We start from the raw sequence: 72,089 nt of genomic DNA, 5'->3' as shown, positions 1-72,089 counted from the left end.
CAGGTCAATAATCCTTCTAACAATCTCTGGTCGGTTCCCATGTCCATTACCTTAGCCAGCATTCCAAACTTTAACCATTCTTCTCACGCCTTTTCTGGTCCCTTCGGCCATGAAAAATGACCCTTCCTTGCCTACTACCTTAAAAAAAAAAATCTGTGCATAAACTTTCAGCTTTAATTTTTTTTCTGTATTTCAATATAATTTCTGTTTTGAGTCACCTAAACATTTAAATTGGCCAAACAGCAAGTCCCACTGCTTTCTCCCTGGCTTGTGACCGTGCTGTGTATGTGTGTATGTGTGGGAGGTATGATGATGAAAGTAATACAGGGCTTTCTGTTCCTTGATGTCATCCAGCTGCAGAGGCATCTTCTGAGTGTCTCTCCTCTACCAAGTTCTAGATCAGTCATTGACATGAACTAGGAGTTTGGTGTTAGTAGATGTAAACTATTGCATTTGGAGTGGATAAGCAGTGAGGTCCTGCTGTATAGCACAGGGAACTATACCCAATCACTTGTGATGGAATGTGATGGAATGTGATGGAAGATAATATAAGAAAAATAATGTGTGTGTATACACACACACACACACACACACACACACAACGGGGTATATATAACGTTTTATACACACAAACGCACACACACACACACACACACACACACACACATATATATATATATATATATGAATAAAACGGGGTCACTTTTCTGTACAGCAGAAATTGACAGAACATTGTACATCAACTATAATTTAAAAATTCTTTAAAAAAAAGAAAAAAGAAATCATAGACATACACTTTCATGAGAATGTCTATTTCTTTGGAATTAGGGAATGGTTCCACTGCTGCTGTACAACTTTTAGGCCCACACTGGGAATGCTTTCTGTTTCTCCCATGCAATAAGCAGGAATGTCTTGGGTGGGGGGAGCTTTAAAGCTACCAATCCCTGGGGCAGGGGTTCTCGGTGTGTAGTCCAGAAGGAGAAGTATTCAGCCTCACCTGGAGACTGATTAGAAACTGAAATTATTATTATTATTTTAATGGCCAAACCCACAGCAAATGGAAGTTTCTGGGCCAGGGAATGAATCCCAGCTGCACCTGCAGCAACTCCAGATCCTTTAACCCACATGCTGGGCTGGGAATTGAATCCATGTCTCCGTGACCCAAGCTGCTGCAGTCGGATTCTTAACCCACTGTGCCATAGTGGGAACTCCGAAAATTGAAATTCTTTTTTTTTTTTTTTTGGTCTTGTTTTAGGGCTGTACCCATGGCATATGGAGGTTCCCAGGCTAAGGGTCGAATCAGAACTGTAGCTGCCAGCCTACACCACAGCCACAGCAATGCAGGATCTGAGCCGCATCTGAGACCTACACCACAGCTCCTGGTATTGCTGGATCTTTAACACACTGAACAAGACCAGAGATCGAACCTGCATCCTTATGGATGCTAGTCAGATTCGTTTCCACTGAGCCACGACGAGAACTCCCAGAAACTGAAATTCTTGATACATCCCAGACCTATTGAATCAGAAACTTTGTAGATGGTATCAAGAGAGAGAAAAATATATATGTATATACATATATATGTGTGTGTATATCTATATATATAGATATATGTGTTGTTTTTTTAAAAGTAAACTCTGGAGGTGATTTTAATACCTACTAAAGTTTGAGAATTATGCCCTGGAAAAGAGTTTGAGCACTGGTACAGCTCCCAGGTGATGCCGCCTTTGGTCAGGGATGAAAACCACTGGCCTAGACATTCGAGACAGCCACCACATTTTTGGGTTTTGCCACCTCCTCAAGACTCTCCTGAAAGATGTAAATTCTATCTGATTTTGAAACCATAGGCATAACTGATGTTTGCTCCCTCTCTGGATTAGCTCAGGAAAAGGGACCAGGGCCTGCCTTTCTGCGTTCTACCAATGGCCTATCTCCTCCTTCTGACTCTTCTCCTCTGTCCATATAATCCTCTTCCTGCTATACTTCTCTGTAGTAGTCTTTATCACATTAATGTTTAAAACCTTTAAAAAAATCAGCTCAATAATTTTGATCCTGGGCATCATCTATCCAGAGAAAACCATAATTTGAAAAGATTCGTGTACCCCAATGTTTGTTGCAGCACTGTTTACAATAGCCAAGAGATAGAAACAACCTAAATGTCCATCAACAAAGGAATGGATAAAGAAGATGTGGTACATATATAATAGAATCCCACTCATCCATAAAAAAGAATTAAATAATGCCATTTGCAGCAACATGAATGGATCTAGAGATTATCATACTAAGTGAAGTTAGACAGTGCAAGACAAACATGATATCACTTCTATGTGTCATCTAAAAAAGAAAAAGTATACAAATGAACTTATTTGCTGAAGAGAAACAAACTCACAGACTTTGAAAATAAGTTCACAGTTACCAAAGTGGACAGTTGGGGCGGGGGCAGGGAGGGCCAGCCTGGAAGTTTGGGACTGGCAATATGCACACTGAGGTATGTGAAATGAATGGCCAAGGGGGACCTACTGTATAGCACAGGGAACTACCTAATATGCTGTGATGATCTATATGGGAAAAGAATCTGAAAAAGAATGGATGTGTGTATATGTATAACTGAGTCACTTTGTTGTACAGTAGAACCTTGTAAATCAACTATGCTTCAATAAAACTTTTAAAAATGTAAGTAATAATTTTGAAATAATTTCAGATTTAGAGAAAAATTGAAAAGCATATTACAAAGACCTCCTATGTTTCCCTCAGCAGAGATTCTGCATATGAATTTATATGGATACCTCTAATTTCCAGGCAGCACTTCAAGGTTCTTTCTATGTATGAAAGTACATTTGTCAGTGAGAAAAATAATTTTCATTATTCTCAATAATTTACTTTGTTCAGTATACAGTTTACCATCCAGGCTTACCATCTCCATCTCCAGGTGTCCTCCTGAGAGGTACACTGCTTCTTATTGAGATGGATCCATCTTCCACTTAGTTCTCTCCCTTTCCCCACCTCTCAATTCCTCAGGTGCCTGTGGATCCACTGCCACAAGTCTTGCTGTGCTTCCCGCCACCCTCCCTGATGTTGTGCATTTGATCTGTTGTAGGGGAGCATGGTAAGGAAAGGCTCAAATTCATTTTGCTCATTTTCTTACGGGTTGTTTTCTCCCCTTCCAGACCCAAGACTCTTGAAAGGAGGATAGAAATTGGAATGATATCAACTTTGAATCCCCATCCCTTAAAAACTGCATTGTGTGCAGTAGGCATCAGTAAACTGCTGATGAATTAGTAAATTTCTCTTTCCTCTGAATTCATATTCTTGGCTGGCTTTGGCCATTTGCATTATCTCCTCTCATGATGGTCACCTGGACAATCGTACTGACAACCGTTTTCTTTAGAATGTTGCATTGATGAGCATTCCTTGGGTCTCGATGCCTGAACATTAGAGAGGATCATTATAGCAGAATGGAGAGATGAATGATTCCTGTGAACTCCAAAGTCCTTTCATGTTTTCTTTGATGAGAAGTATGTGCAGAGTCCTTTTGGGTCTCCTCCAATGAGGCATAAGCAGCCAGCTTTAGGATAATCCCACTCCTGATTCATTGATTTTTTAATTTCAGTGAAGGAGTTGGGGTGTTTCTAATAAATCCTTAATTGAAAAAGCAGTAGTTTTCTCAAATTTAACAATTTCTTCTATAGCTACTAGCTGTATACATCATTGTTTTGTCTGTATTAAATTTGCTTGTATAATCAGTTAGTTGAATATTTGATCTTTTCTACTAAATGATAGCTTTTTGAAGACAAAGACCAAACTATTCATTTTAAAGTGTACCACAATAACTGTTTTACTTTTGTCCAATACTTAGAATACTGCATAACAATGGTTAGATAGCCAATAACTACTCATTGAAATAAATAAATTAAAGTCATATGTTCTAGAGTATTGCTAATTTTCAGCTATCTCATTATGAAAACTTAGGTGACGTTAAATAGAATTTAAGTCAACAATTAATAAAATGGCTAATTATCCAGTTTGGATTATCTGCACCCTTAGGATTCATTCTCTATTTTATTCTGATGAATTTTAGATATTTCTTTCTTGGTTCATTGATAAATGAACTTCTATTTGTTTTCTACCTCAAGTAGAGTCATACATTGGGGGAGATGCCATGAATAATTGTCAGAGTAATAAACTAATCTTCTGGTATGGGAAGTGGTGCCATGGGGAAAAAGCTCTAACAGAGTAGATAGTAAAAAACAAACAAACAAAAAAAAAAACCACTAGAATCTTAAATTCTCTTAAAATTTTATTTGGCTTTAGTAGAAGAAAAGGAACTATTTAAACTATCGTTAGTTGTAAAAACTCATACATGGGTAGCATGGTATATTCGATGCATGCTCTAGCCACTCCTATCCATGGCAGATATTGCTAATCAATTATCACATTCTTTCTTTCTGATCTCGGATTCTCCCTCCAAAGTTTTCTCAATATAATGTTTCAGAGGAATACTACCAATCAGTTAGAATTGATATTTGAGTTGAAACGTTTTGGTTTCAATAAGGATTGGCATAGAATTTTATAACTATGCATTGTCTCTGCCCTACCAGACTTGTATTTCTTCCCCGTCAGATCTAGAATAAGGACCACTGAAAACCCCATCTACCACAGAATATTTCTTTCTTTCTGTATTAAGTCTGTACTAATGTCACCTTTGCTAATTTCTGAAGGTTCCACGTTTGTAAGGTTATAGATAGCAAGTTTTTGGTGTAAAAAATTTTCATTCTTTTTCATCTTTCCCCATGCTATTCTTCAATACCACTTGTGAAAACTCTACCATTCAGATTCAGTGTAAGGCTTTTCATATTTAATCATCACAGAAGTTGAACTTTGATAGGACTTGACTAATGGTATCCATAGTAAATCTTTGTTTTAAATGTGTATCCTGACCATTGAGTTGATTATGCAGGTATAAATAAAAAGATGTTTAAACATGCTATGTGGTTTTGCTTTCTGCCTTGCTTTTTGTTAGCATCTGGGATCAATCAAGCCAGTATGCAGCTGGGTAGAGGTAAAATATGTTATGCATAACATTTTTTTTCCAGTTTTGTATGGAATTGACTGTTTCATTATTTATCATCCTCATCCAAGAGAAAATCAACTTCTCAGAAGTGAGATGACTGACTCTTGGGCCATAAAAAAAACAGATAATGTCCCAAAGGATTTGTCTGTTTAGATCAGGCTGACCAATCATTAGCTAAAATCCATCAGTTAAGTTGTATTACATATGCTTTCTCAATTGAGCTTTTAGAACTTTTCATATAGCATTGGTTATTCTTTCCAACCAGGAGCCAGTTGTAATCAATAGCCAGGATGTTGTTCCACATAAGGGTGCTGAGGAAAATACAATGCCCTTCATCTACTTTAATCAAGGCTCATGACGCGACAGAGGAGACAGTTCCTTACAAGAACATCTGGCAGCCAGAGGGGTAATGGAGGTCGGCTGCAGATGGGAATGTTTGGAATTATTTAGTTGGAACAACACAATGTGTCAGCATTAGCCTGCACATAATCAGAACAGTTCCTGTGATGTGCAGGGAAACTGAACAACTGAGATCCACATGTGCGCCTCCCTTATGGCTAGAGTCCCAGAAATGCTGAAGGGAGCTTCACGCATTGATTGGAGGAAAAAGGTAACCTACCCATTGAGCTGGGGTTCCAAAACCTCGCTTGGTAGGTAAAACTGGGATAATACTGACAATCATTCAGTTCCTACTTTCAAGAAAAAAACCAAACTAGTAAATATAGCTCTCTATGGCCCTTTCATCAAAACTAATTTGCCACAATAAGATATTTTGATGATATTTCCTTTGATATGTATTTTTTTAGCTAGCAGTATAAGAGAAGAAATAACTGCTTAGGATGCCATTAGGACCCTCTAAATACTCTGGATATTTATCTGCTTGTGCTTTCAGCTTATAACAGAGGCCATCCTTCATTCTGAGGCCTAGTTTATGCTTAATACTACCTCAATCTAAGGAAATCTTTTTTAAAATGAGGTAGAATAGGAGGAATTACATCATGGGTTTAAACTTTTAAAAGACAAAGATTGAGGATTTTGGAGCTATAAACCACAATAAAAAAAGACTGAGTGAGTCTTTTCTAGTACATTCTCTGTCTTGAATAAGAGTCTCTGCTTGTTTATGGCTTAGTTTTTTAGATTTTGTTTTTTTCTGGCCATAAATTTTCCTTTGTTGCTGAGTCAGTATTACTTTTGGCTGTACATAATAGAAATCTGATTATTGTGCCCTATCAAATAGAATTTTACTGTTACACATCAAAAGAAACCTGGAAGATAGGCAGCTTGGGATGGTGCGGTGGTTCAAAGGAACTGTTACTGACTCAAACGTGGATCTGCTCTGCTATGACAGTAAAGCCAACCTACTGACACCAGTTTGTGGTGAAGGTCAGCACAGTGTTTTTTGCAGGATGCCAAGCAGTGAAAATGGGCAGCTCATGCTCAAAAGATCTGAACTCCCTGATAATTTTGAGGGAAGAGATTTTAAAGTCAGTGTGAGGGAGGGGGTCACAGGGTGCTCCATCAGCTTGTGTTCAATTCTCAGATTGGTTGGCAACGAGGTGCAGTTTTGAGCATCAACGACCTTATGGTTTCAACCAGTCTGAGGTCTGCATGCTTGAGATCAGCAGTTTTTTTGTCTGCTTCCTGGAAAAATAACTTAGGAATGTGTGTCAGACCTTTATCTATGTCTTTCAGGGAGTTGAGAGTTTGGTGATCATGCCGTATGGTTGATTTATAGTCTACATTGTTACCATTTTCCCAGCCCAGAAAATACTCTTTGTTTCTCCATCTTCACATTTCCTAATCATTAAATCTAGAGGCAGCCTTTTTATACTCAGGGGATGCCTGGGAGACTAAAGCAAATGGCTTTCACTTCAAAGGATATAGGTGTTTGTATATGGTTTCAGAACCATCAAGGACCCAGATTCTTTTTTTCTTTCCATGCTACCATCCTTTGTGTTTGGCTTTATCCTGAAGTATATGACATTACTGCTCTGTCACCAGGAATCATGTTCATGTTTCAGGAAGGAAGAAAGGGCAAGGTTGAGCAGAAAGGCATATGTTCACTGTGTATCACTTTTTAATTGGAAAATAACAGATTTTATAGAAATTCCTCATAGTAGACTTCCTCTTACATCTAATTGGACATAACCATGGTCTTATGGCTTTAGCACTGAATCAGATTTTGAGGGAGATGAGCCTTTTTAAAATGGTACATTGCCACTCCAAAGGAAATTGTCATTCTGTAGGTAGCGGTGAAAGGGCATAGAGATGGTATGTAGGCAACTTGCAACAGCTGTTCCTGCTGTTAACTGAAGTCAGCTTCAAAACATTCTTGCTTGTTTTCCCATCAGGAAAGTGGCATACTTAATACCAAATTGCAATGATCTCTTAGCTTAATGAAGCTATTCTTTATGCTTCCACAAGTTCTCTTTCTAAACCAGAGATCTGATTAGGTCACTTCCAGTGCCTTCGAGATGCAATCTGGATGCCTTTAACATAACATACGTGATCTGACTCTGCTTCCGCAGCGTCTCTTCCTGTCACTCGCCTGTACACGTTCTGTGCACCAGACCTCCTAAGCCACATGTTGCACTGAAAATCCCACCTACTCTTTCATATCTCTGTGTATTTGCATGAGCTGCTTCACTTGCTTGCATTATCTGTCCCCAATGTGTCTATTGTGAAATAAACACTTTTTTTTTTGGCGAGTCTCTGCACCATCGTCACCCCTGACATGTGGGCCTAGTTGGCTACTTCTTCCTCTCTCACCATAGTTGTGTTTCACAGGAATCTATTATGCCTTCTGTCACTCTTTTAAAGTTGCTTGTCTGTAACTCTGACTGTTGCAAAGAGAGCAAATTTTGTTTATTCAAGTCTTATGATGAATGCAGTGCCTGGCCTAAGGTGAGCCCTTGATATCTCCTTAGATGAGTGATTGAATCACCTAGCAGCAGCACCCATCACTGTTTCAAGGATCTGTGCCACTGTTTAAAACCTTCCACTCTATAGTAAGACCAGAACAAACTTACATAAACACTTCACGAAGATGTTCATTTCCATGCAGTTTTTATAATAAACCTCCACATGTTTTTCTTCTTTTTTGGTAAGGAAAACATATTGCATACATACCATGTAACACTTATAAGACCTATTCCTTAATATTTTCTATAGAACATATTTAAAGATCTTAGACGTGATATTTACAGTGGTTATGTAGAACAGGGAGAATGCAGTCTAAAGCTGACATCAAGGATGCCTGCAGAAATCCAAGGTTCACCTGTCAATACACCCAAGAACTGCATATGTATTTACTTTTCTTGCATGATTTCTTAAATGAAGCTGCAGAAATTGGATAGAAATTCCACAATACACTCATTCACCTAGAGAAAGTCAAATGTTTATTAGGCTTCTATCAGGGAGTTTTTATTTATATACATTTTTAAATGTTACTGTGAATTATGTTTTTAAGGAACTGCACCCAGAATTATTCAATAAAGTCTTCCATGTCAGATATTGATTTGAAATATTTTTACCTTTACCCTGACGGTGGGCAAGCTCCTATGTTTTTTTGCTTTTTTATGTTTGTTTTTATAATTGCTTCTAAAAATACCTCTGTGTGCACTTTTTTGCGTTTAGTTCAGGGAGTTACTTCTGTGCTTTCATTTAGGGGAGTATCTCTTGCATAGATTCAGGTGAGGCTAATAATAATAAGTTCAAAGTTTTAGATTTTACCACAGGAGCCATGCTTGTGAAACCTTCAGAGGAAGGAAACTGTAAACATTAGTTGTAGGGGAAGACAATTCTGAACTTTTGATTCTTCGGTTTCTGGTGACACAATGCATGTGACTTACCAGGTCTTTGACATATTTTTGCAGGAACAAAGTTTTGGTATGATTCGTTTATTCATTGCTCTAGTATCTGTGAGTAGAATGGTACACTAACCCTTAAACATGGGCTTGAACTTTGTGTGTTCACTTATACAGGGATATTTTTCAATAGTGAATACCGTAGTACTATATGACCTGTGGTTGGTTGAATCTGAGGATACAGAGGGCCAACTATGACTTATACTTGGGTTAAATCTGAGTTGGTTAGGATCAACAATACTTCTCTCTCTGGCACTGAGAATAAACTTGACTTCAGAAGAGAATATGGAATAGAAGTCAAAGTTCTGTTTCTTTTCCATGCATGTGTACTAGCACATGATACCTGGAAAGAAAGAATTAAGCAAAATATTTTACATTACTGCACTATAGCTTTGCCTGATTTAGGGCCTTTCTTTTTCTTTTGTTTCATATTACAATTCAGGTCACTGTAGTCTAATTAATTTTTTTCCTTCAAACTCCTGTGGTCCTTGGTTTCTGTCATAATATTCATCCTTTCTATAGATTTCTTTATATTGTTTTCTAGTTGTTTCCAATTTTGTCCTGATATTATTGAGTGTCAAAGACAGAACAAGGCTAATTTCATGGTAGGCCTCTGTTTTCTTGAACACATCCATCTGTGGAAATGTTAGAGACATTACATAATTATTTTAATGACTAATTTTTCCATTGTGCTCACCTTCAGAATTTCAAAATGTTCCTTTTTGGGGCAGAAATAAAGATCACATTTTCTTTAATAAACTTGATTATTAACCATGTTTTACAGAGGAATAGGGATTGGAGCTATTTGCCTTTGATTGCATAGCTAGTGTTAGAAATGCAAGAAGCTTCAAATTTCTTGACTTTCTAAGTTAAACTAGCATCAGCCTTGAGAGTTGCAAGATTTCTCTTGAGCAGATCTCAGACCTGGTGCCAGCTCATTGCCAGGATTGGTAAACATAGATACCCCTACTGTGATTGCTGCCAGACATGGTGAGATGAATGTGCTTGAACAAAGCTTGAGGGTAGCATGGTAACATTCCTTTTGCAAACTGATTGCTAGTGCTTGACTTGATAAATACACACACACACGCACACACACACGAAGAAAAGTAAACTATGACCAATTTTATTTTGTAAAAGAACCCTCAACTCAACAAGCTACAAGGAAAATTTGGAAAGCATTTTTTTTTCTTCTGGCCTTATTTTCATGACAGCCTGAAAGAGGGGTCCTGGCTTTCTGAAGAACTCTGTGACTGAGGATTTTTCTACTCTTTTACAAAGCATATGGTTGTAGAATTCATGAAAATGCCAATAAATAGCAACGTGATTCAGACACATTGGCAACAATTATCTTTTTATTTATTTATTTATTTTTATGTATTTATTTATTTATTTTTTATTTTCCCACTGTACAGCAGGGGGATCAAGTTATCCTTACATATATACATTACAATTACATTTTTTTCCCCACCCTTTGTTCTGTTGCAACATGAGTATCTAGACAAAGTTCTCAATGCTACTCAGCAGGATCTCCTTGTAAATCTATTCTAAGTTGTGTCTGATAAACCCAAGCTCCCAATACCTCCCCCTCCCTCCCCCTCCCATCAGAATGACATAATGCCATTTGCAGCAACATGGATGGAACTAGAGAATCTCATACTGAGTGAAATGAGCCAGAAAGACAAAGACAAATACCATATGATATCACTTATAACTGGAATCTAATATCCAGCACAAATGAACATCTCCTCAGAAAAGAAAATCATGGACTTGGAGAAAAGACTTGTGGCAACAATTATCTTAATGCATATCATGGCTTTCAACTAATTGGACTAAGAATCCAAGGTAGAAAAAAACAAGAAAACATTCAAAAATACTGTGCTTATCATTAAAACATTATCAAACTAATAATTAGAAAGTCCCTCTAAACAGAGTAATCTTGAGACACTAATAAGTACACAATTACAATGCTTTCTGAACGTAAAGAATATGGCCTTATTTATTACTTCTGAACTTCACAGCTAGAAGAGCACTTCTATAAACACTTGCATTTGTTTTGATCCTTACAAACTTGGGAAGAGGTAGATTAAGTATTAATATCTCTATGCTAATGGAGAGAAACAGTTGCTCAAGATCAAACAAGGGTGTGATTGTTTGCTTGTTTCCTCTGAAACTTGCTATATTTCACCCATTCTGCCTTTCCTTAATTTTTCCTATCTCAGATGGAGATGAAAATAGGCTTTTAGATGAAAATAGGCTCTCTGCCTATTATTTCTGCCCCATTGTTTATACTTTTTATTATAGAATGGCCGTTTTCTCTTTATATCTTAATTTCCTCATCTGCCAAATGCAGATAATAATAATACTTAGCTCGTAAGGCTATCAGAAAAGGACATGAAATAGAATATATTGTGTATTGGGACACTGTAATTAGTTTCCACATTTACTTCATTTACGTCACACTTGCCCACAACAGACATGCATGGGATGTGCATGCACACATCCACATTTTTTCATATTCCAGTCTGTTCAGTTGTGCTTCTGTGTTTGCATCCAGTCACGTCTAGGCCTTTCCATGAGAATTACACAATAACATCTACAGCAGGGGTTCTCTAACTTTTTGTCTTAGAACCCTTTAACAATCCTAAAAGTTACCGACATTCCCCAGAGATCCCTTGCTTTTTTGTGGGTTATATCTACTAATATAAGTTAAATGTTAGAAATTAAAACTGAGAAATTTTTTGAATATGTATTTATATTTATAAATAATAATATTTTACATGTTTATATAGTTATCCTTTGAAGTATAGTTAATTTATAATGTATTAGTTTCAGGTGTTAAGCAGTTCAGTTATACATACATACATCTCTTTTTCAGTTTTTTTTTTCTCTTATAGCTTATTACATAATATTGAGTCTAGCTCCCTGTGCTATATGGTAGGTCCTTGTTGTTTATCTATTTTATATATAGTAGTATGTATCTGTTAATCCCAAACTCCTAAATTATACCCCTCACACTTTCCCCTTTGGATAGCCGTTAAGTTTATTTCCTATGTCCGTGAGTCTGTTTCTGTTTTATAAATAAGTTTATTTGTATCATTTTTTTTTTTTTTTAGATTCCACATGTAAGTGATATCATGTGATATTGGTCTTCTCCTGTCTGGCTTACTTAACATGATCATCTCTACGTTAGACAGCTTTTTAAAAAAATAACATCTTTCCTTTTCCTTCCCTTCCCTTCCCTTCCCTTCCCTTCCCTTCCCTTCCCTTCCCTTCCCTTCCCTTCCCTTCCTTTCCTTTCCCTTCCTTTTCTTTTTTCTTTTCTTTTGTTTTTTGGTCTTTTGGGGGCCACACTCATGGCATATGGAATTTCCCAAGCTAGGGGTCAAATCAGAGTTACAGTCTCCAGCCTACACCACAGCAACTTGGGGTCTGAGCCATGTCTGCGACCTACACCACAGCTCACAGCAATGCTGGATCCTTAACCTACTGAGCAAGGCCAGGGATGGAACCTGTGTCCCCATGGATGCTTGTCAGATTCGTTACCACTGAGCCAGGATGGTAATTCCAGGAATATCTGTATTTCTTGAAACAAAATAATTTAGTGAGAAAATATGGCTAAAGTTTTCTGAAATCTATTCTCTGTCCTCCTAGGAAAGGAGACTTGGAGGCCTTGACTTGACTATGACACATTTAAATATGCATAGGGAGACATATCTCTTACAAATCTTCCTGTGTGGTTGGGCACACACTGCACAGCTATACAAATAAACCAAGTGGAACTTTTAAAAAAAAATTTATCTAAAATTAAAAAAAATTATTTAAAAAAATTATTACAGTTGATTTACAATGTTCTGTCAATTTCTGCTATACAGCAAAGTGAGCCACTTATACACATACATACATTCTTTTTTTTTTTACATTGTCCTCCGTCATGTTCCATCACAAATGGTTAGATACAGTTCCTTGTGCTGTACAGCAGGACCTCATTGCTTATCTACTCCAAATACAATAGTTTGTATCCACTAACCCCAAACTCCCAGTCCATCCCACTCCCTCCCCCTCCCCCATGTCCCTGAATTTGTTTCTTTTCTATAGATAGGTTCATTTGTGGCATGTATTAGATTCCAGATATCAGTGGCTTCATATGGTATTTGCCTTTCTCTTTCTGACTTACTTCACTTAGGATGAGTTTCTAGTGCCACCCACGTTGCTGCAAGTGTCCTTATTTTGAACTTTTTTTTTATGGCCGAGTAGTTTTCCATTGTGTATACGTACCACATCTTCATCTTAATCAATCTATCTGCCCTTGGACATTTAGGTTGTTCCCATGTTTTGGCTGTTGTGAACAGTGCTGCAATGAACCAAGCAGAACTTGTAAATGGCATTGTATGATTACTTCACCTTGCTAAGAAATCACAGGGAGGCTTTCCTTCTGCATTTTTTTTTTGCTTTAATATCCTTTAACAGAATTTTAGATTGTAATGGTGATTATAAGTATAAAATTATTGAGAAATGCTGTTTCTATGAACCAATAACACTAGAAATGTGGCAGAAATACAGAAATGGAAAACATTTAAGTTAGTTGTATTTTATAGACATATTTATCTCTATATACACTTACATTGTATTTTAAAGAAAGTCAGATGGATTCTGGTCTCTCTGACAAAATAGTGATGGTTTATATTTACTTACTGCATGCCAGGCACAGTTTTAAATTCTTTCCATGTTTTAATCCATTTTAATCCTCACAATAGGCCAATAAATCAGGCGCTATTATTACTGGTTATATAACCTTGGATAATTTCTTTAATCTTTCTGTGGATAATAAGAGGTGCCTACTTTGAAGGATAACATATGTAGAGTGTAGCAAATGTTCTAGCACAAAATAGATACTTAGCAAATAATAAGTACTATTCACTGTCCCTTCCCTATTTTTCAGTGTAGATCTATGTAAGCATTAAGCTCTCATGAAAGCAATGCTTAGATAAACTCACATTGAAAGAGAATAAAAGGGAGAAGAGAAAATCATGTACAGGTTTTTCCTGATCTTTTATTTCCTGCTTAGCTCTTGATTTCTTATAGGTCTGTGTCCCTAGCCTTGTGCTTATTTTCCCAACTTTTAGTATAAACATATCTCGACATCAGTGTTGCACAATCACAAGTACTAAAATTTTTAAAAAAATCCCTGCATTTATTTCATTTATAGAGACCAATCTTTCCTTTGAGAATGTAATTGCTAACATTTGGAATAGTTTTTGAGAATTTCCACAAAGCTGCTTGTATGTAAAATTTTTTCAAAAACATATGTGCATGTTTGCTTAAGCATATGCTGTATTTTTCTTTATCAAAAGCTGTTGATTAATATTTACATAAACATATCATGCCAAAGGATCAGTCATTTTTCTCTACTGCAGATATGCCTGGAAAAGATCCCTTTGTTTCCACTGGAACATGTTAACTATTGGCAGAAGGATTGCAAAATCTATTTGACTTCTTTGGATTTAGTGCATCTATTGGTAGGCAGAACTCGCCTGTATATATCTCAATTTAGACTGAGTTTAGGTTTTCAAAAACACCAAATCCCCAAAGAGTTTGGTATTTGAGTTTCTGAATGTTCAAAAATTGCATTAATCCTATCATCCATGCAGAAATTACATAATAGAGATGGATAGATAGGTAGGTAGGTATACAGACAGACAGACAAATAGATAAATAGAAATGTTGAGGGATTTGGGTTGGATTACAAGACTTGATATCTCATATATTTCAGGTTCAGACCTCACAGTCAACTTCACTAAGTATCAAAGCCCCCTCCACCTCTTTTTCTCTGAGGGCTATGGCTGTAAATCTGTGTGAAGCATATCAACACCAGCTGACTCTGTGGTCCCATCTTTTATAAAATTAAATATACACTACATTGCCGAACACTCGATGGTCTCTCAGTTGGGCACTGGTGTAAGTTTCTAGCCTTTCTGCTGGCTACTCACTGTGCTATAGTCAAACACTGTCACCCACTCTTTGCCTCTGTGTTTTTGCATTTTCTGATTCACATCAAGATTATACTTTCATAAAGTCTATCTCAAGTGAAATATATTTTTAACTGATTTTACTTTTTCCAGTATAGCTGGTTTACATATGATGGCTCATGATCAAATGACATATACTTTAAAGCTTTTCCTTCTTACCACCCTCATGACCTGATGTGATTTTTTCTTCCTTTAAAATTCTAGATCTATTTTGATGAAATATTCTTATGATGATTCTTATCTTTTGCTTTACTGTATGCAGATATACATGAGAGACATTGTGGGTTCAGTTCCAGATCAACACAATAAAACAAGTCCCACAATTAAGTAGGTCACACTAACTTTTTTGTTACCCAATGCATATGAAAGCTATGTTTACCTATACTGTAATCTATTAAGTATACAGTAGCATTATGTTTAAAAACAAACAATGATTTACTTTAATTAAAAAATACTTTAGGAGTTCCCATTGTGACTCAATGGGTTAAGGACCTGACATTGTCTCTGAGGATGTGGGTTTGATCCCTGGCCTCGGTCAGTGGGTTAAGGATCCGACATTGTAACAAGCTGTGGTGCCATTTGCAGATGCAGCTTGGATCTGTTGTTGCTACAGCTGTGGCAGAGGCCTGCAGCTGCAGCTCCAATTCAACCCCTAGACTGGGAACTTCCATATACTGCAGGCGTGGCTATAAAAAGAAAAAAAAATGATAAAAAATGCTAGCCATCATTTGAGCCTTCAAGTTGGCATAGTAGGAACATCAAAAATCCCTGATCACAGGTCGCCATAACAAATATAATCACAAAGAAAATGTCTAAAATATTGTGATAATCATCAAAATGCGATGCAGAGATACAAACTGAGCAAACGTTGTTGGAAAAATGGTGCCAGTACACTTGCTTGACCCAGGGTCACCACAAACCTTCATTTTGTAAAAAAGTGCAGTATCTGTGAAGCACAATAGAATAAAGTCTGCCTGTAATTTTCTTGTATGATTTCTTCTACTAAATTTCAAATCCTTTCAGAATACGAACTATGTGTCCTCTTATCCTTACATTAGAATACATAGTTCGATGCAAAGCTCTGCATACATTAAAAAAAAAAAAGAGTTTTGTCTAATTCGGTGTTGCCCAAACTTCGCCAATAATCATCATCCTGGTAAAAATTCAGATTCTCAGGCACTTCCTTGAGTAATTCTGATTCATTAGATTTAAATGGAGGCCTCCAAAATCTATACTTTTAGAAGCTTTCCAAATGATTCTGGGAGTTCCCATCATAGCTCCAACTAGGAACCATGAGGTTGTGGGTTCGATCCCTGGCCTTGCTCAGTGGGCTAAGGATCAGGTGTTACCGTGAGCTGTGGTGTAGGTTGCAGATGCGGTGCGGCTTGGATCTGGTGTTGCTGTGGCTCTGGAGTAGGCCAGTGGCTACCTCCGATTGGACCCCTAGCCTGGGAACCTCCATGTGCCACTGGAGCAGCCCTAGAAAAGGCAAAAAGACAAAAAAAAAAAAGAAATGATTCTGATGATTAATAAAATTTGAGAAACACTGGCTCAGTTGAATAAAAATTAATATTTATGTCTCCTGCTGACTATTTGAAAAGGAATATTTCTCAGAAAGGCTAGATCCTTAATGTGTGCGTTTGAAGAAAATTTATTTAAGCAAGTTCTATACAGGTTAATGGGATGTTATAATTGGTTAACACCTTCACTATGAAGTTCTCTAAGATAAACATTGTTATGTTTTATTTTGTTTCTCTTGGTGTTTATGAGATGGCACTTTGCCATGGTGGCATTTGACCAGTTTGTTGTCAGGGTTTAAGCTGGGAAGGCAAAAATTAGAGAAGGAATGTTGGGGCCTTGGAGAAAAGAGCATCAGCTACCGGGGGAAATATCTGAAGACTGTTTCTCTAGGACCACACTTGCCCTGTGGAGCAATGTGTACCCTTGAGTGAACTCTGATTTGGCTGAGAGACTCATAGCCCTGGATCTCTCACTGACCTCCCCATGGCAAATTTAAGCCACTGGCAAATGCTCTGTAGGGCGAGCCCATGATGTCCTGCCCTCGAACTGATTACTGCAGGCTTTTCTCTTGATGCTGCAGCCAGCACCGTGGGGATGTGGGAAGCCACACCTGCTGATCCCAGTGCTGGCTTTGGCTGCCTTGGCTAAAGGCATAAAGGGAGGAATTTGTGTCTTGTATGTACAAATTAAAATGTCCAATAATTTAGGACAATCAGGGGAATTTCCTATATAGAAAAAGATTCCAAAAGAAATCTCTAGGATTAATGAGTATAAATGGTCTCCTAAGTAGTAAATTTTCTGAGTGTCACTGGTGTAATGAGTTTGGAACCAAATCTGTTAGGGGAAAAGAGACCATCTTAATTGGCCCTACTGGCAAGGATACTGCTAATGAAGCAGCTGTCTTTCAGCTTCCTTGAACATGTTGATAGCAAGCAAGATTTCTTTCCTTTGTTCAAAAATAGGGTAGCTAATACCTCTCCAGGAATTGGACTGCTCAATTTTCTAACGCTTTAAATGATTATTTTTGTTAGCAGACCCTTTTGTGTGTACAAAAAGCGGTCTCTCTCTCTCTTTTTTTTTTTTTACATTTATATACATTCTTTTTTTCACATTATCCTCCATCATGTTCATTCACAGGTGATTAGATATAGTTCCCTGTGCTATACAGCAAGACCTCATTGCTTATCCACTCCAAACACAATAGTTTTGCATCTACTAACCCTAAAATCCCAGTCCATTGCACACACTCCCCCTCCCCCTTGGCAACCACAAGTCTCTTCTCCATGTCCCTGAGTTTGTTTCTTTTCTGTAGATGGGTTCATTTGTTGTGTATATTAAATTAGAGATATAGGTGACATCATATGGCATTTGTCTTTTTCTTCCTGACTTACTTTGCTTAGTATGAGAATCTCTAGTTCCATCCATGTTGCTGCAAATGGCATTATTTTGTTCATTTTTATGGCTGAGTAGTATTCCTTTGTATATATGTACCACATCTTCTTAATCCATTCATCTGTTGATGGACATTTAGGTTGTTTCCATGTCTTGGCTATTGTGAATAGTGCTGTAATGAACATAGGGGTGCATGTATTTTTTTCCGTGAAAGTTTTATCTGGATAAATGCCCAGGAATGGGATTGCTGGATCATACAGTAGTTCTATATTAGTTTTCTGAGGTATCTCCATACTGTTTTCCATAGTGGTTGTATAAATTTACATTCCCACCAGCAGTGTAGGAGGGTTCTCTTTTCTCCAGACCAAAAATGGGTTTCTCTTAGTGTGTGTGCCTTTCTCTTTCTCTTTAAATACTCCCAGGGAAAGAGAAATCTTCTGGAGCCTATGGGATATTTCTTGATTTAAGTTTGTATTTGGATATCCACCATAATGGCCCCAGGAGCCATGAAATGGGGCATGGGGAGGTGGAGATTACAGGGGATTTAGAGCACAATAGAACTGGGCTCATACCTTGGGTGACTTTAGGAAAGTTACTCCACCTGTCTGGAACATAGTAGAAGAGGACAATAGCTAATTTTGGGGGTTATTTTGGGAAATCAGTGCTATACCACTTATGTCTTACATATATTTTGTCCCAAATGATAAATAAAATAGTCCCAATGCTCTGGAACACACAAACATGGGGAAAGATCAAGGTGGAAAAAAGCCAACATACGGTCTAGAGAAGGCACTCAACTGTTTGGAGTTGCCAGAAACATCTGGCTCCCCTTGCTAGGAGCAGGAAGCAATTCCAGCTAAGCCAGCGCCCTGCAGAAGAAGGTATGGTGCTTTATCCCAGCTAGAAATTGAGAACAAATAATCATAACTTTCAAATAAAACATTTGCAGTGCTCAAATCAGTCAAAAGTAAAAATAAAATAGAGTAAAATTTTTAGAATAACAGAGTAGTTATTTACTACATAGAAAAGAAAAAGAGAGAGGTACTTTGGAGGTGATATCCAACTTTCCAGAGCTTCCAAATACTGAAACACTTTTGCTTCTGTCTGTAAATGAATTATTTATCATGCTAGTTTTGCATTTTTTTTTGTTTTTGATTACTTGTATGCTTCTGGGCCACTGTCAGAGTAGCTTTGTTTAGTGCACTTCCACATTTTATAAGGGTATCAGGAAGAGTGTGCTGCCAATTCTGAAAAAGCTCAGGTCTAAAATAACCACAGTTTGTCAATTAACAATGTGGCAGGGCTGGGATTAGGGTGTAGAGAGTAAGGCCAGGCCTTGCAATTGCCAGTGTTGTGCCTTCTCTATGGTAAGCAGAACAATGGCCTCCAAGGATGTTCAAAGCCCAATCAGTGGAAACTTTGAATATATTACTTGAGGTGGCAGAAAGGACCTTGAAGATGGGATTAAGTTAAAGACCTTAATATGAAGAGATTGTCCTGGGCTGACTGGATTGGACTGGATGGATCCAAAGTAAAAATCACAAGTGTCCTTAAAAAATGGAAGAGGGAGGCCAGGCAGAATGATACATTGTGAGAAGGACTCAACTCAGCTGGCTTTGAAGATGGATGAAGGGGGCCTCATTTGAAGGAATGAGGGCAGCCTCAAGAAGCAGGAAAAGGCAAGGGCATGGATGCTCCCCTAGAGCCTCCAGGAGGAATATCTTGTTTTTAGCTCAGTGACATCCATGTTAGACATCTGTTCTTTAGAACTGTAGATAAGGTTATAAATTTGTATTGTCTTAAACAACTAAGTTTGAGGCAGTATGTTACAGAAGCCATAGACAACTAATTCATTGAGTTTATTTAAGATTTTGATATTTTGCTTGTCATGGATTTTTTGCAGTAATTTTTTTAAATCGCGTATCATTATTATTGATCTTGCTTATTGAGGTTTCTGTACCTGAGGTAAGGGACTTACTTGCCTCTCCCTGTTCTTGGCTCCTTATTTTTACCCCCAGGATACATCATTGCTTTAGAGCAGGTAATGTCAATGTTGGTCTCATAGAAAGGTCATCAGCAAATTTGCAGATGATGTCTTTTTCATTTTTCTTTTTACTGCAGCACACGGAAGGTTCCTGGGCTAGGGGTTGAATTGGAGCTACAGATGCTGGCCTCTGCCATAGCCATGGCAATGCCAGATCTGAGTTGCATCTGCAACCTATGCTGCAGCTTGTGGCAATGCTGGGTCTTTAACCCAATGAGTGAGGCCAGGGATTGAAGCTACATCCTCATGGACAGTATGTTGGGTCTTTAACCTGCTCAGACATGACAGGAACTCCAGATGGTGTGTTTTTCAACAAGAATATCTTGCAGTCTTATCTGAGGGTTTAACTTTGATAATTATGGTGAGTATTAGCAGTAGCATGGTAAGAGTATACACAGAACTGTTCTATGGAATATGTTTGTGATTCTTGGAGATCTTAAAATGGAATAATTTGAACGCATTTTCTGACCTTGAATTTTGCTGGAACTTATCACCTGAATGAAGGAACTTTTCAACATAACTCAATTCTAGTGATTTACCTTGTCTTACTTTGTCTGAGAAGAGTATATTCTACAACTTGGGCAACCCTATGTTGAATTAGGGTTAAATTCCAGACTTATGTCATAAACTGTCATCCTATAATTAAGAAAGATCCAGCTCTCTTTATTTTCAGTTAGCATGAGAGTACATGGTACCATGGTCCAATACAAAAAGCTACTTGCATGGAGAAAAACAACCACAAAATAATAAGAGCAACCCCAGTAACAGTACCATTTATGGAATTGTGTTTTCCCATAATCCTCAGAACACCTCTGCAAGGCATGTTCTGTTATCTCCATTTCCCATAGGAGGAAACTGAGTCTCATAGAGAAAATAATAAATTAGAATAGCTAATACTTACATAGAGCCTACCATATTGCCAGGTACTTTTTCTTTTCCCCTTTTTTTACAACCACACCTGCAGCATATGGAAGTTCCCAGGCTAGGGGTTGAATGGGAGCTGCAGCTTCAGGCCTATACTACAGCAACACAGGATCTGAGTTGCACCTGCAACCTCCTCCATAGCTTCAGCAGTGCTGGATCGTCAACCCACTGAGGATCAAGCCCACCTCCTCAAGGACACTATGTCAAGTTCTTAACCTACTGAGCCACAATAGGAACTCCCTGCTGGCTGCTTTTTAAAGGACTTTACATATATTAATTTGTTTAACCCAAGAGACATTATCTCTTTTTGCAGATGAGGAAATTGAGGCATAAAATGGTTAAGCAACGTTCCTAAGGTCCCATGCCTATTAAATGGAGAAGATGACTTATTTGCCTACAGTCCAGCTGGTGGTAAAGAAATTAAAGGATTGGGAGTCAAACTCCGACCTATCCAACTGTAAATCTATCCAATGGAAAAACACCATGCTCTTTTTCCTATGCCAGTCATCCCCTATAAAATCTTAAACTGGATTCTCACTAATCTATCTGGTCTCATAATGTTAGCTACCTCTTCCTCTTTCCTACTGGGATCATGTCTTCTTTGTTTTTGACAAATTCCAGGCTCAGCTCTGGTCAGCGCCCTGGAAGGGGTTTAGACTCGCTGTGCCACTGCCTGGGGCTCAGGGCATAGAGGTGAATACGACACCTTAAAGGTCTCCCTTGTTTCTCCTAATCCTAGCAGTACACATGGCAAAGGGTAAATTGCTTTTCTCAGGGAGGATTTACAATCCTGACAGCCTGGTTTAAGCAAATCTTTATTGCTCTAGTGCCTTGGGAAAGGTATTATCTGGCCAGGGTGGATAGTTGATAATGCTGTTACATCAATAGAATCTATCATTGTGTTAAAGTACAGTCCACAGAATTTGTTTTACTCTACTTAGCAACACTTAGGGGTAGCTTTAAAGGGACACTGCAAAGTGAAGGTCATTTTGAAAACTCAACTTAGAATCTTATGGTTTTCCTCTGAGATATCTCCTTCAAGTTGCATTCAAATATGAAAGGCTTTATGTAAGTGTTAAAAGTAACTGATTAAATTTAGTGCTTTATTTAATGACACTTTTTAAATATTTCTACTCCTTTTTGATTGTAATCTTAAGCTTATTTTGTAAGGTGCATTTTAGGAATTAAAAGTTTGTCAATTTATATTTTAAATTAATATAGAACTAACAATGAGTGTAACCTTTTCTCTGAGGTCAAACTCTTGATAATACTTATCCTAAGATGCACACTGATTTCATATACATCAAAAATATTTATTCACTTAGATGGTCCTATTTTTACATATTTAGTATTTATTAATGATGGACAGAAGGTATCAATTTTGTAGAATAAAACCATCATAACATAAAAAAGAGTGAGGAAAACTGTTGACCATGGGTCCAAAGACCTGGTTTTTCGTCTCACTCATCACTATCCATAAAATTATACTTTTCTTTTTTTTTGTCTTTTTAGGGCTGCACCTATAGCATATGGAAGTTCCCAGGCTAGGGGTCAAATCAGAGCTGTACTGCCGACCTACACCACTGTCACAGCCACAGCAATGCCAGATTCAAGCCACGTCTGCAACCTACATCATGGCTCAATGCAATGTTGGATCCCTGACCCATTTAGTGAGGCCAGGGATCAAACCTGTGTCCTCATGGATGCTGGTCAGATTCTTTTCCACTAAGCCATGATGGGAACTCCAATACTTTTCTAATTTACCTTTTTTTAAAAAGCAATTTGCAAGACATAGCCTTCCTGCTTTAGAAGATGAAAGAATGAAATGAGATGAAGATGAATAATAAATTATTAAAGATGAATAGTGTAGTATATTCTGCAGAATTTAAACCACCGAGGTTTGTTTTTCTGGTAACTTTTTCTGGGGACTAAACATACTGGTTTCATAGTCACATTTGGTCACATCACAGTTTGCATCATATATTGTTTTTGTATTTTTTATACATACTGAACCAATGACAATGAAATGAAGAGCATCTGATGCCAGGAAAAAAATTTAATGTTTTGAGAAGTGTACTGAACTGGCCTTGGGGCCTTGCCTTTTGCTCTATACTCTACAAGATTTGGTGTCTAGCTTCTAGATTTTTTAAGACGTCATTTTAACTCTTAAGCCTTCAGTTTTGTCCTAAGTGAAAAGCATGGAGATGATACAAAATAATATCTAAAGTCCATTCTGGATCTACTTACTCTTTTCTACTGCTTTAGATTTCAAGTTTTAAAGTTTTTTTTTTTTTTTTTTTTAACAGATGCACTTGTGGCATATGGAATTTCCCAGGCCAGGGGCTGAATCAGCTGCAGCTTCCAGTCTATGCCACAACTACAGATCTGAGCTGCATCTGAGACCTATGCCACAGCTTGTGGCAATACTGGATCCTTAACCTACCGAGCAAGGCCAGGTTTTTTTTCTTTTTTTCTTTTTTGTACTTTAATAGCCTTTCTCTTTTTTTTGAAAAAAACAAAAAAACAAAACTATTTTCCAACCCTCACATAATTTTCCCTTCTTTATATAATATTATTTAATAGTGTAAATCTTTTTAAGGCCATGTATTGAACCCACATCCTCACAGAGAAAATATTGTGTCCTTAACCAGCTGAGCCACAACAGGAGCTCCCTAAGTTTTAATGTCAGTTTTGGAGCATATTAAAATTTGAATAATTATCATCTGTATAATTTTACTTAAAAACATGAAAAGAGGGCGTTATTGTCGTAGCACAGTGGTTAACAAATCCGACTAGGAACCATGAGGTTGCAGGTTCAGTCCCTGGCCTTGCTCAGTGGGCTAAGGATTTGGTGTTGCTGTGAGCTATGGTGTAGGTTGCAGACGCAGCTCGGATCCCGAGTTGCTGTGGCTCTGGCATAGGCCAGCAGCTACAGCTCCAATTAGACCCCTAGCCTGGGAACCTCCATATGCCACGGGAGCGGCCCTAGAAAAGGCCAAAAGACAAAAAAAAAAAAGAAAAAAAAAGAAAAGAGAACTTATTTGAAACCATATGTTTGAATGACTAACAGTTTTGTGAGAACATTCACATAATTTAAATTTGGCATTACTAGTTTCATTGAACTCATGTTTAGTATTATTACTTAAAATACAATTACTAAGCATTTCCGTTGAGTGAAGCACTTTGATAAATACTTTTTTAATTTTTTACATAGGATTATCTAATACGAAGTAGTAGGTGGGGTGATTACCTCCCCTTTAGAGATGAGGAGATTGAGCCTGAGAAGGGTTAAATAAATTGTTAATTATCACACAACTGCTAAGGGCCATCTATGGTTTGAACTCAGATCTTTGTTCTCTATGATGTCATGTAAGAGAATAAATTCTAGTTGGAGATATCCTATGAGTTACCTACTGATAGTTTTCTTAGACTAATCAAATAGAAACTCTCTGTCTTAAGATATGAAGGGCTTTCTTTGAATACCTAGACCTAAGTGCCTTATCCAAGGTTTGACTAAAGAAAGAATTTAGAAATCCTGACTCTGAATTAAGAATGATGCCTATTCTTTTGCTATAGTAGTTGTAGATGTCCCAGATTATCCCTGAAAAAAAGTCATTACTTTAACAGAATAATTGTAGTCGTATAATGTGGTATTCAAGATAAAAATATTTAATGTTACTTTGTATGCCACATTCAACATGGACTAGAATAGCGCAGTTATGCAGCAAAATTAGTCAAAATGGATAAGCCTTGTGACTTTTTCTTCTATGGCAAAGTTAGGGATAGGACAATAGGTTAATCAATTTAGGTCTCCATGTCACTTGACTATATAACCACAAATTAGGCACATATATTAGAGTAATTTTTTTAATACTATCCAGTAGAGGGAGATTGCATAATAGCTACTACCTTGCCATTTTAAATTCCATATATTTTATAATTTCCTGTATCATCCTAAAAAATGATAGGATAAGCAAATATTTTGATACTTTAAAGACTATGGAAGTGATATACTCTTAGTTCTTACAGGCATTTATATCTAACTTACTTTATTTAAATGCAACAAAGTTAATAAGATATTTCAAATGGATTTGTAGATAACGAAGAGATATTCTAAAGTAATTCTAAAGTGGTTTCATAGGAAAGTTAAAAAAAGGTCTTTTTCATTTATAGCATGGTAACTCTAGTTAACAATATTGTATATACACTTGAAACTTACTAAGGGTAGATCTTAAAATTTCTCACAAAAAGGTAACTACATGAGGGGATGGATGTATTAACTAACATTTATGCAGTAATAATTTCACAAAATATACATATATCAAACTTTAAACTTACACAGTTTTATATGTCAGTTATATCTTAGTAAAACTGGGGGAAAAAAGATGTCCAAGAGAAATAGATTGCAGGCAGAAGCACATTTTTTCTTTATTCTACTCTAGCAACATGTGATGGCTTTTAACATATACTCTGCATCTACTGGCTTTATATTTAAAGGTTCCCAAGATAGATTCATTTTACAGATGTGTGAATAATGTACAAGTTTCCATAAACTTCAAGTTGCATTGGAAAAAAAGGAAGAAGATACTTTGCTATTTAAGAACTTAAAAAAATTAACCACATCCACCTTTTGGTATCATAAACAATGTGAAAAGCTCTGCTTTAGATAATAAGTATGGTGGCTATGAGGTTCTCACTGATGACTGGTAGCATTTCCCCTTCACAATCTGGATAATAGTTGCTCTCAGGATTCTTTATCTTTGAAATCAATGAAGAAATTCAATCAAATATTAGGTCTTGGACTAATTGTACTTTTTCCCACTTTCGTCTCAAAAAGATCTAAATACGAAAATATACCTGTTTCTGAACAAAGTAATATAGAAGTTAACATGTCAGAATTTAGAGATGTAAAAAAAGACATCAGTATGCTTAACCAGAGGTAGAAAGGACTAATAAACTTTGAAATTATCCCTAGGGAGTTCCCATTGTGGCTCAGTGGGTTAAGAACCCAAAATGGTGTTCATGAGGACTCATGGGTTAAGTAGGTTAAGTATCTGGCATTGCTGCAGGCTGTAGCGCAGTTCACAAATACAGCTCAGATCTGGTGTTGCCGTGGCTGTGGCATTGGCTAGCAACTGCAACTCCGATTTGACCCTGACCCAGGAACTTTCATATGGCAGGGGTGCAGCTCCCCCTGCCCCCCCAAAAAGAGAGAAAATATCCCTAAACCGGAATTGGAAAAAAAAAAATTCTGGTGGTGAAACAAAAATACCACAGGTAGAAGTTCCCACTGTGGTGCAGCGGTTTAAGGATCTGGTGTTGTCAATGCTGAGGTATGTGTTCAATCCCTGGCCTGCTGCAGTAGGTTAGGGATCTGGTGTTGCCACAGCTGTGGTAGGTCACAGCTGTGGCTTGGATTCAGTCCCTGGCCTGAGAACTCCTATGTGCCATGGGTATGGCCAAAAATAAATTTTAAAAAATAAATAAAAATACTACAGGTGGATTCCTGATATGAAGTATCTCATATCTATTTTTAAAAATCAGTTATAGAGGTGTTGTTATTTTTATCATTTTCTCGGTGTCTTATTTAATAGGCTGATTTCCCTTTTTTTTTTTTTTTTTTTTGGGCTATGCTCATGGCATGTGGAAGTTCCTGGGCCAAGTGTCAAATCAGTGCCACAACAGTAACCTGAGCCACTGGAGTGATAACACCAGATCCTTAACCCACTGAGCCACATGGGAATTCCCTAGGCTGACTTTTTTTTTTTTTGTCTTTTTGCTATTTCTTGGGCCGCTCCCGCGGCATATGGAGATTCCCAGGCTAGGGGTCTAATCGGAGCCGTAGCCACCAGCCTACACCAGAGCCACAGCAACGCGTGATCCGAGCCGCATCTGCAATCTGCACCACAGCTCACGGCAACGCCGGATCAACCCACTGAGCAAGTGCAGGGATCGAACCTGCAACCTCATGGTTCCTAGTCGGATTCGTTAACCACTGCGCCACGACGGGAACTCCTAGGCTGACTTTTAATATGAAGTCAAGATGAATAATTTAAATATTTTTTTCTTGAATAACAGTGAAAATATAAATGTCATTTAAGAAACTCTAAAACAGGAGTTCCCGTCATGGCGCTGCAGAAACGAATCTGACTAGGAACCATGAAGTTGTGGGTTCGATCCCTGGCCTCGCTCAGTGGATCAAGGATCTGGCATTGCTGTGAGCTGTGGTGTAGGTCGCAGATGCAGCTCGGATCTGGCATTGCTGTGGCTCTGGAGTTGGCCGGCAGCAACAGCTCCGATTGGACCCCTAACCTGGGAACCTCCATATGTCCTGGGTGCCGGCTTAAAAAGACAAAAGACAAAAAACAAAAACAAACTCTAAACCTAATCAACTCAGTTGCAACCATTTAAGCATCTGGTTGTCTTTGAGATGAATTCTCTTCAGTTATCCCCTCTTCTCTTTGGTAAAGTCCCTGAACTTTCTTCAGCCCCCAAATGCAACAGAAAAAACATTCTTAATGAACCCTCCCTGTGGGTCTCCAGCTGACCTTGGAGCAGATTGTCTCATAATAGAGACTATATGACTTCTAGAACATCCTAGAAAAATGTTGGTGGAGATACAGTGTCTGGGTGACATCTTATAAGTCATACAAAGGCAAGGGCTAACAAATTTCACCCTATCTCATCTGGTACTACAGCTTGAACCTTTTATTCTTGAGTTTGTTTCTGCACAGAGCTAATACATAGACCAGTGGTTTGTTAACTGGGGTCCACTGGCCCCAGAATTTCACCAGGGTACTAAGATATTGTTTTTAACATGATCTACAGGTATGCTGTTCCTTACCTTTCTGGGCTGATTCTGCTTCAGCTTTGGGTTAACTTCACACAGCACCTACACAATATCTGATTATTTCAGGCATGTGATGATGTTTTTAGCCTTAATGAACATTTTTTGGGTCATTGGAAGTGTTTCTATAGTACAGCAGATAGGATTTCACCCAAGCATACTCATCAAACAGAATTTCCCCAGAGTCTTTTTTCTTCTTTTAACAGCCAGAAACTGTTATATCCTCCTTTGTCAAGAATACTTTTTTTGTGTGTCAAGAACAAATTAAACTATTTCTTTCCTCTCAAGAAGTTATTACTATTGTTATGCTTCTCATTAACTTTTCATTAAGTTTATTCTGTTTCAGTGTTATACATATTGGTTTTAACCAAAGGTGCAGTATGAAATATATGACTCAATATATAAGTAATATCTATTAAATTGTACATTATTTAAATCTTTTCTTAAATTGTTACTTTTCTAATTAAAAAATTAATTAGAATTTTTTAAATGTATGATATCACTTATATGTGCAATCTAAAATATGGCATAAATGAACCTATCTACAAAACAGACTCACAGACATAGGAACAGACTTGTGATTGCCAAGGAGGAGGGAGAAGGAGTGGGATGGACTGGGAGTTTAGAGTTAAGAGATGCAAACTATTACATTTAGGATAGATAACTGGGTCCTACTGTACAGGACAGGGACTACACCCAATCTCCTGGGATAGACCATGATAGAAAATGATATGAAAAAAGAATGTATATATATGTATGACTGAGTCACTTTGCTGTACAGCAGAAATTGGGACAACATTGTGAATCAACTATACCTTAATAAAAAAATACATGTTTCAGTTTTAGAAAACATGATTTATGATATATAATAGAAAAATATTTGTAATATATCTATTCAGGAAGGTAATTTGTAACAAAGAAATTGGCACATGGAAGGAGACTTCTGAGAATATCTAGGTAGAGTCCTGTTCAAAGTTTGATTAAGGCTTTTTGGTTGTAAATGGTCTACAGTCTTTTCATTACTTATGAATTTCTCCCCTTCTTCTTTCATGCTTTTTTGAGGTCATAGTGTGTCACATAGCAGGGAATGGTTTTCTTTCTTTCTACTTTTTTTAATAGGAGAAATCAAAGTTTAATAACATAGGAGAGACCCAGAAGAACTGAGTAGTGCCAGGAAAGATTTTCTTATAGTGTGTGTTAGTACCATTTAATGAATGAATGAAGGTCTCGGGATATTTCAAGTCGATTTATGGCTCTTGCTCCCCCTGCTTAAAGCAATCATGGAACAAAGTCCAGGGAGCTTCCTCTCATTATTCGTAAACACGGGCTTCCTTAAAATGTGTTGGAAAGAGCAAATAATTAGAACTCAAAAGACTAGGCTTCATTTCACTGTGTCCTAGTTGTGTGATTCTGCCTCTCTGACACTCAGCTTCCTTTTCTGTTAAATAAGAATAACAAGGCCTGGTCTGCTCTCTTAAGTTAGATTCAAATGGAAAAGTTTTCTGTAAATTCTAAAATATTTTATTACCAGAACTTCTTATTAAGGGAAACATATTTCATGCTTCTCTGGTCATCAAGATGAACTCACACAATAATTTCCCATTTTTGATAAAAGTTACAATTTGTCACCCTACATACTTAGAATAATTTCCTGTGAGCTGTTGATTTGGAAGCACTTAAGAAGTTTTGCCACCATATCCATCATGGAAGCACTGTAGCATGGTAAAATTAGCAAGTAGATATGCCCCAAAATGTTTCAAATCCTGACTTTACCACTTCTTAATTATAAGACCTTGGGCAGATTTATTAATCTTGTTAAGTGTTAAGCTCAGTTCCTTTGGACAGGGGATAATAATACCTGCTTGATAAGGTTGTTGGGAGAATTAAATGAGATATGCTTTTAAAAGCACCCATCACACAGCAGCATTCAGTGAATGGTGACTGATGCTGACACCTGACCCAGGCTATCTAGTTACTAAGCTGATATGAACAACTCGATGGGATGGAGTAGAGACAGGTAAGGTATTAGTAATGGGTAGTTAACTATGATATTAATAGTTATAAATTCTCTATACTGGCTAGTTTTTCCATGCAAAATACATATAAATTAAGAAATGTATTCCTTTATTGGCAGACAATTTCCAACATGAGCAGAAACATGAGTAGCATTTTTTTGGAATTCTTTAAAAATGGTTTGAAAATGTATTACTTGTTTAGATTTTATACTTGATATTTTAATATATAATGCTTGAGACATCTGTTTATTCACAGGTCAAGACGTTTGTGGTCATTCCTAAATGAAATTAACCTAGAGAGGAAGGTGTTAATCCTTAAAAATTGCAATAACAGGCTAGTGACATCATGAACAAAGTATCTCATTCTTACAGTCAAAGGTTATCTTTTTCCCCCCTCTGGAGAGTGTCATAATGCTCAAACATTTATAAACTAACCCAATATAATTTTTATCAAATATGGGCAATATTTGCTCATTTGGCAACTTGCAATCTTCTGGCTCTTGTCTGTGTTTTTGTATTTGCCTGTCTTTGGGGGTATTTTCACAGTCATTAGTGTGACAGTGACAGAGTGCAAAGGAAATGTAAGGAATCAAAATTAAACTCAGCCTGACAGCTTCATACATCATCTCTATGATGTGCATCATCATAAAGTTTTTAATAAGAAATGCAAAAGCCCCCCAATTTTTTTGACAAATTCCTCGACAAGTTCTAGCTATGAATGTGATGTTTTACGAGTCATGTGTTGTAAGAAAAAAATGGATTAGAGGGGGACCTATGATCTTGTGGGGATATTTTTCAAATGACATTGTTATTCTCTCCCATACTGAGAACCTCAGGGTCAGAAAGAAAAACAGAGAAGCAGAATGAGAGAGAGGAAGACAGAAAGACCGACTTGAGACTTGCTGAGTGTTTGGGGGACATGATCTTTCTGCAGGCATCCTCTTCATGAGCTCAATCTTTTCCAGACTAAACCACAGAATTTCCTGAAGTAGAGGAGCAGAGACTCAAGCCTTACAGGAGTGAGATGGGGAGTGAAAAAGCTCTCTAGAGCAATAAATGGGGAAAAGCTGGAGAAAAATCTACTAGTGTAGCACAACCCACAAAGCCAGCCAACTATGCTCCGTAAATACATGTTGAATGTGTCAGATAAATGATTTTGCAACCTCAAGGAGGCCACATAGAATAGGGAGAAAGAGAACACAGAAGAGGAACTAATGGGTTTAGTTCTCACACAAGGATTGGGAGACATACAAATTGTCAGTTTAACTTTAAAGGTATAATAATGAAACATTTTTCAGAAGGCAGAGGGAATCTGTAAATCTCTGGCAAGCACATACTGTAAGCCTGGAAGAAGGAAAAGGCAAGCTGATAGAAATGGAGGGGACTAGGAACACATTGAGACTCAGATTTAGCTGTCCAGGATCAAAAAGTGATCCTGAGCACACTGTGGGAGATGTCAGTGGTCATAAGGTAAGTCACAGTTACTAAAGACAATTGGAATTTGTTGTAAAAACTATAGATAAGTAGAGTTGATATACAGTGTTTCAGGAGTACAGGGAAGTGATTCAGTTATACATATTATATATATTCTTTTTTAGGTTCTTTTCAATTATTACAAGCTATCGAATATAGTTTCCTGTGCTCTACCGTAGGTCCTTGTTGTTTATCTATTTTATATATACTACTATGTATCTATTAGTAAGACAATTTAAATATTTTGTAAATTCATGTTTTTTTTTTCCCATGATCTATTGTTATGCCATAATAAGCAAGTCCTTAGTTCGAAATTTAGTCTAAGAAAGAAGTTTAATCTCAAAAAATAGGGAGGCACCAGAATATCCATTTTACTGTTCTTGTACTTACTTTCCGTGGCAGTGTGTTTTGACTGTAAGGTGTTAATATTTATTGACTTAAACTAGATGGAATGAAATTTCTGAACTTTTTCTACCATTGGCATCCATGTAACTTTTCACTTTATCCTCAGATGCTGACTAGCTCACTCAGCATTGGGGTCAGCTGGGTCAGATGCTCAATGTGGGAAGTTACATAGTTTGGAGCCCTGGAATGTGTTGTTTATGCTAATGAAGACACAGCTATCTTCTCCCACACAGTAAGACTGCCACTCAACTGTCCATTAGCGCTCTTTCCAGCCTGGCTCTTTATGCATTTAAAGACTCAGGATGTATCCTGAGCTCCACTTCTGAGGCCTGGTGAGCTTTCACTATGAGTCAGCTCATTTTTTTTTTTTTAAACCATATTCTACTTATCTAAGATCAAGCATGTTTTCTTTATTCCCTATCTCTTAGATAGGGTTCACCTGCTTGCCAACAATAAGTCGTCAGAGCCCAGTAAACAACATCCCTATTTAGCTTCCTCTCATTCATTTGTCTGTTTTCTGTCAGTCAAAGTGTCATGTTGCAGATAGACTGACAATGCTGCAAGGCTCTTTTACCTTTGACTGCCAGGCAGGGTGGTGGGGGGAAATTCGGGAGAGTGTGCTTTTAAAATTATTTCCATGGGTTTCTAGAAAAAAAAGACCAGAGGCAGGGTGTAGGGGAAGGGGAAATAGATGAAAGGAGTCAACAGGTACACACTTCCAGTTATAAGGTAAAGAAGTATTAGGGATGTAATGTACAACATAACAAGGATAATTAACACCGTTGTAGGTTATATATGAAAGTTGTCTAGAGAGTAAATCCTAAGAGTTCTCATCACAAGGAAAAACATTTTTTTCTATTTCTCTAATTTTCTATCTATATGAGATGATGGGTGTTCACTAAACTTACTGTGATAATCATTGCATGATGTAGGTGTGTCAAACAATTACGCTGTGTACAAACTTCAAAGAGAGGAATGCCAAGTCTATTTCAATAAAGCTAAAAGAAAACAGTTAATATAAAAACTGTTACATGGGTAATTTAAAAGCATTTTAAGGATTTGTTAACGAAGGCTATGGGTTGAGCAAGTTGAATATTCAAAGTATACGTTAGACATGGTGGGTCTTTACTACTGTGCTCTTTCTTATAGAAGAGGAATATTTTTGTTATATTTACTCCAGAAACATTTACTAAGTAGCCACTATACACTACATTTTGAGTTAAGGAATAGAGATAAAAAATGAAAAGAGGAGTTCCCATTGTGTCTTCTGCGGGGTAAGGACCCAATGTAGTCTCCGTGAGAATGTGGGTTTGATCCCTGGTCTTGCTCAGTGGGTTAAGGATCCAGCGTTGCCACAAGTTGTGGCGTAAGTCACAGATGTGGCTCAGATCTACTGTTGCCATGGCTGTGGCATAGCCCTGCAGCTGCAGCTCCAATTCGACCCCTGGCTTAGGAACTTCCATATGCTGCAGACGCGGCCATGAAAAAAAAAAAAAATGGGAAGAGAAATTCAAAAGATATCTTCCACCTGCTCCCACAACCAAGTGAAGGAATCTATCTGCATGTTACATTATTCTGCTTATTTTGAACAATAGCATGTGATAGAAGTGACTGCCTGTAAGTTCTGAACATAGACCCTCAGAGGCCTTTCAGCTTCAACTCGTGCTGCCTTGGAAAGATGTGTGAATAAGCATGAGCTGGCCTGCTAGAGAGACCAGGTAACCTCAACGAAACTGTCCACCTACAGGTTTGCAACTAAGAAATCACTTTGAGGCAACCAAGTTTTGAAGTGGTTTATTACGTAGCACATACTAACCATAGGATATAATGGTGTAATGATATGTCGGTTTTGAGTATAGCACCTGGATATTTCCACTTCTGCACATCCCAGTGCTTAGAGTTACCCTTATCTGTCCTCCTTTCCTCCTGTTAACATCTGACCTATTAGCAAATGTTAACTCTTCCTTCAAAATATATCCCAAACCTGACCCCTTCTCACTACATAAGGTAATGCTTGTGCTAAGCCTTACCTTAAGGAAAATGAACATAAAATGTTTATGAACCAGAAACAGATATCTTAGTCCTTTTCTTTAAATATACATGTTTCATGCTAATACTTGTAGCATTGTGCCATAATTATTCCTTTAAATGTCTATTTTCCCTAAGAGACCATGAAATTTTTCAGATAGCAATCACACCTACATCATTCGACCACAGCACAAATTATTTTTGTATTGGCAATATTATGCTAGGTTCATAGCAGGCTCTTTTTCCTAAATGAATGGATGTTTTTTTTTTTTTTAAATAAATACTGAAATATAATCAAATAGTAATTAAAAGTCTTGTTAAGATTTTATGAATTTTTTCCCTTAGAAAGTCTTAGGTATATTCTCATTTCATTTTGTAGCTTTTAGCAGTTATTTTTGAATACGTGTTTCTCTCCTACACAGATACTACATTTCTTAAAGAACTTACTCTTGTATTTCCTGTGCTGAGTGTAGACATTAATATTTCTTGACTATCACTGAATTTATAAATTCTGTACTAAATTCTACGCTAAATTCTGTATCAATGAGGAAATCAAAAAAATTGGAAATACAAAGTAGTTTTCAAATACTTGAGTGCTCACATTAAAACTATGAAAGACACTTTAGCCAAATACATACATATATGCACATGCAAAAAAAATAAGCAGGCAAGCAAACAAAACCCCCAAAATAAAGCAAAAATATTTCTAAATTGGGCAATATCAAGCTTTTTAGAACACCAGTTTTTTTTTTTTTCTTTACTTAGGTATAATTGACATATAATAATATGGTGTACAATTGTTCAATATTTGTATTTATTATGAAATGCTCATTTCATTTGTGGTTAAATGAGCCATAAAAAGTCTAGTTAACATCCATCACCACATATTAGTTACAATTATTTTTCTTGCGGTGGGAACTTTTAAGATCTACTTTAGAAAATACAGTATTATTAACTGCAGTTACCCTATAGTACATTGATTCCCCGTAATCTGTTTATTTTATAACTGGAAGTTTATAATGTTTGATCACCTTTATCCATTTAACCCACCCTTCATCTCCTGCCTCTAGTAACCACCCATTTATTCCCTGTATCTATAAGTTCATACTTGGTTTGTTTTCAGATTCCATGAATAAGTGAGATCATACAATATGTTTTTTTCTTAAATAGAATTTACTGACCTGGAATAGAACTATCCAAAACTTAATATCAAGAAGTTTATTTTAAAAAGCAGAATGGCATTCTGCCAAGTCTCTAAGTGAATTTGCTAAGTTTACATTTATTAAAATGAGCCCATAGCAATGCATGGAGTGGCTTAGTACAACAAAAGCCCGTAAGGGAAATTGAAGTAGGGGAGTTTATTACTTACAGTTCCTGAGAGAATTAACAGCAATCCTTGAGGTCCCAGTCAGGGAGGCCAAGGCAAGAACCAAGCTGAGAAATTGGCTGTTCCTGGGGGATACAGGCATTTGTAGGTGACCCTGGGTCAAGTGCTGTGGGCTTCCTAGGCTACAGACAAATCCTTTTGCATGATGTGGTAGTTTCCGACTGTTTGCTTTCCAAAAATTTTTTAAATTAATAGATAAATGGGGATCCTACTCGAATTAACTGATTGATCTATGCACATTTTAATTGAATTATTATATTAATTTTGTGTCCAGCATAGTGATTTAATATTTTAATACATTACGAACTGATCACCTCAATAAATCTAGTTACCATCTGTCACCATACAAAGTTGCAACAATATTATTGACTCTCTTCCCTATGCTGTACCTTACATCCCGGTGGCTTATTTATTTTATAACTGAAGGTTGTACCTCTTAATCCCCTTTACCTATTTAGTTCCTTCCCCTCAACCCTTCCCATCTGGCAACCACCAGTTTGTTCTTTATGTTGTATCTATGAGTTGTCTCTGTTTTGTTCTGTTCATTCATTTGTTTTGTTCTGTTTTCCACATCAGTGAAATCACATGGTATTTGGTTTTCTCTGTCTGACCTAGTTCACTTAGAATAATATCCTCCAAGTTCACCTATGTTGCCACAAATGGCAAGATTTCATTATATTTTAATAGCTGAGTAATATTCATCTGTGTGTATGTGTGTGTGCACGCATGCACATGCTGTCTTTATTCATTCATCTCTCTATAGACACTTAGGTTTCTTTCATATCTTAGCTATTGTAAATAGTACTGCAATGAATGAAGGGTAAATATATCTTTTTGAATTAGTGTTTTTATTTTCTTTGGATACTCAGAAATGGAATTGCTGAATCATATGGTAGTTCTATTTTTTTTGTTTTTGTTCTTGTTTTTTAGGGGAGCACCTGCAGCATATGGAAGTTTGCTGGCTAGGGTTCGAATCAGAGCAGCAGCTGCCAGCCTACATCACATCCACAGCAATGCCAAATCAGGCCACATCTGTGATTTACACTATAGCTCACAGCAACACCAAATCCTTCACCCACTGAGAGAGGCCAGGTATTGAACCCTCATTCTCATGGATACTAGTTGGGTTTGTTTCCAGTGAGCCACAATGGGAACTCTGGTAGTTCTATTTTTAGCTTTTTGAAAAACATTCATACTGTTTTCCATAGTGGATGTGCCAATTTACATTCAGAACAAAAGTGTTTGAGGGTTCTCTTTTCTCCACATCCTTGTCAATACTTGTTGTTTATTGTCTTTTTGATAGTAGCCATTCTGACAGGTGAGGTGGTATCTCACTGTGATTTTGATTTGCTTTTCCCTGGTGATTAGTGAATTTGTACATCTTTTCATGTGCCTGTTAGCCTTTGTGTGTCTTTGGAGAAATGTCTGTTTAGGTCTTCTGCCCATTTTTTAATCAAATTGTTCATTTCTTTTGATGTTGAATTGTTTGAGATTTATATATTTATATCTTGGATATCAATACTTATTGAATATATTATTTTCAGATATCTTCTCCCATTCAGTAGGATACTTTTTTGTTGATTATTTTAGTTTGATGCCATTGCATTTGTTTGTTTTTGCTTTTGTTTCTCTTGCCTGAGAAGAGAAATCCAAAAATATATTGCTAAGACATCCAAAAATATATTGCTAAGACTGATGTCAAAGAGATTACTGTCTATGTTTTCTTCTAGGAGTTTTATGGTTTCACATTTACATTTAAGTCTACTGCATTTTGAGTTTATTTTTGTATATGATGTAGGAAAGTGGTCCAGTTTCATTCTTTTCAATGAAACTGTCTAGTTTTCCCAATGTCATTTTTTGAAGAGGCTGTATGTTTTCTCATTGTATGTTTCTCACCTCCTTTGTGGTAGATTAATTGACCTTATACATTTGGGTTCGTTTCTGGGCCCTCTATTTTGTTCCCTTAAACTACGTGTATATTTTTGTGCCAATACCATATCGTTTTGATTACTAAAGCTTTGTAGTACAATTGCAAGTTGGGGAACATGATTCTTAGAGCATTTTTCTTAAGATTGCTTTGGCAATTTGGGCTCTTTTGTAGCTCCATATAAGTTTTTAGAATTATTTGTTCTAGTTCTATGAAAAATGCTGTTGGTATTTTGATAGGAATTTCATTGGATCTTCAGATTGCTTTGGGTAGTATGGACATTTTAACAACATTAATTCTTCCAATCCATGAGCATGATATAACTTTCCATTTATTTGTGTCATCTTCAGTTTTCTTCGTCAGTGTATTATAGTTTTCAGAGCACAGGTCTTCACCTCTTTGATTAAATTTATTCCTATATATTTTATTCTTTTCAATGCAATTATAAATTGTCATCTTCATTCTCTTTCTGAAAGTTCATTAATGTATATGAATGCAACAGATTTCTGTACATTAATTTTGTATCCTGCTATTTTACTGAATTTATTTATTGTGATAGTTTATTGGTGAAGCCTTTGGGATTTACTTATTTTTTATTGCTTTTTAGGGTCACACCTGTGGCACATGGAAGTTCCCAGGCTAGGGGTGGAATCAGAGCTACAGCTGCTGGCCTATACGACAGCCTCAGCAGTGCCAGATCCAAGCCACATCAGTGACCTGCATCACAGCTCATGGCAATGCCAGATGTTTAACCCACCAAGTGAGGCCAGGTATTGAACCCATGTCCTCATGGATACTAGCTGGGTCTGCTACCCTGAGCCGTAATGGGAACTCCTGGGATTTTTTATATGTAGTATCATGTTATCTGCGAATAGTGAGTTTTACTTTTTCCTCTCTAATTTGGATTCCTTTTATTTCCCTTTCTTTTCTAATTACTATAGATAGGCCTTTTAATACTATGTTGAATAAAATGGCGAGAATAAGTATTCTTGTCTTATTTCTGATCTTAGAGAAAAAGGTCTCAGCTTTTCACCATTGAATATGTTAGCTGTAGGTTTTTACATATGGCCTTTGTTACACTGAGGTATGTTCCTTCTATACCCACTTCATTGAGAATTTTATCATAAAAGTTGAATTTGGTCAATTTTTTCCTATCTGTTGAGATGATCATATGGTTTTTATCTATCATTTTGTTAATGTGATATATCATGTTGATTTATTTGTTCTGTTAAACCATCCTTCTATCCTGGAATAAATCCTGTTTGATTATGATGTATGATCCTTGCAATGTGTTGTGAATTTGACTTGCTAATATTTTGTTAAAGATTTTTACATCTATGTTGATCAGGGATATTGGCCTGTAATTTCTTTCCTTTCTTTTTTCCTTTCTTTTCTTTCTTCATTTCTTTCTATCTTTCCTTCTTTTGTGTGTGTCTTTATCTGGTTTTGATATCAGAGTAATGCTGGCCTTGTAAAATGAGTTTGGAGCATTCCTTCCTCTTTAATTTTTTGAAATAATTTGAGAAGCATAGGTATAAACTCTTAAATGTTTGGTATAATTTCCCCTGTGAAGCCATCTGGACCTGGGTTTTCGTAACAATTTATTTATCCATGAATCTATTGAAAGGCATCCTGGTTGTCTCCAAGTTTTGGCAATTTTTCATGTAATAGTAAAAAGAATAATTGATACAAAATTGACGTGGAATAATTTAGGGCATTGGAAAGAATCAATTGTGTAGAAACAACAAATGCTTTAGACCTTCAATAAAACTTTGAGGTTTTCTTGGGACAGGACTGCATTTTACTCACCTTTTATCCTAGCCAAATTGTAAAAAAGCAAGTAAAAACTTCTCTCCACCAGCATTATCTCTTTTCTCCTGTTCATGTCTAGTCTGCCTGCCATATTGGATGACTATGTCGAGAATACTGTGTCATCCCTGAGCTCATGCTGCCTTCTTCCAGCTACAGCTCTGGAACCGTAATCATGCATGGATCTTATCACTGATTCTTTATTTCTTTGATTTTTGCCTAGTAGAATTGTTTGCATTATTGTACAAAAATAAAACTCCTTTAAATGCTTGCTAAATAAGCAAAAATGAATGAATAAAAATGAAGTGAATGAAAGAATAAATGAAACTTCAAAGGAACTCATTAGAAAATGACATTTCCATGACTCAGTTTTAAGCTATTACATAAGCCACATCAAGAGCCAGCTTCATTAGGATCCTTCAGCTCTATGTCACATGGGTTCTATTATGTCTCATTGTCTGTTGAAAAAGACTGCATTTCAGGAAGAGCTAGATCATACAATTCTGATTTGGTTTATAAAATTGATGCAACTTGGGGAAGAGAGAGGAAATGCTAAGTCTACAAAGCCAACTTAAAAGTTTTTCTTTTTTTAACTAGGAAAAAAAAAAGCAAGACCTTTTTAAACCTACAAAATCTCATACAGGATGGCAAGGCAAAAATTTTCATTAGTTTCTATTTTATCATACAGTAGTTGAAAACATGTTCTGTTAAAGTTTGCATCCTCTGACTAAAACAATTATGCACATACTTATATAAGGTAAATGCTTAAGGTGTTACCAAAATATCAATATGGATTTGGAAAACAATTGGTGTTTTAAAATTAATTATTTATAGTAATGACATGTTCATAGAAGTAAGGTTAAATCAGTTTTCCCTGTAGTGATCAAGAAATCGACTAATTTATTCATGTGGAACTATATTTCTTCAGAAGTTTGATGGTAATGGAAAGATAATTGATAGAATATTTACAATCAGCCCGTTTTCTTTATGAAAACAATTTTATGCAGAATGATACTTAGAAAATTGGTAACCAATTAAAAATAAGTAAATGAGAATTCTTGAAGTTTTTAATGAAAACTCCTAATGAGATGATTATAGTAAAATTTGTTATCTTTTTGAAATTTTAAGTACAGAGTCTTAAACTTTTGGTGTAAGAGAAAAGAAAATGTTGGCCATATATATTCCATATGAATTGAATGCAAAACTATTACCTTTCATCAGTGAATATTCTATATCAGCATAACTTAGTGAGGTCAAAGACATTTGCAACCTTTGCTTATTTGTGTCAATGATGGCACATGAGGTGATTTTCAGTGTAAAGGTAGTGGTTGCCAAACTTAGGAGTCTTGGAAAAATTGTAAATGGGTGATATGTATTTTCAACATTCTCAAGATTCCTTTCTGAAATGCCTCTTCTCAGGCTAAGTAGGATTATTATCTCTCATCCCTCAGACTCACCTTGCCTCTATTCAAGTGATTTTGGATTAAATGTTGAGGTAAGCAATCTGAGTATTTCAAGTTCATCCGCCTGCCTTAATCCTCCAAGGAAAACCATTTTAGCCTGGCACTGGATGCCTTTAGTGAGTCTACAGAACTTCTTCAAGGTCTTTCTTTTTCTGTATTATTTTTTGTGGAAATCAGGTTAATAACTTTCATTAAATACCATGATACTAAATATTTTAAGGATCACTGATCTAAATTGTTATATTTGTATTTTTCTTTTTAATCAGCTTTATTGGGCTATAACTCATATATCATAATTTTGACCAGTGTCTTTAGGCATGTAACTACCACCAAAGTAAGACATGGAATCTTTCCATCACTTTGAAAATTCCTTATGCCTCTTGGCAGTCATTCTCCTCTTCCCTCTCCAATAATCTGCTGCTTTCTGGCATAATGGTTTTGCATTATGATTTGCCTTAAATCATACTGACTATACTCTTTTGTGTCTTTTCCTACTCAACATAATGCTTTAGAGATTTAGCTATGTTGTTGCATGTATCAGTAATTTGTTTCTTTTTATTGCTGAGTACTATTTTATTGTATGGCTCTTTACCTGTTAATGGACTTCGGGGTTGTTTTCAGTTTGCAGCTAATACAAATAAAGCTGTTGTGAACACTCATATACAGGTCTTCGCATGGACACATTTCCATTTTTCTTAAATGAAATTGGTAGATGATACAGTAAGTGTATATTTAACTTTATAAGAAAATTTTAAATCACTTTTCTGTGTGTGTGTGTGTGTAGGCGCACACGTGCATCTATTTTAAAGTAATAGATTCTCAGACTGAGAATCTTTTTTAAAGAAAATATATGATAGAGGAGTTCCTGTTGTGGCACAGCGGAAATGAATCTGACTTGCATCCATGAGGATGAAGGTTTGATACCTGGCCTCACTCAGCGGGTTAAGGATCTGGTGTTGCTGTGAGCTGTGGTGTATGTCACAGATGCAGCTCGGATCCCATGTTGCTGAGGCTGTGGTGTAGGCTAGAAGCTACAGCTCCAATTGGACCCCTGGCCTGTAAACCCCTCCATATGTGGGAGGTGTGGCCCTAAAAAAGCACACACACACACATACACACACACACACACACACATATAAAATAAAGAAATTTTTGAAGAGGAGATCTTTACCTCCTCATCTTAAACTTCCTCTAAACAGTTGATCTAAATAAATATATGCAAATGTGGACAACAGGGAAAGAACCTGGTACCCTACCAAGACAGGCTGCCAATACAGTTTTGAAGGGTTGCCAACGTGCCTCTATGGAGATGAAATTAATGAGAATCTATGTATGTAAAATAACCATATTAAGTCTAGCCAGGAAGCAATATGAAGGAAAAATTATAGAGATATCAGAACCTTAAGCATAAATGTGAATTTTATCATTCAAGGAAATATAATTTTGTTGTCAAATGCAATCTTTGTTTTTATAGCCAAGTTGAAATATTCATGCCTAATCCAAAATTTGGCAAAAGAACTGAAGAAGATAGCGTAGGAAGTTTTAGCAAATCATTCACTCATCAGGCAAAATATATTCATGATGAAATAGTTATCTACTTGGTTGGTTTCTAAAATATTTCTAGTGTCTACTAGATGTTGAAGGAGACATCTATTATGAAGGAGCTACAGTTTTAATTTTCATATTTATTTGAAGTGCTGCTTTTTTAACATATACTATTTTCAATCGCCTTGTTTAGTATTTTAAAAAGTGATCAAGAAAGATGCATATATAATGGGATTTTTCTTCTGGATCTTTGAAATAGCAAAGATTAACGGAGCTCTTTAATCCATAGAGTAATTATTTCTCTGTATGATAACTCTTCTACTTCCTTCCTGAATTATCCTTACTGTTAAGCAGTGCTAATGAAAGACCAGCAGGCTATGGAAAAAATATTCACGATCTGCTTAGGTTTATTCATGGAATTTTGTCCTAGTGGGTTTGCCTCTAATTTTATTATTTTTTAAATCCCCCCTCCAAGTATCTTTATTTTATGCCTCATAAATATGGCAGAAGTTGGCAGGTTGAAATTGCCAACAGGAAAATGGAAGTTCTTTGGCCTTTGCCAGCCACTGCTATAGCTCACCTTCAAACAGCTCCTCTTTCTAGGGACTCAGGGAGGCCCGTTTAAGGTTCCCCTTCTTTGAGTATGCCCTAGCACCCTCAGATTGAGCTTGTATTGTGGATCACATCTTTATCATAACAGAATGAGATGCTGTTCCCCTGAGGATCTTCACCTCCTTCATCCAGTTAACACGTGGTACATAGGTAGAATCATTAAAATATTTTTATTGGAAGGTATGCCTATACATGCACATATATATACATGTATGTATAAAACCATTCCAAGAGACTGTGCTCCTGAGGATTTCAGCTACTGTCAGAATGGAAGTAGTTGTAGTATGGGTGTCAAGAGAGTATTTTACCATCGGTAAGCTTTCTCTGTTTCTCACTAATATAGAAACAATATCTAACATTGGTAGCTATGTGCTTTTAGGAATATGATATGTATATGGATGTTGGGAAAAAAAATCTCCAAAAGATATATTTCAAGGCCACTATTCTAGGTCTTATATTGTTCCCCTGTGCAAATTTGTTGCTGCACAAATCTAAAACTTTAGACTCTTTTAAGTTTAAAGCCCAAGTCAAGTAATCCAACTGGTTCTACATCTCCTCCTGTGTCTTGAGTGAAAACAATGTCACCAAATAAGATGGTATTCAGTGAAATGGCTCCATGAATTCAGGATGAAATATCTTGCCAAGTGTTATTCAAGTTCTTTCATATGTACCATATTTCCCTTGTTTTTAAGCCCTCCCTCATCCTCCATCCCCATCAACCAGGATTTCATAAGGTTTTATTTTCTGCAGTTTGTATTACAGAAACAAGAATTCCCTTCCTCTTCCACCAACTAAGTATTGTCTTATAATAAATACAGGTTTCCTAACTATACATGTTTCCCTGGAAGTTTTGATCTGTCAGTCTTTCTCTCCTTCATTCTCCTTGAGCACTGCTGGTCTAATGTAAGATTAGGTGGCAAAGCCATCATTTTAGAAAAACTATACTTTGAGGCATGGAAGAACCAGTCAAATGGGCATGAACATAATTAGTGCAAGTATCTAGGTCTTCCAAATAGGTCTTTTGAGTGATGTCACATTTCACTTCATCAAACTAAAACAAATGGAAGCTCTCTTGATGTTTGGTGAGAGATTTCCCTTATTTGCTGTGGAACTAAGGCTTTTTTTTTGTTTTAATAAAGGAGGTCATAGAGGGACAGTAGGTCATAAACCATGTGCATTTCTTGGACCACATAATGTTTTATTGATTGAATTATATATAGGGATTTATTGGAACTGTGGTTTAACACTCCTTTTAAAGTCTTTTATCACTGTACCATCAATGGAACAAATGGGCCAAAACACTTTTAGAGTTTAATCATTTACCTAGGTAATGGGGTGGGGGTAAATGGGAAAGATGGGAAGGGCTAGAGCATTAATGAAGGGCTAGAGCATTAATGAATGAATACTTCATGTAGAAAGGAGGATTGATTAGTAACATCCTTACTATTTTGATTAACAGTCTGATATCTATAGTTGTGCAAGTGTTGCATTGTACAATTCTAGAGAGTGCCATTTATGTTTGCAGCTATTATGGGTTTCTGAATTTATAGTGGTAACTTTTTAGCAGATGTTAATTCATTATCTTAAAGGGTCAGATTCTTCTAATTTTTGCAAAGATGTTTTTGGATTAATTGAAGTGTTGCCTGATTTTTATTAGAGAACGGTGTTCCACTATACACTTTCTTTGGGTAACTTGGACAAAATGCAATATTCCTGAACTTCAGATTCCTCATTTGTAAAGTGGTTTAAAAAATACACCTAAGTGTAGGAATTGTTATAGGTATATGAAAATCTATACATAATGTGCCTAGCACAGCAGCTGCAAATGGAAGGTATTATTATCATTATTATTACTGTTACAATATGCTGATGATTTGTTTTAAGCTAATGAACTGATATTTTCTTAATGCTGCCTTTACAAGGAATTTTTAAAAAAATATCCAATTTTGCAATTTGCATACAACTACAAATTGAAATCTTATTTTAAAAGGCACTCACTGGTGATAGTTTATAAAGGAATTTTTCCAATATGAACTTTTATTTTCATCGTGGGATATTGAATTTCAAAATATAATAACTAAATTCATGCCTGAGTTTCAAATGTGTTCTATATTTGGCTAATTGGACATTTTATAATAGTTAAATATTTTATTTGCCTTATTAGAAAGGGTCCTTTCATATCAATATTATGATCATTTATGCAGTATCTTCAGTAAACAGGGCATTTATATACTCGGTAGAAATTAATTTTCTCTAAACTCAACAAGTGTTATTAATGATACCCATTGCCTCTGAGAGATTACTTGGTTGGGTAGGTCCCACCTCCTGGCTACACTTGATTGGACCAAGGTAGAATGTGACCCAGCTGAGCCAATCAGATTCATTTTCTTGGTAATTTAAACCAGGAGACCTAGAGACTGTGTTAGACAGCAATGGACATTCTACCTATAAGTTAAAGAGAGCAAGAGACAGGAAACTAAACTCATTTGAAAGCTCCTCTTACAGAGAAACAAAAAATAACTGCATTGCAGAAGATGGTTTAAAAGGGGAATAGAGTTGTTGTCTGAAAAGTGGAGAATCTGCCTTAAGAGTTTTTCATTGTTTATCAAAACCTAAATATATTTTCTTTTTAAAAAATATTTTATTTCTTATTTGTTATTACTCAAATGAATTTATCACATCTGTAGTTGTATAATGATCATAACAATCCAATTTCACAGAATTTCCATCCCATAACCCAAGTACATCCCCCCACCTCCTAAACTGTCTCCTCTGGAGCCCATAAGTTTTTCAGTCTGTGACTCAGCATCTGTTCTGCAAAGAAGTTCAGTCTGTCCTTTTTTCAGATTCCACATGTCAGTGAAAGCATTTGATGTTGGCGTCTCATTGTATGGCTGACTTCACTTAGCATGATAATTTCGAGGTCCATCCATGTTGCTAAGAATGCTGGTATTTTGTTCCTTTTAATGGCTGAGTGATATTCCATTGCGTATCTGTACCACATCTTCTGGATCCACGTCTCTGTCGATAGACATTTAGGTTGTTTCCATGTCTTGGCTATTGCAAATAGTGCTGCAATGAACATCAGAGTACATGTGTCTTTTCGAGTTGTAGTTTTCTCTGGATAGATGCCCAGGAGTGGGATTGCTGGATCAAATGGTAGTTCTAGCTTTAGTTTTCTGAGGAATCTCCATACTGCTTTCCACAGTGGTTGCACCAACTTACAATCCTACCAACAGTGTACTAGGGTTCCTTTTTCTCCACCCCCTCTCCAGCACTTATTGTTTGTAGGCATTTTGATGCTGGCCATTCTGGTTGGTATAAGGTGGTACCTCATTGTGGTTTTGATTTGCATTTCTCTAATAATGAGTGATGTTGAACATCTTTTCGTGTGTTTTGTGGCCATCTGTATGTCTTCTTTGGAGAACTGTCTGTTTAGATCTTCCGCCCATTTTTGGATGGGGCCGGTTGTTTTTTTGGTATTAAGCTGAAGAAGGTGTTTATGAATTTTGGAGATTAATCCCTTGTCAGTTGCTTCACTTGCAAAGACTTTCTCCCATTCTGTGGGTTGTCTTTTCATTTTATTTAGGATATGCTTTGCTGTGTAGAAACTTTTAAGTTTGATTAGGTTCCATTTGTTTATTTTTGTTTTTACTGTCATTAGTCTAGGAGGTGGATCTGAGAAGATGTTGCTGTGGTTTATGTCAGAGAGGGTTTGGCCTATGTTTTCCTCGAAGAGTTTTATAGTGTCTGGCCTTATATCTAGGTCTTGAATCCATTTTGAGGTGATTTTTGTGTATGGTGTTAGGGAGTGTTCTAATTTCCTTCTTTGCCATGTGGCTGTCCAGTTTTCCCAGCACCACTTATTGAACAAGCTGTCCTTTCTCCATTGTACATTCTTGCCTCCTTTGTCATAGATTAGTTGGCTGTAGGTGCATGTGTTTACTTCTGGTCTTTCTATCCTCTTCCACTGATCTATATTTCTGTCTTTGTGCCAGTACCATGTGGTTTTGATGACTGTTGCTTTGTAGTATGGTCTGAAGTCAGGGAGTCTGATGTCTCCAGCTCTGATTTTCATTTTCAGGATGTCTTTGGCTATTCTGGGTCTTTCGTGCATCCAAACAAACTTTGAAATATTTTGTTGGACTTCTGTGAAAAATGTCCTTTATAATTTGATAGGGATTGCATGGAATCTGTAGATTGCCTTGGGTAGTATAGTCCTTTTGATAATACTGACTCTTCCAATCCAAGAGCATGGTATATCTTTCCATCTATTTGTGTCATCTTTGATTTCTTTCATCAGTGTCTTATAGTTTTCACCTAAATATATTTTCTGAATTCAGCTACTCCTAGATAACTTTGAATCCTGCTTTTAAATTCCCCTTTCACTTGAGCTGGTTTGAATAGATTTCTATTACTTTCCCCCTAAAGACCTTAAGATCTTTGTCTGCCTTATTCCAAGGATTCAAGGTTAATATGGTTATGTGTTTTGTAAGCCACTGTCTTTCCAGTGACACACACACACACGAATATTTCCAGATCCATTACAAGAGAATCATGAGGAGTAAGAACTGCTATACTTTCTCTTTTGCTTACTAATGACAGTGATTACTTTTTCTGGGAGCTAACTCAGTTAAAATCTTCTTAGTGTTTTCTGCATCTCAATCACATGAAATTTGGAAGACCATTAAAAACAATTTTTAGCTATTTTACATGCTCTGGAAAGGGAATGGAGGGGAGAACAGGGTGGTAGTGACTTTGGCTGAAATCATTGTATACAAAAGTACTAAATAGGTCTTGTGTGGCAATCTTTACAAGGGACATGATAAGGCCACATAACTGCTGTGTTGGAAAACTAGAACAAAGAATGTCTTTTTTTTTTAATCCCCTGAAAATGGAAAATTTAGAACCAACAATTCTCTTCTGGCTTACATTATATTTTGTGGAATTTGCTTTTTGTTTTTTTCTTTACTACTTAGTGAAGCAGTTGGTCCAATCTCACAGTATAACACAGAGCCTTCCATCCCAATATGGAACTTATATTGCTATCCTTGTGGGAAGTTTTCTAAGGTTAAACATTTGATTACAGGAATAATAAAATGAGGAGACCTCTGTTTATAACAAAATTTTAGACAATGGAAGAAGACTATAGCCAGAATATAGAACACATCTACCCACTTTTTCAAATTCAACTTGAAAACTACTCGCTAGTATGATAAATAGTGTATGATGATGCTTTTATTTTACACTGTCTTTGACAAAAACTATATGCTATAAAGGCCATATGCTGGGTGATCATTTGATTATTCTGTGTCTGTTTATACTTATTTTTCACTTGCAAAAGGAATTATGAATAGTGCATGTGGCAGTTACTCAACCTGTCGCTAAATGCAGCTACTTCTGGGTAAAAGAGAACAACTCAAATTTATAGAAGCAGGAAGCAAGATCTTGGATTGTCCTACTAAAATAGCCAAGTAGTCTCCTTGTGGTTTGGCTTATAGTATGCTCTGCCTTTATCTCCATGAAACAGTCTCATTTTCTTGTAGACATTTTCTAATTCTTTTCTAGCTAGCTGCATGAAAATGCAGTTTTACAGACTTCTGAGACACCAGTCAAAATCTGTAAATTATATTTTAAGACTCAATTTTTGTGCCTTCACAAAGAGGAGGAAATCTGAAGAAAAAAAGGAAGTGTTCCCGTTACAGAGATTATTGAAAGATAAATAAATGTATCAGATGCCATGGGGAAGTAAAAAAATAACTGATTCAACAATATCATAAAGTGGGAAAATGTTGACAGAAATAAGCATGGGACAATTAAATGAAAAAGGACTCTGTGTACTTCCTTAAGACAACAATGAGAATATAATTTGGTGTTTAAAAACAAACAAAAAGAGGCTTTTAAATCCATGGCCGCATAACATTCATTGGATTACTTAAAAGTATTCAGTAACCCAGCCCTGTTAATTAACTTTGCAAACGGATTACTAAATTAACCTCTTGAGGATTATACATTGGGATTATAGAGGAATTTTAATGAAAGGTCATGTTATATCCTGTCAATGTAGAACTCACACTCCTGTAACAAGCCCCCCCCCAAACCTGCAAGCTAGAAAGCTAGAAACCTGGCAGAGCTTCAGTAAAGACCAGGAAAAGATTAACCAGGGTGAACACAATACTTATTTATATGCAAATAGTGCTTCTTCAAGTGCCTGATCTCAATTTGTCAATTTAAGTAGTTTAATCAATACCCTAAACTGCAGTTGTTCAAAACTATAATTGGAGCAGTGAAACATTGTACAGAGTATAAAGTGAAGCACAAATTCATACTATATAAAGTTTCAATTAGTGGAGGTAAATTATTTAGGCCCTATTCCAATTCAGTAGTCCAAGTCAACAGGCAAAAAAAAAGTAATTGTCAAGTTGAAAGAAAAAAAGATAACTTGTTGATTTGGTCAAGGTCATTGAGTAGGTTGGTAATTAAGGTTATTCCTTTATCTCTGCTCTTGCTTCTCTGAGAGTTCTGTTCTGATCAATTACCACCATAAAGCCACAGTGGACCTCACCCTACAGTTAATCCTTTTTCTCTTCATAATTGAAGGACATTGATTAGATTTGCTATTAGATATACTGAGTTCAATTTTATTTCTGTTTTCCTATATCTACTTGTATATTTAAATGTAACAGAAATTCTTTACTCTTGGTGATCACGAGAGGAAAATACAGTGAGTTAGAAAAATAAAAGATTTAGGTTTATAAAAGTTGGGCATTAAGTATAGAGGTAAGAGAATTTACTCTGATTTTTTTTTTAATGAAAAATAAATAAGGAAAGAAAAAAGAGAAAAAGCAAGTGAGCAAGCAAACAAGCAAGCACAAAGTCATGCCAAAGAGTAAAAACAAATTTATCTTGCTGGCTAAAAATTAACAGGGATCATAAACCCAGTGACAATTTTCTTTGATAATGTATCAACTCAAGCCCAATAAAAGTAGTTGACCATATCATGCTTCTGCTTTTTCCCCCCTTTTTTATGCTTTTATGTAATGCCATTCTTTCATTGTGATGGTATTACCTGTAGTTGAAAAAATTTATGGCTAAATAAACTAATTAATGTTAACAACCATTTTGTCATGTGAAGGCAGAGGATGGTAAATAAACATCAAAAGAGGCAATTGTTCTTTAGATGACGTCTGTTTATAATAGGAGTTAAGAATTATGCAATGCATTTCAAATAGAAAATGTTTTATTACCACCATTTCATGTTACCTGAGTTACATATGTATGTGAGCAATGTAAAATTAGATATTTGGGGAGAAACAGTCCAAGTGGATCTTAGAGGATGATGTGCTCTGAGCTACCACTTTGAAAAAAAGAAAAATATAATTGTAAACCTGTTTACGAAGACACTAATCCATATTTTACTGCAGTAGTCAAAAAAGCCGACACAATGGCAGGTATAATTTGGCATCAGAACAAGATGGTATATCTATCTATCTACTTATCTAATCTGGGAATTATATAGAAAACTTCCTATGGTCAATGCTAACTTGAGTATTCTATGACATTGCTAAAATTTTAATGACTTTTTTATTGTTTTGACATGTATAATATTTAATTTTTATTTTGAATATATATCATTAAACATGTATCATTAAAATTTTCTTAAAATTTTGTTAAGAGGATATCAATTTTCAATATGGTATATAAAATAATGGCTGATGGGCAATTCAGGTTTGCAGTAGAAAAGGAGAATATTTTAAAAACTTATTTTTTTAAAGAACTGTAGAAACACATAGAAGGAAGCTACTGTTATCTAAAACTATTCATTCCATTGATAACTATGACCTTAAATCCCCCTCTTAATCAAAAACTCATAAATTCTCTTTTGCTTAGTATGTATAAATTCTTTCTTGCTTAGTATGTATTTAATGTACTAACTTTTTTCTTAGTCATTTAAAAATTTTTTTCTAATATAATTATAGTAATATCAATTGTTCAAGTCCTATAAACCCTAATACATTTGGAAATAAAATCTTAAAGAGATAACTAAGTTAAAATGAGCTCATTAGGGTGGCTCTAGTCCATTATGACCAGTATCCTTAGAAGAAGGAAATTGAACACAGACACCAACAGAGGAAGATGATGTGAAGATGAAGGGAGAAGGCGGCTACTACAAGCTGAGGAGAGTGACCTCAGAGGAAACCAACAATGCTGATACCTTGATCTCAGACTTCCAGCCTCCAGAACTATGAGAAAATAAACTTCACCTAGTCTTCGATATTATCTGATGATAGCCCTAGCAAATGAATACATGACAGTACCACAGTGTCCTATGGGAAACAAAATTTGCCAACAGAAGACTATGCTTTTATAACGCCTATGCTGGCTTTTGGTCTTCTGCCTTGTCAATGATTTTCAAGGTGTCAGCTGTGACCTGTTACCAAAAGTGCTTGAATATTAAAATAGTCATTAGGCAAATTATTAAAACTCTCAAAACCTTTGTGGTTGTTTCATTTTTGCATTTCAAGTTGTCTTTTGAGCTTTCTCTCTCACAGAAAGATCATGGCAACTAGAAGCAGAGGACTGGGGTTCTATTTTAGGCTCTTTTCTGTATTAGTCTTATGACTGTCAAATATTACTTCCCCCTCTGTCAAAGGACAGTGGAGATAATACTTTATCTGGTATCTGTGAGGTTTACATGAAATTCTATAGTATATATAAAAAAGTACTTTGTAAAAGGAGCAGTGTAATACAAATAGTAGTTTTCATAACCAGAAGCCTGACCTCTGGATAAGTATTTATTGGCAAGTAGGAATTCATTGTGCCCACTAATTTACCATTAGGCAGTAATAAGTTATTTAAAATACTGATAGCTCCAAGTTAAATCAAAACATTATGTAGTCATTTTCAGGAAGGTGAACTTTGACAAACAGAAGTTCTAATTTCATACTATATGAAGAACTCTCTGTAGTTTCTTACAGAGTTTAAAAGACTGAAGTGATAAAATTTTTTCTTTTTTCCTTTGATAATCTCACGTTATATTTTACAGTGGTCGACAGAATCACAGCTGTAAGTTCAAGCGAAGTTTTCATTATCGACAGTGGTTATATTAGATTTTATTTGTCTTCTTGGTGTACAAATATTAGGCATGACTCAATGTGAGTCCTGCATAGCATGTTTATTTTCCCTTTTATCAGTTATACTTTATGAAGCGATTTGAAAAATTGAATTATCTCCATTTGTATGACCATTTATACCCAGCTTGAAATGCAGTTATTTCTGAATGTGTTGGTGGGTTTGATACCTCATGGCTGCTAGTTGCACAGTGGCAGTAACTTGATGGTGATTAATTGGGCACCTGGTTTATTGACCAAGTTTGTCATAGGAACTTGATTCACTGTCTCTTTGTAAGAGCCAATGTGGTGCTTTGAAACTGGGTCCAGCCTTTACATCTATTTATTTATTTATTTTTCTTTTTTAATAGCCACACCTTTGGTGTATGGAAGTTCCTGGGCTAGGGGTAGAATCAGAGCTATAGGTCAGTCTACCCCACAGCCATATCCTTAACTGGATCTGGATCCTTAACCCACTGAGTGAGGCCAGGGATCAAACAAACCATAGCATCCATATGGACACTATGTTGTGTTCTTAACCCACTGAGCCATAGTAAGAACTCCCAGTCTTTACTTTTAAATCAGTTTCTATTCCAATAGCTTTTCTACTCAACATCTCTATTTTTCCATTTCATGTACATGCTATGCATAATTTTAGATCTTCATATCTCTGTATACATTTAAAGCCCTCTCAAAGAATATAGACTTACTAGGATGAGACACCCATCCATTTAAAAGCCCAAGACTTTAATAATAATATTAGTCCATAGAGAAACAAAAGGTCTCTTGGCTTGTCAGTAAAAGTTAAGGGGAAGGGGAAGATTTCACAAGAGAAGAATCCTTTAAGTTGGATTTACTTTGGTGATATTTGATGCCTGTTTTAGAATCTGAAATATAAGGATTAAGTTTTTTTTTTTTTTAATCCTTTTTGGAGTTCCCTTGTGACTCTGGGTTAAGGATCTCGTGTTGTCACTACTGTGGCTCTGGTTACTGCATGCTGTGGTGCAGGTTCTATCCCTGGCCCAGAAATTTCCTTGTGCTGCTGGCGTGACCAAAAAAAAAAAAAAAAAAAGGAGCAACAAAAAACAAAACACCAAAAACCAACCAACCAAACAAAAAACCCACAACAAAACAAAAACTAAAAAATTCTTACTTTTTTTTTTTGGTGGTAAAATATACATAAAATGTTCTGTTTTTACCATATCCTTCTTACCATTAAGTGGTGTGTTTATTCTTGAATTTCCTGTACTATTAAGGAAACCACCTTTATCTAAATGACAAACATAATCTCTATTCTAATCCAATTAAGTCTCAGGTGAGTGCTCCCATAAAGGCCAAATTTCCTTTCCTTGTGCTCAGAAGAAACCTGCAGAATCAGACAGAGCATCTCAGCCGCAATGCCTATATTCAGAACTCAGCCAATAAATTGCTCCATGCTCCAAACAGATGTTTCCCTTTTAGGTTAATGCCCCACTTGTGGACCATTTTTTCCTTCCCGAGAGGAAATATTAGCATGGTCATAAACTAGAAAGCTTCTTGTGTGCATCTGAGAAACACCCAGGAGTGGCAACAATAGTAGAGAGTGAGTGTGGGGAAGTGGAGATAAATTTCTTCATGACACACCCCCCATTTTCATTTTCCCCTTTTTTCTGCCACTTTCTATTTCAGAAACTACTTGAGATATTATAGGAGTGCTTATTATTATTTTTATTCTCAAAAATGCCTATTGGATAGGTTTTTGGTCATGGCATGTGGAAGTTTCCATGCCTAGGACTGAACCGGCACCACGGCAGTGACAAAGCCAGGTCCTTAACCTGCTGATCCACCAGAGAACTCCTTGGTTGGTTTTTAAGCATGTTTTAGAATAACAAAGATTGAGACCAGGGCAAGGAGGCTCTCTAAACTTCCATTTGCACAACATAACATCCTTCAAAACGGTTCTCTCTAAACTGGGCTGGAAGAGAGACATTTCAGATTCTCAACATGAGAGACATAACAATATCCGTCTTAAAACTTCATATGTCTGGAGTTCCTCTTGTGGCTCAGTGGTAAGGAACCCCACTAGTATCCATGAAGACGTGGGTTCAATCCCTGGCTTTGCTCAGTGGGTTAAGGATCTGGTGTTGCTGTGAGCTATGGTGTAGGTTGGCAACTGCAGCTCCAATTCGACCCATAGCCTGGGAACTTCCACATGTTTAAAAACAAAAAAAAACCAAACAAACTTAGTCTTTTCCTCACAGAGGAAGAGACTCTTGTTAAAAATTTTCTCTGAAAAAAGGAGAAAAAAAAAAATGACCTGCTACTTCACTGAAAATGAATGGCCAAAAAAGAGATCTCATTTCTTTGTCATGCTTTGCCTTCCATGAAGGATTAAGCTATTCCTTCTTTATGTAGAAAATAAGTCATAACCTTATCCAAATGTGGGTTCCTGTATTTGGATAGCGGCACTATTTTTAATGGCACGTGCAAATAGTTCAGAGGTGCATTTCTTTTCCCTCCCAGAGCGATATGGCCATTGATAAACCTGAAAAATTAGTGTTTCTACCTCAGGTGACTGGAAGGAAAACTTTATGTGCCAGTGTGAATGGGAGAGGGCGGAAGGAGAAATGTGAAGGCATTTTACACTTTACCAAAATGTGAGCGCACACATATTATTTTTTAAAAAGCATCATTTATATCTCCTTTAGAAAACTTTGCCCAAACTTAAAAATCAGAGAATTTTATAAAAAGAGAATTTTAATGATTGCCGTGGTTAAAAAAAAAAAAAAAAAAAGCAACATTTTTGGCTTTTTCCTTGGTGATCAAAGTCCTTTATTTACTCTTGTTTTTTGGTCAGTTTGAAGAAGTTTCCAAATTTCTCATTTAATTTGTATTAAATATGCTCAATGGCACCTCAATTCCAGACTCTAAATTTATTTTCAGATACTTCATATACCTGGTGGCTAACAACTCAGTTTAAATTGTTAGTCAATAAAAATGGAAGGGAGGAATTCAATAATTCAGAATTTTTTCCTTTTCATTTTTTAAACTTCTTTTCCCCCCCTTTTTATTACAAAAAACAAAGTACAGAGCAATATAGAGCAAGAGTCTGGCACAATCATTGTTTTAGATCTGAATTGGCAGGAAGAAAGAGTGAGTTTTCTAGAGCTGTAATCTTTCTGCTCAAACAACAGTACTAAAAGGAAAATTCTATGATTAAATTTATATAATTTTATATGTATTAGACTTACCTTGATTTTACTTTTTCTAAAATGCTACCATCTCGGGAGTTCCTTTTGTGGCTCAGTGGGTTAAGAACCCAACTAGTATCCATGAAGTTGTGAGTTTGATCCTTGGCCTTGCTCAGTGGGTTAAGGATCCTCTGTTGCCTCAAGCTATGGTATAGGTTGCAGATGTGGCTTAGATCTGGTGTTGCTGTGGCTGTGGTGTAGGCCAGCAGCTCAGCTCTGATCAGACCCCTAGCCTGGGGACTTCCATATGCTGCAGGTGCAGCCCTAAGAAGAAAAAATATATTAAAATGTCAGTATCTCTTTTAATATACTGAAGGGTACATGCTAGATAGAAAACTTATTCACATTTGAATGCATAGACCAGAGCTGAGTCAGGAAATAGAGAGATGGATCATTGGAATTAGATTGTTGGTTAAGAATTCTTTTCATTAATCAGCCAAGCATTTATTCATCAGTCAATTATTTAGACAGTACATACATTGAGAAAATATTTATATTGCCTTCTATGTGTCAGGAGTGATGCTGCATATACAAGGTGAGCAAGTATTGTTGCTTTCAACTAGTTTGTGCAAGGCCCTATACTAACCCATGTGCAAACATTCTCTCCTCTAAGCTTTGTAACTGTATTGTGAAGGAAGGATTATTGTGCCATTTCACAAACAAAGAGCTTGAGGTTTGTCCAAGGTAGCTCGGCTAATAGTCAGCTAAGCCGTGGTTATGCAACAATTTGTCAGACTCTAAACCCATGTTAAAATTTCTAAACCAGAGGAGGCCTTTAAAAAATCACCTTCTTAACTTCAAAACTAAATTTTCTCTTACATTTCCTTGCCTCATTTTCTAAATAAGTGAATTGATACACCTTACTGCTAAACCTTAGATTGGTATCTTTAGAGAGGCAGCATAAAGGTTAACACCACAAGCTCCAGGCTTGGCTTATTGGGTCAAATTCCTGCTCTGGCAAATCAAACCATAAGATATCACCTCACACCTGTTAGAATGGCTATTACAAAAAGATAAGAAATAACAAGAATTGGTGAGGATGTGGAGAAAAGGGAACCCTTGTGTAATGTTGGTGGGAATATAAATTGGTGGAGCCACTGTGAAAAACAGTATGGAGTTTTCTCAAAAAATTAAAAAATAGAACTACCATATGATCCAGTGATCCCACTTCTGGGTATTTATCTGAGGGAAACAAAAATACTAATTTGAAAAAATATGTTCACCTCCATTTCATTACTGATACTAGCCAAGACATGGAAGCAACCTGAATGTCCATTGAAGGATGAGTGGATAAAGAAAATGTGGCATATACACACAATGGAATATTGTTTAGCCGTAAAACAGAAGGAAATATTGCCATTTGCAATAATATTGATGGACCTCGACAGCATTATGCTAAATGAAATAAGTCAGAGAAAGACAAATAGTGCATGGTATCACATATGTGAAATTTAAAACAAACAACTCATAGATGTAGAAAACAGATTGGTGGTTACTAGAGGTGAAGGATGTGGAGGGAGGGGGGCGGGTGATATGGGTAAAAATAAGGAACATATAGTGTCCAGCTTTATTTCATTCCACAGCCCCTGAGACAGTGCTGTATATGTAGTATGAACTCCATAATTATATGATGAATGAATTAATAAATGAATGCAATTCCCCTGCCCAGAAGGATTCCATGGCACCCTCAGGTTGCCTTTCAGTGCTTATAATTATAACAATGTTCACACCTACCTGGGATCTCAGGTGTAATCCCATTCTAGTCTATGTAGTTTTTTTTTTTTTAACCTGAACATGCCTTAATCTTTGACATCTCTCTGACTTTGCCATTTCATTACTACATATGAACTCTCCAAAGCATATACAAGCCTTTGGGCTCAGCTCTATTTTAACTTCAGAGGTAAATCCACCACTGACCTCAGTAGCTGCACCTGAAGTCCTCTACTATTGGGTATCTTTACTGGCCCTGTGGGATTAGAAATATGCAAAACTCTTCTGTTTATCAGGTGAAGAACTTAAAACTCAGATTGGCTAAAATGATTTATTTGCTTAAGTTCTTTAGTTAACTGTTTATGCCACACAGTTTCTTGGTTAGTGCTCTGTGCTTGTTCCTTGTTTTCTTGATTTACTATTCCTTGACTACTCTTACATATCTTTTCTCAATCCATAAAAGGCCTATTTCAGGCATATGGTATACCTACCAAGATTTCCCAACTGGTTGATTAGTTAACAAAAAGTTCTAAGAACAAATACTGATGAAAAGTATGAGTTACCTTGAAAGTTCCTAAAAATGTCTTTAAGTTCAATGGCTTATGTGACAGCGGGCACAATACTCACTCACCCCCAATCCACTGGAATTGGTTTGTTTTTTTGTTTTTTTGTTTTTTTTATTTTTAGGGTCCCACACCCATGGCATATGGAGATTCCCAGGTTAGGGGTCTAATCAGAGCTACATAGCCACTGGCCTTATCCACAGCCACAGCAACTCAGAGCCATGCTTGTGACCTACACCACAGCTCACAGCAATGTCAGATCCTTAACGTACTGAGAGAGGCCAGGGATTGAACCCGCAACCTCATGGTTACTTACTTAATCAAATTAGTTTCCGCTGTACCACAATAGGAACTCCCATGAGATTGGTTTTAGTATTGTTCCTTGATTAAGTTGTGTTATCCACTAATAAATGGTCTTCAGATGAAAACGAAAACACTCAAGACAGAGGGTTAACAAACATTCAGGTCTGTTTCTGGGAGAAAATGGTAGAGGGTAATGATTTCTCTCCGGGTAACTGAATCAGGAAGACAAACAAAGGGTAGCTAAATTCTCTTGATAGATTTGGATGGTATATTTCTCTTAGTTTGATGATTTCCAACTAAGTGCACCTAGATCCTTAAGTAGTACATACCTTTAATATTTTCCCCAAAGCTAATGAGTTGCATGTGTTTACCCAAGATAAGTCTGCATGGCCTGACTGAACTATCAAATTTCTGTTAACTTGGTATATGGCAATAACATACACATGTATCTTTGCTGGATAGCATAGAGAGATAATGTGATTACATAAATCAACTAGTCTGTAGCAGTGGTTAAAAAAATTGTGTGGAGGGAGGGCCTTCATTGATGAAAAGTTGGGAAGCCCTGGTCTATTGTGAAGTTTGTAGAATGTTTGAATGAAGGAGGACCTAAGAATGACTTGGTCTACATCTTCTCTCAGACCAACTGTGGAAGGGAAGCTGATTTACCTTGTCTTAATTTATTCAGAAGTAATGTTAGAATTAGTGTGTAAGTTTCTAATTTTAGCCACATCTTTTGTATTCCTCCATGCTACTTTAGACGTTGTTCTAAGGTAAGTGTTGGTGTCTAAAATGTCAAGACTCATGAAAAGCTGTGTTGTATGAATAAGCTGGGCAGTAAAACTTGGATGGTGCCAGCTTGATTTGGTGTCATGTTAACACTCCAAGGTCAGTAAGACCAGTATTTCTAGGTTCTTGCTGCTTGATGTACAGTGAAGGTAAATTCTTGTAGTGATGTAGAGAGGGAAGCAAATACCATTGAGCTGGCTGTGGTCCCATAGACTAATTATGCTTATCTCCTTAAAGAAACAGCACCTATCCCCCATAAGTTATTGCTGGTTTTTAAAATAATGGTAGTCCTCTTATTCTCTAGTGAACTTATATCTGATACTTTAATTATCATAATCACCAGTACAGTGTACATTTTTTTTCTGTTTAAATTTCCCTTATATTTGAATAGTAATGTATACGAAGTTGTTCACGGAATTCTGTTCTGTCAGTGAGTATTGGAGCATCTAAGTTTAATGGTAAATACTTGGTGTCTTCTGTAATTTCATATACAAGAAAAAAAAACTGGAGTAAGCAGTGGCTTATATTTGCTAATGAATGTGGTTGTGAAATTGCTAGAAAAGTTTAGGAAAAAGGAGTGTCCTTTAACATTTTATGTAATTCAAGGTCAAAAGAAACACCATGTTCCTCCTAAGGTGGGAACCTCCTGTTAGTTTTTAATCACATATACCTGATTTCAGCTAAAATGTAATACATGTTGGGTAAGATCAGAACCTCTTTTTCTTCTTCTTTTTATATTTATGCTTATATTTGCACAGTTCATATTAGAAGAAAAAAAAAAGCAGGAAATAAAAGTAATTTGAGTCCTAAACAGTCTGAAAGGAAATGGCCCAGCTACGCAATTCCATATTTCATGCTTTAGACAAAAGAAAACATTTGGTTTTTAAATAATATCTTCCTAAGAATATTTACACAGTTGATTTAACATTATATCAGTTTATGCCCTTTGTATATTTTAGATAACATTGTTGAATATCCTTTGACTTAACATGAGGTGGACTTCCCAGTGTGTAAGCCTGTGCAGGCAGGCTGTCCCTCCTCCATCCTAACACAAGCCATTTATTAAGCAGCCGTTGTTGTTAGATTACAAAAGATTTTCCAACACTGTGTGCTTTGATTTCACCTCTCAGTTAGTTTTGAGGAAAACCACATTCCTTAGATTCTCTGTTTTTAACTCTTATGATACCAACTGGGTATGTTTAGATGAAATTGTTGTGAAATATTAGACAAAACCCTAATATAAACATAAGTTGCCATATTCCTGGCTACCTACAAAGCATGTTTTGATATTGGATACAGCAAATCCATAAAATCCAAAAACAAAGGCACTTCTCTGTAAATCTCAGAAAGAGCAGAACCCCAGACAACTTTCATGACCTGAATCTAAGTCTGCTGGGTTTCCCATTCAACGTGGATAAATTGCCACCCTTACAACAAGGTGATATAACTTGAGCCAGGTAGACTGTGGCCAAGAAGTAATGTTTTACCTGTGAACACGTGGACACCTGTGAACACAACATCGCATTGAGCAAGTCTGTCTGTTCCCAGAGTCTAGTCATGTGTCAAATCCATTTGTATCTTGCTTTCTTGAATGCTCAACATCCCCACCACAGAATGAAAATAGTTTTTAATGAGTCAAGGAAAGTTGGGTCAAGCAAGTGAGCATGTATGCAACATCCGACATGCTATTTTTTTGGTCACAGATCATATGGACCTAAGTTAGTTTTATTTAGAATATTTGATATTAGTTAGACTTGGATAGGAAAGATTTTTTCAAGTTCCCTCAGCATTAAAATTAAAATACATATTCTAGAATGTCTATAGTGCCTGTATAGTTTTGAAGAATGTATGTATGGCATCTACTCACCAATTTAAGAATGATTTTATATTAAAAGATTGCTTATAATCAATTATTTCAAACATTTCCCCATAGACAGAACATTATGAATGCTATTTTACCTGTCATGATGGCCTTCCAAAATCTATCAAATTAACTGCATAGTGCTGAAGTATGGTATTATTGATGAGAAGACAGATTCTAGATTACAAAATTTTGAGGCATAAGGATTATGTCTGCTCACAGTGTAGCCTGGAGGAAGAAATGGGACTTCCTGTTTCTGTATCCCTTTCACCAGACTCAGTAAGGGGACTGAACTTGTTGAGACTCCAGTAATAATAGGGAAGAGACAGAAGACTGCATGATCAGATGTCTCTGATCATGGCCAGGTGAAAAATTTGCTGTTTTTAAGAGGAGAGGATTTCCAGGCCAGAGTAACTGTCAAGCTTTGATGAATAGGGTTTTCCTGCCAAAATATTAACCAATTCATACAATACATTTGATGCGTGGGATCATATTACCTAGCAAATAGTTTGAAAGATATTTTAAACTATTATCACAAAATCTCTTTTTGTTGATATCTTTTACAGAGGTACATGTTTTGCTTTCTGTGCTTTGCATATATCATGTTTTTTACAAATAGAAGGTAGAAAGTTTGTCACAACGTTGCATTGAGCAAGTCTGTCAGAGCCATATTTCCAACAGCATTTGCTCACTTTGTGTCTCTGTTACATTTTGGTAATTCTCAGTATTTCAAACTTTATTATCGTGATTATATTTGTTATGATTATCTGTGATCAGTGATCTTTGAGTCATTGCTATGAGTTGCTAAAGGCTCAGATGATGGTTAGCATTTTTTGTTAATAAAGTAATTTTTAGATAAGGTGTGAACATTGTTTTTTAGATATAATGCTATTGCACACTTAATAGACCACAGTGTAGTGTAAACATAACTTTTATATGCACTGGGAAACCAAAAAAATTGTGTCACTTGCTTTATTGTGATACTCACTTTATTGTGGTGGTCTGGAACCAAACACACGACTTCTCTGAGGTATTCCTGTATTTTCATGCTTGTGTGGTTCACAGAACATAGGGCATGAAGTAGTTAACAGGAAAACCAAATTCAGCCAAACCAAATTAAACCAAACACTGAGCCAATACCACCAAGGAGGGCAATTAATAGGTAATACAAAAAAATATCATGTAGTTTTTGATTTGGCTTACTGGAAGTTTCCTATCTGTCTCAACATTCCCCCACCCTACAGTTAGGAGATTTCTCATTGAAGGAAATAATAATACATCATCCTTGGAGCAGGGGTGGTCAGCAGGATGAATACATGGAGAATCCAAAGAAAATGTGAATCCAGAGAATGTTGTAAATCAACTATACTTTAATAAAAAACAAAGAAAATTTGATTACTCAGCTCAAAAAAAAGTTACCTATGTTATAAAGCAGGGCTATACCTTAAAGTAATGAAAGAAAAGTCATTTCAAGATAAGAAGTAATAATATAAGAAAGCCCAGACATTTTGCAAATCATTTAAGAGGTAAACAAAGCATCCATTGTAGTCTATATACAGTAATTTGTATATCAAGTTAAATTTAAGTAAGCACATGAACAGTGCAGGAATTCTTCTCATAGTAACAAGGGTCCTGAAAGATTATTTCCCCCCTTTTCTACCTGAGTTTTCTTAGCTGCTGTTACCCAAATAATTTAACTACGTCCTCAACTTTTCTTGATTTATCTAGACATTGTAGGAAAGAAGGCTCTTTAGGTTTGAGTCATATAAAGTTGCTGACCACACAGTTAGATGCCTCTGGATATTGTTATCTATATAGAATTAAAGTATGAAGTGGAAGAGATCTTAGAAAAACTAGCCCAGTTTCTCACCAAATGAAGAAATCCTTCTTCAGGATTTAAACTTGATGGTCTAGCTTCTGTTTAGACTGTTCCTGACACCGATGCTCTATTGTGAGAGGGCTGGATTTATTAGGGAATTCTCTTTATGTGTTCATTTAAGGTACTTTCTGTACTTTCATATGGGGGTACTTGTTCAATGTCTTGGAAACTCAGAATAAACTTTTCATAAGATAGCCCTTCAAATGCTTATAGATAATCAGTGTGATTATTCTTTTTTTTCTTTAGACCGAACACCCATGGATGCACACATTTGGGGTCTCCAGACATTCATTAGCCTATTTGGCCTCTTTGGAATAAAGTTCAGCTTGTCAATGTTCCTTTTCAAGTGTATGGATAAAGGCTGTTGTCCACAGAGTGTCTGACTTTAGAAATTACAGTGGTATAATCCCTAACTCCACTCCACCAACATCTGGATTCAGGCTCTGTAGTGTCATTTCATGTAACCTAACAGTACTTTTTTTGGCTTACCAACATCTTTATCACACATTGTGGTCAACTGAACCATCTGATCTTCTTTCAGAGCAGATATTTTTCAAGACCGGACTACCATCTTGGAGTATGTAATTAAAAAATTAAAAGCATTCTTTTATAAGTAATCCATTGCATATCTTGGTTTCATTATCACTCTCCATTAATTGGAGAGTCTACTGAATCTATATGCAATATATTTGCTATCCCTCCCAGGGTGGTGTCATTTTCAAATACGACAAAACTGCCTCCTCATCTTCCTTCAAGTCAATAGAATGTGGTTTGGCTTCTCTAAGGTTATTAGTCTATCAATGTTACCAGTTGCTTTGTTATTACAAGAAAAAAAAAAGATGTGTTAACATTGGCATTTCTTCATTTCAAATCAGATATCCAAAGAGTTTATATCAAACACCTTATTTAATTCAAATCACAATATATCCATGACATTTCCCTATTCCCCAACAGTCTTGTTAAAAAAAGTTAATCAGGTCAGTTTATTGTGACCTTTTTTTTTGAAAATATACTGGTGTCAGAATTTATTTTTAAGATCTAAAATTGCAAACATCTGTATCAAACTTACTGAACTGTAGCTGATGGAATCTATATCTTCTGTTCTTAGATGACCAGGAAGAAAAAAAAAAAAAAAAAGACTGGCACTCTTCTCATCCCTTAATTTTCAGATTCCAGACACTGTAAAGTCATATCTGTGCAATCTTTCAGCTGTCTGGGAAGCACTTCAGGTGGGAGGAGAGAAAAGAATTTATTTAAATTGGATATTCTTGACTGTCATTTCACCTTTATCATGCTTCAGTTTATTTTAAAACATTTATTGGCCACTTAGATTTAAGAGTATAACCTTGATGTAGAAGGTGGTAGCAAAAGAGAAGGTGAGTGATGCCTTTTCTGTCATTTGTTAACATAACATCTTCTTTATAAGCATCATCTTGTTATACAGCTATAATTACCCATTTTTTATCCTTTTAAAATTATTTTAGTTTTTATACAATTCTGGTAGGTATGTGATGTGCTTTTGAGTTCATCCTTGCTTACATGTTCTCCTCTATATCATATAAATTTTGTTTCTTTTCCCTTTTATTGGTAGTATTTTCTTTCTTTTTTCTTTTTTTATTTTATTTTATTTTATTTTATTTTATTTTATTTTATTTTATTTTTTTGTCTTTTTTTTAGGGCTGCATCCAAGGCATATGGAAGTTCCCAGGCCAGGGGTCAAATCTGACCTGCAGCTTCTGGCCTACGTCTGAGCCACAGCAACAACAGATCCCAGCCATGTCTGTGACCTATGCCACAGTCACGACAATGCTGGTTCCTTAACCCACTAGCAAGGCCAGAGACTGAACCCATGTCCTCATAGATATTAGTCGGGTTCTTTACTGCTAAGCCACAATGGGAACTCCATTATTGGTAGTATTTTCAATTCCAAGGTAACACAAGCATGGATACTTAAGGATTCTATAATTTCCCCAGAAATCACTTTTTTCTTAGAGATCATCTCACTTTGCCCCTGAGGTATAAGCACCACTTGGCCAGGTGCCTCTGCAGAGAAGTTTGGGTCCCAGCTCTGTGTACCCTCCATTCAGGTGTTTAAGGTACCACACCCATCAGACATACCCTCTTCAGAAATCTGAATCCCAGCCCTGCAGAGTCCTTCCCCCCTCAAAGCTTTCAAGTATTAATAACCTCTTTTTGTTTCATCAGATTTGGGGAGTGGTAGGTTTTTCCTGCAGTTTCTGCTTCTATATACTTGATAATCCTTTATATTCAATTCTCTCTGTGAAGATAACTGGAAGACTTCTATTTCCTGATTTTCATCCCTGAGCAATACAAGCATCAATAACACAATCACTGGCTCACTTTCTATTCCTTCCTTATCCTAAGTCACAGCATTCAAATGAAAGTAGAAATGAACATACAGCCCATTTCTCTTAGGTGATCAGCTTTGTATCTTAGAATATTTTGCTTGACTCTTAGATTCATTCTCAAGTACATCAACAACAATGAAAAACATCACTGGAATCAATAGTTTTATATTGATCAATGGTTTTACAGCAATGTTTTTATAACATTTGTGACAGTCCATTGATGCAGTTTCTACTCTTTTTCTCTTATCTAAGTCTTGCTGTTGCTGAACTCGTTACATTGGCTTTTATTCTATGACCCCTTTGGATTAGTTTTCTTCTGACTTTTTTTTCCTTGCATGATTTCTTCATTTATGTCAAGAACAATTTATTCTTACGATGTTGCAAGAAAAGGTACCCGTGCTTAATTTTGCCCCATATTGTCAAGCAGGGATAGTGGGATGTACTTTTACTGAATAGGATTGGACATAGTTCAGGAAGAACCCCATTTTGTTACAATCTGCAGGTTACTGGAACTATGAACAAGCTATGTACCTCTTCTAAGTCTCTGGGTGATCTAAACTCCGTAATGTTTCTCTGACTCCTTGCCCTTAAAAAATTGCCTCTAGGTGTGCCACAATCACTGTGTGTTCACAGGATGACAGTGAAAATGATAACCCTAGGCTAGGGCAATAGTCCTCAAATATTTCTGTTTTGGAGCACTTTGGATTACTAAAAATTGTTGAGGACCTCAAAAACTTTTGTTATGTAGATTATATCTATTTACTGAACTATAAATTATAATTAAGAATTTTAAAATATTTTGTTCACTTAAAAATAATAAAAATAGCATGAATAAAATGCTTTTATGAAAATAACTTTAAAATAGTAAAAATAATATAAATAACTTTTGAAAGTGACTGTGAAAATAACATAAAAATACTTTTGTGAAAAAAATAACATGAATAAAATACTTTGAGGAAAACTACTATGTTTTTTACGCTTTTAGTAAATCTCCTTTATGTTCAGATTAATAGACATGATTCTTTCATATCTGATATGCCTTCAGTCTTTTGTAATATTGTTTTATGTTGAAGTTTATGAAGAATTCAACCTCACACAGATACCTAGTTTGAAAAGGGAAAAGTATTTTAATAGCATATTCAGATAATTGTGGGTAATCTCTTTGATATTATATCAAAACTTGGCCAGTGGTTGTTTCTGAAAATTTAGTTGCAATGTAAGATCTGAAAGAATATTAATTAATTTTTCTGTACTCTGTACATTATAATCTATTGGTCTCTCTTGCACTTTTACTCATGCTTGATTTTATGAAATGATATATTAGTCATTTGGAAACCCTTGATTTACTGAGTTAATGCAGTCCTCATCAATACTGACATATTTCATCTTATAGTATATAAATTACTTTCATTAAAATAACCACTGAGCCCATTAGGAAACTCCTTAAGTATCAAATTATCAAACTCATGGTGGCAAATAAACCTTTTCAAAATTCTAATATTTTGCTTGAAAACCTTACTTTTGTTGTTGGCAACAAACCTATCAATGTTTTCCTTGAAATGGTCAGCTCAGTTCTTTGATCTTGAAGAAATTGTCAGCCAAATGGATAATTCTACATAATGATAGCTTATCTGCCAATCATTTTAAGCAGGAGTTGTGTTCCATGGAAAAAAGCAACTAGTTCGTTTGCAAATCAAGAAATAGCACATGTGTTTTCACTGGAGAAAAATATTGCACTTCATTATGTGGCAGAAGTGCTTTATGTACACTCCCATTACCTCATGTAGAATATCAAAAAGGGAGTTCCTGTCGTGGCTCAGCAGTAATGAATCCAACTAATATCCATGAGGATGCAGTGATTGCTGGCTTCACTCAGTGTGTTAAGTATCCAGCATTGCCATGAGCTGTGGTGTAGGTCACAGACACAGCTCGGATCCTGCACATCATTGGTTTAGAAATACACACGCTGCAGCTATATCTCCAATTCGACCCCAGCCTGGGAAATTTCATATGCTGCAGTTGCAACCCTAAAAAGACCAAAAAAAAAATATATATATATATATATATATATAATCTCAAAAAGAAGTAGTCTAAAAGATCAAGATTTTTAAAAACTAATAATTTTGTAATGTTTCATCAAGGAAATTCTTAATTGAAACTATTTTTTTTAATTGAAAGTGTGTAAAGGCTAATGTTTGGTGTAATGGCCTTAGGGCTCAGGTACCAGCAGTTTTGCGGATCTCTGCCTTGGAACTATCAGTGCACATGTAACACAATTTCTGACAGAGGCAAATAACCCCCTAGCATAATGAAAAATAGTTTTGATCTCACGAACCCCTGGAAAATGTTCAGGATTCCTGTAGGGGTCTGTGGAACACGCCTTAAAGATTGCCACCTTAGAGCAATACATTAACTCCATCTACTATTTAGAAACTCTCAAAGATAAAATACTGATCACATCATTGGTTTAGAAACACACACTTTATTCCCAATAATTAATTTAACCAATTTTAAAGTACTTGCTCTTAATAATAGCGACATTTAACAACATAGTTTATGGCTGAAATAGCAGTAAATGATCAAAATAGCATAGGAGAAAATAGTGTATGTATTTGTTGTGCTCTTGTCCTTGAGGTTGCGGGTTCGGTCCCTGCCCTTGCTCAGTGGGTTAACGATCTGGTGTTGCCGTGAGCTGTGGTGTAGGTTGCAGACACGGCTCGGATCCTGCGTTGCTGTGGCTCTGGCATAGGCTGGTGGCTATAGCTCCAATTAGACCCCTAGCCTGGGAACCTCCATATGCCACGGGAGCGGCCCAAGAAATAGCAAAAAGACCAAAAAAAAAAAGAGAAAACAGTGCTTTTCCTGTGTCACATATTGTATATGTGTACTGTGCATTGGAAACTGGGAAGCTTTTCCCTTTTCCTTTACATATGTTTATTCTCACTGAAACATTTAGCTACCCTACTCGTAATATTTTGTTTTCCTCTGAAACATTTAGCTACCCTACTCGTAATATTTTGTCTTTACTAAAAATTTTCTGATCTCATTAAAATCATGAGTTCATGACAGTAAATGTAGTGCTTTTGAGTCTAAACAAAAATGCACCTATTTATGGTAGGTGGGAGGCACAAGTCCTATTTTCCATTTTGACCAGTACAATGAGAATATATGGTCTTTCTCAAAGGGAGACATAAATTCTCTTTACAAAATGTAGCAAAAACCAAACTGCTGTTCTGAATTTGCAAATCATCCCTTCTTGACACTGATATGAACTGTTATCTTAAATCTTATGCTTCTCAAGGAAAGTGTGCCAGCTCGCTGTCTTCCTTTTTTTATTCTCATCCCTACACATATAAATCCAAGCTGTTCACACTTTCCAGGAATTTCTACACATTTTTCAAAATAGTTGTGATGAACAATGAACTAGACTACTGAAAAAATGGGGGGATACTGGTATAGAAGCTGTAATTTCTACAATGCTAAGCAATCACATGTCATAGGAGACAGCAATCTGTCTAGAATCCGTTTTATTTTAGATGAGATGAGACCAATCTTAGTAAATCTGATAAGTTAACAAAAATAAAACCCTCTGGTTACTCCAGATAAAATGAAAGGAAAACAAACTCTTCTAATTTCCTCTTATTTCAAGGAAAAGTCACAGGGGAATCATTTGACTTTGCAACTTTCCATGCGTAGATGATTTATAGAACTTCACTGATTTTCATCTTAAAATTTGACATCATTCATTGTTAAAGAGTTAGTGTGGCTGTATGCACATAGCACACTCTAGGAAAAACCTGCTTGACGTATGTAACGCTAATAATTGATACAATGTTTGTATCTTAGAAAATCTTTAGTAATTTGAAAATCTTATTAGAAACACTGTTCTGAGGTATAAAAGTCTTTTGGCAGATTTCATCAAGTAGAACTGATTGCCCATTGTGTCTTTGCCCAATGCCAGTGATACACAGTGTTGCCTAAAACTGCCGGTGTACAACCAAGCTGTGGGCTGACATATAACATCAGCCAAGAGAGCCACATAGAATCCAGCCAATAGAGCTTGGGGTTCCCCTTTGGTGCAAAAGCACTGGGATAACATCACTTCCAGGGTCAAAATTGCAAACCCTGGAAAGCCACTTAGAGAATGATTATGGCTGACAACATCATGGGCAGTTTTTATCTTTCCAAAGTGACGTGGGGACTCTGTTCATTTTTGTCTTTTTGGAAATGCCCAGAAAAATTGTTTTTGAAATCATTATCAATAGCATGATAATATATGCCTGTAGCATGGTGTTGGATTTTGAATCACAGAGGTTAATTAAACAGCTTCACCAAGGGCAATCTCTTTACAATAGTGTTCCTAAACATTTCACGTTACATTAGTCGCTTGTGTTTCCACTACCTGACATAATCATGTTTGCATCCCATCTTTCTCCACATGTGGCTTTTCTTTCCTTGTTCAGAGAGAAAAACAAAAATGTTTCCTTGCAAAATTATTTTGCTCTCTCAACTTTTTTTCTGTGTCAAGATGGCAATCAACCCAGCTGTCAGCAGAGGCTGCTTGGTGCTTTTGAAATGTATTATCAGCAGAACACATTCTGTCCTTGTATGCCAGGGCAAATTAAAGAGAGGAGAGGCCAGCTGGGTGGTTACTGGTTTTGGTAAGGAGAGATGAGCCCATGTCAGCACTCCCTCTCCTATCCCTGCCCATTTGCCCCTTTCCTCCCTGCCTTCCACCTTTTATAAATTCTCCTTTCATCTCTCTGGAGCTAGTGAACTTATCAATTACTCTACTTTATCAATTGTGAGGTTCCAGTGCAACTCCTAATGGGCAAGGAAGAATTAGAACCTGTTTCTTCTGATTCCTAGAGCAGTAATTTTCCAACTTCAGTGTGGTGTGTTAACTCATTGGAAACTTTATAAGTCCTGGGAGAAGCAAGTTTTCTTTTTTCTTTTTTTTTTTTCTTCTTCTTATGGCCTCACCTGTAGCATATGGAAGTTCCTGGTAGGGGTTGAATCAGAGTGGCAGCTGCCAGCCTAAACCACAGTCACAGCAACGCAGAATCTGAGCCACATCTGGGATCTACACGGCAGCTCATGGCAATGCCACATTCTCAACCAGCTGAGCGAGGCCAGAGATCAAACCTGCATCCTCATGGACACTATGTTGGGTTCTTAACCTGCTGAGCCACATAGGAACTTCAGGATCTTCTTTTTTAATAAATGCTAGGTAATTTTGACTGAGGTGATCCCAAGACTAACTTGGAGAAACACATAAAAACTATGTTTCCATCCCCTTCCTAGGGCACCATCTAACCTTGGGGTTGGGTAAGGAAGAGCTGGAAAAACTTCACAGGTGAATCTGATTCATCACCTGTCTGACTTGATAACCATTTCTCTAGACCAGAGTTCTCAATCTTGGCTCTAACATAGAGTCACCTGGTGGGGGGGTGGGGGGAAGAAGTTTTTTTTCTTTTTAGGGCCGTACCCATGGCATGTGGAAGTTCCCAGGCTAGGGGTCGAATTGGAGCTACAGCTGCCAGCCTACGCCACAGCCACAGCAATGCAGGATCCAAGCCTTGTCTGTGACCTACACCACAGCTCACAGCAACACTGGATCCCTCGAGCCACTGAATGAGGCCAGGGATCAAAGTCGCATCCTCGTGGATACTAGTCAGGTTCGTTTCCGCTGAGACTCAATGGGAACTCCTCTTTTTTTTTTAAATGCAGTTACTCAGGCCCACCCTCAAAGATTCTGAACTGCAGGGCATTGTTATTTTCTAAAAAACTCCCCACTGACTTTATTATATAGATTTTGAGTAGAGCTTCTCAAAGTGTGGTCTCCAGATCGCCATCACTGGAGAACATGTTTGAAAGGCAGATTTCTGAACCCACCCCAGACCTACCGAATGGTGAGAACTCAAAGTGACGGGTGTTTAGATAATACTCTTGTAGTGCCTGATAAATCAGCTAAGTTTTTCTTCTCTTTATTAGAATATTTTTTTTGCATGTACACCTTAACAAAGAATCCAAAGTGGAGTTCCCACTATGGTGAAGTGGGTTAAGAAATCTGATTGCAGTGGCTCAGGTCACTGTGGAGGCATGGGTTTCACCCCCAGCTTGGAGCAGTGGGTTAAAGAATCTGGCACTGCTGAAACTGTGGCTCGGATTTAACCCCTTGTCTGTAACTTCCACATGACAAGGGTGCAGCCATTAAAAATCATCATCATAATAATAATAGTCCAATATTATCGTTTGCTATAAGGACATTTGATAAATTACAGTGAGATAAAAGAATTGAACCCCCCCCTGAGAGACAGAGTCCATTAACCTTGCTACTCATTACTCTAGCCCTTTGAGGGTCAGAATTCTTTTAAAATAAATAGCAAGGAAGAAGGGGGGAGGGAATGGGATAGATTGGGAGTTTGAGGTTAATAGAAACCTGTCACATTTAGAATGGCTAGAGAATGTGGTCCTGCTGTATGGCACAGGGAACTATGTCTAATCACTTGTGATGGAACATGATGAAAGATAACATGAGAGAGTACGTAAAGCTGTGTGACTGGGTCACTTTGCTGTCCAGCAGAAATTGACAGAACAATGTAAATAAACTATAATAAAAATTTTTTTAAATAAAAAATAAAATTAAACGTCAAAAAATAAATAAAATCTCTCCATCCATCCCCCCCTCAAAAAAAATGTGGAGTTCCCATCATGGCTCACTGGGTTAAGAACCCCACTATATCCATGAGGATGTGAATTTGATCCCTGGCCTCGCTTACTGGGTTAAGGATCTGGCATTGCCATGAGCTGTGGTGTAGGTTGCAGAGGCAACTCAGATCTGGCGTTGCTGTGGCTGTGGCGTAGGCTCGCACCTGCAGCTGCAGCTCCACTTTCACCCCCAGCCTGGGAACTCCCGTTTGCTGCAGGTGTGGCCCTTGAAAAACAAATGTCAATGATGAGAAAGATGCTGAAAGACAAAAGATGAACCCAGATTTAGAGTTCATTATTTAGAGTTCCTTTCTCCCCTCTATATGCCATGGAAAGAATAGAATATACAGAATTAAATACATTAAGCAACCTTCTAAAAGTAATGGATTCCTTTCAAGTTTAAGTTTTAGAGTTTAATAAAATAGTGAGGTTTGTTTGACAATTATGTAGTAATACATAAGATTCTCAGAGCTTTTCAAGTATCAAATTATTAATCTTTGCAACAACATTTGAGGTCGGGTACATTTATGCTCTGGGAGAAGAAAACAAGATGGAGAGAGATGAAGTCATTTGCCTAAAATGACAGAGTTATAAAGTGGCTGAGCCTGTGCTCTTAATTGCTACATTATTTAGGGGAAAAAAATCACAGCTTCTGATTAGACTTTTAATGTCCTTAAAATTAATTTTGTTCAAAACCCCTTATTTCTTTGTGACCTCAATTTTCCTTCCAAAGTCCCTAGTGTCTCTTTTGGCAGTTGTTTATACTTTTTTATTTTTATTTTTGGGAAAACATTTTATATCACTTCTGCTTGTTACCTGCAATGTAAATTTTCCATTTTTAATCAGTTAGGGAAAGTAACTGAAAAAAACCTGCCCTTTCAATCACAGGATGTTTTGAGTCCATTGCTTGAACTAAATCGAGATATTTGGATAAGTAAAGAGAAGTGAACATATTTCACTTTCAAATTTTCCAAGGCAACATTAACAGCTTCCTCTGCTTCTTATGAGATAGATGAATTTGGCTATTTGAAGGAAGTCTCCACCAAAATTAATCCCTTTCCCAGGATTTGTTTTTCACATTATTATATTGATAGCTTTTTACATATTGTGGGTTTGGCAAAGTCATATAGAACAGCCAGAAAACTAATCTCTTGATACTTCTGTGTCAAAAAAGGCAGAAAAATCCAAGCTGTCAGATGTCAGAAAAAG

The sequence above is a fragment of the Phacochoerus africanus genome, chromosome 7 (genome assembly GCF_016906955.1).
Source record: "Phacochoerus africanus isolate WHEZ1 chromosome 7, ROS_Pafr_v1, whole genome shotgun sequence".
Taxonomy (NCBI): Eukaryota; Metazoa; Chordata; class Mammalia; order Artiodactyla; family Suidae; genus Phacochoerus; species Phacochoerus africanus.
Note: the sequence above shows the minus strand (reverse complement) of the source record.